At 43.1% G+C, this 72089-nt stretch overlaps 1 protein-coding gene across 1 annotated transcript; it reads left to right on the top strand.

Annotated features, from left to right (window-relative positions):
* The first annotated feature begins 32299 nt into the window (after positions 1-32299).
* TH (tyrosine hydroxylase) lies at positions 32300-64855 on the top strand. The gene is made up of 13 exons (XM_050953706.1): positions 32300-32394; positions 39724-39942; positions 45991-46165; positions 47626-47714; positions 48662-48729; positions 51871-51921; positions 53293-53438; positions 54736-54871; positions 55004-55073; positions 56538-56594; positions 58100-58195; positions 58372-58505; positions 62832-64855. Exons 1-13 carry the CDS (start codon positions 32305-32307, stop codon positions 62989-62991), a joined length of 1491 nt encoding a protein of 496 aa, XP_050809663.1. The 5' UTR covers positions 32300-32304; the 3' UTR covers positions 62992-64855.
* Positions 64856-72089: the final 7234 nt, after the last annotated feature.

Genomic DNA, 72089 nt, shown 5'->3' with positions numbered 1-72089 from the left:
ATTGCTTCTAGCCGGACAGATTCCAGAAGCCTCCTATGTCATTACAAAGTATTACCAAAAATCCATATTCCTTCAATGCCATGTGTGCATCACCCACCAAAGAGCTAATATGAAACACAGACCACTTGAGAAACAAATCAATAGACCAGCCTGATTTTGATGGCAGATGCATTGCACAGTGAAACACTGTCTAAAAGCTCGATTACACTTCCTTCCCCGCTCCTCACCTCCTGACATTTTCATCAGTTAAGCTCTCTTCAGCATTTCTATGTGGACTAGTACCTAATAAAAGACTATAAAGTACCATAGCTTCCCTGGTTCCCTTTGGAAGGTCATTTTTAACCAAGTTTCTATTCAGAGTAGTTAAAGAGACACTGCCCTAAAATAACAGGTTTTGCAAAAGAAAAAATAGTGATGGTTTTACTGCATACAATAAGAACAGAAAGAATTTCATGGCCTTTCATAAAGCGTTTCTAATTAAAACAGCTGATCTGATTGAGCAGTTTGAGGCTTTAGCGCTTCTGAAAATCAGCCACAAGATTTTCAGAACTTGGGTGCTGATATTGAAACACCTAGTTTAGTGGCCTGATTTTCAAAAATGCTGAGTCAATTATATAGATGCCTAAATATGGACTCCAGAGCCTAATTCTAGGCACCCTGTTTTAAACATATTGTCCTAAAACTTTGGGAGATAATTCATTGTTTCCAAACATTGCAACTTGTGAGGCAGAAAGTGACACTAACTATAAACCCAAACGGAAACTGTGTAGTCTAGTTTCACTGTCCAAACAGGAGGACAGTGCAAAACAAAAAGTAAACACCCAGCATAAATAGTGAAAAACTGGATGAGTTGTTTTCAGTTTTATTCCTCGGAGGACCAAATTTTTAAAAGTGCTCAGCACCCACAATTAGGAGGCCATTCATAATACATTTAAAGAATTCTTTTGTTGTTAGAATTTTACCTGTTGAGTGTCTATTTTAAGTAACAATCAGATTATATTTCACGATTTACACATTTTGTTTTACAGGAACCTATTAGTTTTTATCACTAGAAATTGACTTAGGTTCCATTGGTGTTTTCCGTTCTACTAGCATTCCATTTTTAACCACGAGTGAAGACATTGCAGTACATACTATAGTGACTCCCATGCTATACAACAGCTGCCCAAATTTACACTGGGACTGGCACAGACCAGCCTCTGGGATCAGGTAGCTGTAATCTGTCCCTTGATCCCCCTCCACTTCCTAAGCCAAGCAGAGTTTGGGTGCAGGTGAGAAGGTACTCCCTTATGTCTATCCTATGCCACAGAAGTGGCATTACTCCCAACCATCTGTTGTCCAATTTGCTGTCACTGGCTGCTTTTAACCCCTAGTACTTATTTTTCAATTTTTTGGTTCAGACAAACAGAGGGAGAGTTTGTTTTCTACCCAATCTTCACCTCCCCAGCCACTGCCCCTCTCTTCCTTCCCCCAGCCTTCCACCATGCTGCAAACAATCCCTGGTTTGTTAAAGGGCACGAGTGCAGAAGACAGCAGGTATTTGAGCTGATGTGCCGCTTCATACACACACATACACAACAGGAAAGGTCAGAAGTGCAGAAAATACCATGCCCCAGAGGGGCAGATTATAGAGAAAAGGAGAGCGAGAGAGAGAGGGCTAGAAGGACAGGAACACTGATGAAACAGCCTCTGTCGCTGCACTGGGGGCTGCGTCAGCTTCATTGAACAATACTGATAAGAGGTGATCTGATGGGGAGGGGGCATCACAGGCACTGCAACAGCTCTGCTATGCCTTAGGGAGGAGGGGGAGGTGAATGGGCATATTTAGATCGTGAGCTGTTGCCCGCCACCCTCTGTGACATATTCCAGGGCTGCAGGTGGACGAGATGGAAATGGATAGGGAGAGGCAGGTACTCACTAGCAGAGTTTACAGAGAGCCGCCTGGGGCCAGACAGCAGCCAAATGAAATGGAAAAAGAGAACGTGTTGTCATTAGCAGACAAGGGACAGGATGCCTCTCTGGGCTCAGACTCGGCATCCAGCCTCTGTCAATGTGCTGAATTTCCTGTAAATTTGACTAGGGAACAAGATGACCTTAAAATGGCTAAGGCCTCTCCAGCCCCCCCACCTCTCTCCATTAAGCAAATTATCATTTACTGAAAAGAAAGGGACTGGTGCCAAGCCCCTGTTGCTTCAGGAAGCCATTTCTTTCTTTAGAAACTATCCCGATGTCAATGATTAGTGAAAGGTGGCAAACTGAGCCCCTCATGTGTCTGAACCCCACTGAGGAGGAGCCAAACCAGATAAAGCTAGTGTAGCCCAGCGGAAACTGGTATGATCATATGCTGAACGTTTGCATACAACCTCATTCTGGTGATTCAAGGAGGCGGAGCTTGGCTTGTAGGGTGGAGCTTATGAAAATGCCACTATTGTTTTCTTCCTCCAATTCAAGTCATGGTTGAGAGTTCGTTTCAGGTGGTGGGGTAGAGTTAAGATTTCTGAAGGAATGGGAGAGTTGTTGTAAGGATGGTTACCTTTAGGATGAGAGATCTGAAATAACAGCATTCTCAAAAGACCTCATACTTTATGAGCAATGAAATTCTGGAGAGTGGAGTTGATTGTATCGGATGAGTTTCCCTTGCTCACTGATGTATGCTTGATTGGATTCTTTTAAATTGGGCAGCAATCTTTGATCGTAGACCACATGGTTCTATGGACTTGACTGTGGACCCTGGTACTTTAAATCTAATTTATGCCTGGTTGAAGGCATTGCAGTTTTCTGATTAGCTACAGGAGCCTATTAGAAGTCATGCTGGTCCTTTAAGGAAGGTTCCAGGACCAGTACTGATGGTTCCTGGTTTTTCACCCAGAACAGAGGCCTCCTGCGGCTAGTAGTTCCCAGAGCACATGAGAACTGTAGGCCTTGCAGTGACGCATACAGGGACAAAAAGCATCCTTCTTTGGTTAGTGTGGGAGCAAGAGCTGTTTGTTCATCTCTCTAGTGAGGATAAGAGATTGGGGAAGGAGTCAGGTCTATGGCAATCTCTATAGAGAGTTTGGAATTGACCAGTGAGGCAGCCGGAGGGGGAAACTTGGATGTCAGGGAGTTTCTTGTTCAGAAACTATTTTGTGTGAGACTTATTAAACAAAACTCACTGAGGGGCTAGTGGGCGACTCTGCCAGTTTTGTTTGCATGGAGCCAGACTCCCAAAGGGGAAACAATTGTTTGGAAAAGGCTAGGGCAGTAGCACTTGCATGTGGGGCCATAAGATTCTTTTTATCATTGCTATTGCCAGGGGCCTCAGGTATTATAATAAATAAATATTAGCACTAACAGTAATACTGAGCACTTACGTAGCTTTCCATCCTTAGATTTCAAGGCTCTTTACAATGATGGAGAAATATAATTACCTACATTTTACAGACCCTTGAATGAGAGACCTGCACCAGGTCACACAGCAGGTCACCTGACTCCCAATCTCATACTCCTTCCTTTATACCAGTGGTTCTCAAATTTTTGATCGCGCCCCTCATCTGTGGGTCTGTAGTAGTTTACGACACCCTCCCCCCACCATACAAGTACATATACCAATATATACAGTGACGGTGCTTCACTGGAATCGGTTTTGCCTTCGTTGTTTTTTGACCCTGTTGCATGAATGAGTTGATGATCCATTGTAATAAGAGCAAAAACAAAACTGTGATTGTGGTCAATGCTTCCAATTAAATACAAGTTTTTTATTTTCTAAAGCTTCTCTAGCCCCTCCCTGCCCCATCCCTCCAGAATAGATTCTGTGCCCCCCCTAGTTTGAAACCTCTGCTCTATACCATAACTTCATCCAAGCAACTTTCTGCCTCACTTGCACTGGAGACTTTAGTGTCCAGTGTGGGAGCTTGGATTGCTTAGTTTTTTTTTCTATTCCCCACCAGGTTGTGTCTGGCCTTCTCTAGATATGGACATTTCCTGCAGAGGATTGTCAAGTGTATCGTGCACAGAAATAAATACCTGCATGGCAGAAGCAAGAAGGGGAAATTACAGAGCTCAGTGAGAGCCCATTTGTGGAGAACCATAATTGCTGATCCATTAACAGCACTAGTGACTAACGGCAATTAAAAAAAAGAAGAGAGAAGTCGTGTTATCGGCAATAGCAACAACATGGTCCTTGTTTAAAGATTCAGTACACAGAAAAGTACATAAACAGGCTACTTACTGTGGTCAGGGTTTTGCGTGTGTGTGTGACATTTTCAGGATGATCCTTTAAAAAAAACAGAACTGTTGTTATTAATATTACTGCAATTCACCTTTTAGAATTCATACTGCTTTGCACTTAGAATGAACATTGGAAGGAGGTTAAAAACTTAAGCCTGGTTTCAGAAAATAAGTTAAGGATTCTTTTTATAGAGAGATTGGCAAAGCCAGCTGGCTAAGACCTGGTTCACAGTATGACTGACTGGGGAGGATTGGCTGATGGGGAGTGACGCCAAACTCTGACTTGGATTTGTGGGCCCATCTGGTGATAACGCATTGAGATTCTGAATATAGGCTAGGGATTGACAGCAAACTGGCCTTGGGATTACATGGACAGTTCATGATGAAGGGCTGGATTTTGACTCTGGGATTGGGGGGCAGGTGATGTCAACTGGATTCTGGCTGTGCATGTATAAGAGAACTGGAGGTGGCCTGGTCTGGATTCTACTTTAGACTGGTAAAGTGGCTTTGGATTCCAGTCCTAGGGATCAGTCTTCATTCTCAGCCATGCCAAACTCAAGCCCAGTAGAGCCCTGAGAATGAGGAGGAGGCAAAGGGCATTCCAAGCCAGCTCTCTGCCTCCCTGATCCTAAGGCTGGTCATAGGCTGAACTGTCCCTTGGCACAAGTTAAAGCAGCTACAGGACTATTCTAATTTATGCCAGCTGTAATAGTCCCTTAGGGGCTATTCTGCTGGCCCAGAATTTCTGCCGTGGCATGTGTTTCTGCTGCATACCTTGCTGTTCCTGGCCTGTCCCTGTCATTGAAGTGATGGGGAGTGGATAGTGTAAAGGTGCATCCAGTGCCATTTTTATGGACACAGAAGATATCTAACAGGAAACAAACTAGAGAGAGAGAGACAGGAAGACAGACTGAGTTTAGGGATTCTCTCAGCAAGAGGCTGACTCACGTTTCATTTGTTATGGAACTGATGCAGTAGCGAAAGAATAGAATTTAATGGAAACCTGAGACTCCTTGCTTCTTCGAGAGTGCAAGGGGAGTCCCCAGCTGCTCTATCAAGGGCAGCTTTAAGAGCAGTGCAAAGGGGGGACTTAGTTTGGACTCAGAATCTGGCCCTAGTGTTTTACACAAAAGCTCAGTTTTTTCCAGTGTGGGGTTAGAACTGCCTATGTTAATAGAGGATGGTGACTAGATTTTTATTTTTCCATTGCTCACTTTAGGGTAGTCTATTTTGTGTGCCCTGGTGATGGGAATGTGTGCTTACGAGAGCAAGGTAACTAACTGAACACTGTTGCCTAATGTAAGCACAATCTATTGATCAGGTAGAAGGAATCACAAATAGAATATTCTTATTCTCTACAGCATATTTTATTCTCTCCCTATTTTCCTTAGAGGGTGCAATGATCTCCTGTAGCCACTGCTTGAATCTCTAATGATATGTAGTGTGGAACATGTGCTCATCTTACAGGAGCTGTGATTTTGGTCACGGGATCATGGAGAAATGAGGAAGTAGGGAGCAAGGCAAGCTCTAAAGGGAAAGCCCACTTTTAATTAGATGCTTGTACCACTCTTGTTTGACTGTATTTTTGGTGCCTCCTAGATTCAACAACGATTGGTTCTCTAAATAGCAATAGTAGGTTATATCACACTTACACCAGGATAGTTTATGCTCCCAGCCTTTGCCTCTGGTAAGATGTGTTATGAATCAATAATATTCTTTCTTTTTCCATTTTTTAACGGACCAAACTCTGAACAGTGTTTCATGTTTTGTTCTCAGCCGCTCATGTTTCTGGGTTTTGCACTGCAGAAGGAGAGCAGAGATGCTGAGTTGGAAAAAGCAAGTTCTGCAAGAGGGGTCCCGTGCTTTCAGAACACAGGAGTCAGAGGCGTGAGTGGGAGCAGGAGAGTCACTATTTCATTGCATAGACAGGAAAAATCCAGTCTTAGGTTGTGTATGTGACTGCAGCCCATGTATCCTGCCTCTTTGGCCCTCCATGCTCCCCAGAATGGTACTTTTATGACCATAACAAGAGGGGGAACATGGCAAAAGAAATGAGAGGGGAGGCAGGGCTACACCAGCTGGTGCTTGGTAATCTGAGGCGACCTTCGCTGCTCTCCTCATTGGCCCTTTCCTTTTATGCCTCGATTATAATGCAGTCCAAATAACACTGATTCTGATCAAACAGGGGCTTAATGGAGACCTTCTACACTCATTGCCCAGGCTGAAAGGAGGGACTGCGTCATGGGTGGCAGGGAACAACAGGCAGCTGTCTCTGCGTCTGCCCTGAGCTGCTTATCTGCAGAGCAGCAAGAGCTTCTCCATTTAGGGCAGTGTTTGCTTTGCCCAACTGTGGAAGTGTGATAGGGGCTGTGATGAGACACACGTTCCCCTCCAGCCCCTTACGTCAGAGCTGTGTGCGTGTGCACTTGACTCTGCACAGACAGAACCTAGTCTGCGTGCCATATAAGATGGGGGCTTTAAGAATCATCTTATTCTTGCTGCTTGAGCATGGGTTTCCTTAAAGTCAGCAAAGCAACATTTACCATAAAAACAATTGCCAACGTGTCTTGTGTGCATGTAGGCCCCCTCCTTAGCTGGGACCTTGCTGTCTAGCGATTCTTGTATATGCCCTAGCGTGGAATTGCATCAGCCTGACGGAAGAGCAATCCAAAAGAAAATTTTACCTCTGAAACATCAAGCCAGCACAGAAACCCATCTATGAATGCCATCCCGAACCAGATCTAATCAGTCTTTTCTCTGCTTCTAAGGGGGTTGGCTTCCAGGGAGTTGCACCAATGTAATGAAGAGAAGAACTTGGCCCCAGGACGTACTGCTGTGCCTTGTCTGTTGCACAATACACAATACCCTTTTCTCAGAGATAGTACACAGCTGGCACTCATCGACAAACCCCTGCATTCCTCCCCCCATCTCTCTCTTTGCACATGCACACACACATACAAACATACTTAGCCTGTCCTTTCTTGTGTCTTCATCAGAGATAGAAAACTCTGCTTCTTGCATCCTAATCCCTTCATTTCCTTTGAAAAACCAAGAGGAATGATTGGATTTCACTTGGTAATTTGCAAAAAAACAAGCGTCAGGCATGGATGCTGATATTGTTGATGGTGCTGCAATTACACCACGTTCCTGTCAGGAATGCCCAACTCATCATCCCTGCGAGGTTATTTTTCAGCCAATTTCAGGAATAAATGGCTCCCATTCTCTCCCTAATGGAAGACCACTTGAAAGGATGATTTAGTAGGCAGAGAAGGAGGCAACTTAGTGGGTGTCCTAATGACAGGTTATCAGGCACAACAATCCCTCTCACATTACTAAGCACTGGCAGAAAAACTCCCCAAAGAAGTGCTAATCCTCCAGCATCTCAAAGGGACCAGCATGCTCTGGGGTAACAACCCCTTTGGAGCATGCACTGGACAAGTGTAAAGATAATTTGGGAAGAGGTGAGCCTAGAATTTGTGCTGATTATTATAGTTGTTTGTTTTGCAGTAGCACTTTGGAGATACAGTCCTGGACTTGATCCCCACTGTGCTAGGTGCTGTACAAACACAGAACAAAAAGACAGACTTTTTCCCAAAGAGCTTCCAATCTAAACTCTTCTGCCTCAAGCACATTCTTATTAACATGTATTTTGCAGTGGGACATACCAGCTGCAACCATATTGGCTGGCATTGTGCTAAGAAATGTGCAAATACATAATAAAGGACAATACTTGCCTGCAAAACCTGACATCTCCTGGCATAAGAATGTCTGTATTGGGTCTGACCAAAGGTCCATCTAGCCCAGTATCCTGTCTACCGACAGTGGCCAATGCCAGGTGCCCCAGAGGGAGTGAACCTAACAGGAAATGATCAAGTGATCTCTTTCCTTTCATCCATCTCCACCCTCTGACAAACAGAGGCTAGAGACACCATTCCTTACCCATCCTGGCTAATAGCCATTTATGGATTTAACCACCATGAATTTATCCAGTTTTCTTTTAAACACTGTTATAGTCCTAGCCTTCACAACCTTCTTAGGTAAAGAGTTCCACAAGTTGACTGTGCGCTGTGTGAAGAAGAACTTCCTTTTATTTGTTTTAAACCTGCTGCCTATTAATTTCATTTGGTGACCCCTAGTTCTTGTATTATGGGAATAAGTAAATAACTTTTTCTTATCCACTTTCTCCACGTTACTCATGATTTTATATACCTCTATCATATCCCCCCTTAGTCTCCTCTTTTCCAAGCTGAAGAGGCCTAGCCTCTTTAATCTTTCCTCATATGGGACACTCTCCAAACCCCTAATCATTTTAGTTGCCCTTTTCTGAACCTTTTCTAGTGCCAGTATATCTTTTTTGAGGTGTGGAGACCACATCTGTAAGCAGTATTCAAGAGGTGGGCGTACCATGGATTTATATAAGGGCAATAATATATTCTCAGTCTTATTCTCTATCCCCTTTTTAATGATTCCTAACATCCTTGTTGCTTTCTTGACTGCCACTGCACACTGCATGGACATCTTCAGAGAACTATCCATGATGACTCCAAGATCTTTTTCCTGACTTATTGTAGCTAAATTAGCCCCCATCATATTGTATGTATAGTTAGGGTTATTTTTTCCAATGTGCATTACTTTACATTTATTCACATTAAACTTCATTTGTCATTTTGTTGCCCAATCACTTAGTTTTATGAGATCTTTTTGAAGTTCTTCACAGTTTGCTTTGGTCTTAACTATCTTGAGCGGTTTAGTATCATCTGCAAACTTTGCCACCTCCCTGTTTACCCCTTTCTCCTGATCATTTATGAATAAATTGAATAGGATTGGTCCTAGGACTGACCCTTGGGGAATACCACTAGTTACCCCTCTCCATTCTGAGAATTTACCATTAATTCCTACCCTTTGTTTTCTGTCTTTTAACTAGTTCTCAGTTCATGAAAGGACCTTCCCTTTTATCCCATGACAGCTTAGTTTACTTAAGAGCCTTTGGTGAGGGACCTTGTCAAAGGCTTTCTGGAAACCTAAGTACACTATGTCCACTGGATCCCCCTTGTCCATATGTTTGTTGATCCCTTCAAAAAACTCTAATAGATTAGAAAGACACGATTTCCTTTTACAGAAACCATGTTGACTATTTTAATAGGCAGCAGGTTTAAAACAAATAAAAGGAAGTTCTTCTTCACACAGCGCACAGTCAACTTGTGGAACTCCTTACCTGAAGAGGTTGTGAAGGCTAGGACTATAACAGTGTTTAAAAGAAAACTGGATAAATTCATGGTGGTTAAGTCCATAAATGGCTATTAGCCAGGATGGGTAAAGAATGGTGTCCCTAGCCTCTGTTTGTCAGAGGATGGAGATGATGAAAGGAGTGTGATCACTTGATCATTTCCTGTTAGGTTCACTCCCTCTGGGACACCTGGCATTGGCCACTGTCAGTAGACAGATACTGGGCTAGATGGACCTTTTGTCTGACCCGGTATGGCCATTCTTATGTTCTTAACAGTTTATATTTTTCTATGTGTCTGACAATTTTATTCTTAACTATTGTTTCGACTAATTTGCCCGGTACTGACGTTAGACTTACTGGTCTGTAATTGCCGGGATCACCTCTAGAATGGCAATAATTTTAATTAAGTTAAACTATGAAGTTATAAAGAAGGTAAAAAATGAAAAAACAAAAAGCAAACCCATGTGTTCCAAAATATGACAGAGCTTAAAATCTTAAGATATAGGCAAAGCAGCTGGCTAATGTAAGAACCAAATCTTAGTCCCGAACTTGACACTGGGCCCATCACTAGATCTTTATTGCTGCTTTTACAGATCCAGACTAATATGGCTACCACTCTGATACTAGTTCTTTATGGTTCATAAAAGTCTGGCTAACTGTTGGGTGCTTAATGGAACCAAATCAGCAAGGTCTGAGATTTCCCAAAAGTGCCTGGTGATTTTAGATGTCCAACTTCAGACCCTCAAATGGGCCTGATTTTCAGAAAGAATTAAGCACTCACCTTCTGAGAAACCGGCTCCTACAGTGTGTCTAACATTGAGCATCCAGAAATTCAGGTACTCAAAAATCACTGGTAGGGCTGTACAGAAAACAAGATTAATGTTTGGTGAAAAATGTTAAGGTTTAGACATTTATTTTCTTTGGGCTTTGGAAGAAAAATTAGACCTTTAAAAAATTTCTTGAAAAAAAAACAAGAAAGAGAGATACCAGAATAACCTATTCCCACTGGGAAGGGTGTTCACTTGGGATGTGGAAGACACAGGTTCAAATCCCTGCTCTGACTGATTCAGAGCAGAAACTTTCACCTGAGTCTCCTACATCCCAGGCATATGCCCTAATCACGTAGCTATTCTGGGGTAAGCCTCTCTCTTCCTGACCAGAAATTCCATCCTGGACCTGAGGAAATCTTTTCAATGAAGCAGCATTTTTTTAAATGAAAAACCACTTCACTGAAAATTTCCTGACCAGTTTTAATCACTAGTCACTTAAGGTGGAAGTGTTTATGTGAGAAACTGACAATGTGAGACTTTTCTTCTGTTTCTCTATCTCTGGATAGATTGCCTAGGACTGGAATCCAAAACCAATTTACCAGTATAAAGTAGAATGTCCCCTCAACACCTTCTCCTGGGAGACCTGGACCTGGCTGGTCTCCAAGGTAGGGCAAACATTAGCCAATCAGACCTGCCTTGCTCAGAGTGGGGGAGGAAGTGAAGGGCATCTGCTGCCCCTCCCCTAGGGTGCTTTAGCCTATTTTTATTTCCACCAGCTGTTCTTGCTTGCATGTCTCAAGTTGAATCAACTTGCCCCTTTACTCAGAGGATCATAGGGAGCTTGACAGTGCCACTTCCAACTCTTAGCCCGGGAAGGACAGAACTGCCTTGTTACGTCTAGCAAATGATCAGCTCTTTTATGTTTATTGTAAAGATAGTGGTTTGGGATGATAAAAAGCAAAGCCACTGATAGCATTTAAGCTCTAGAAAAGTTTCATAGGGGAAAAAAAGAGCGGGAGTGATTAGACAGGGGAGGGTCCCCCCCAAAGGAGTTGTGGTCATTAGAAGCTGCTGCTGCCTATTTGAGGGAATAGAGGACCCCAGGGGCTGTTCTTTAGCTGCTCCACCCTTTTCCCCTAATCTCACTCAGACAGTTATAATTTTGAGGTGTTTGGTGTCAGGGCGACGGTGACATTTGCCAGGTTTTTAGAGCAATGTAAAAGAACATATTAAAGCTTTGGTTAGTCTATGTATCTCTCTAATCCTGATCCACTTCTGTCTCTCTAGGATTAAAAACCATCCTGAGCTTTCTTTCTCTTCAGGGAGGTCCTATGCTTCATCCCCATGACACAAAATCCGTTTTTATTATCAGTCTGGGGCAGTCCGCTCGAATGGGCCAGGTCCCCAGCTGTTAGAAATCACTCAGCTCTGGTGAAAACAATGGAGCTATGTCAGTTTACACTAGAGAGATGCATGTCTCATTACAGCTTCACCGAGCATCGGGGAAGGATTCTGCAAGAAAATATACAGAGTCTCATGGGAAGGATCCCTAGTTTTTACTTTGGGAGACCATGCTATCCCTCTCATACCAGATGAGAGACTTGGAAAGTCAGAGTTTGGGCAGGAGGCCTGAAATCAGCTGCATCTGCAACAGCAAAAGACATCATAGGAAAGTGTTAAACTAAGCTTCCGACATTCTATTATAGAAAAGAAAAGAATCAAAAAGGAGATAATCCTTGTTTAAATATCACAAGCTGCAGCTGAGTCAGTGGGAGCCTTAGGCTGGAAATGTCAGGGAGGAATTTAGATTTTCGGAGCAGTTGCTAGCCTGCAGTTATCATAAGTCACTTATGACGACCCCTTGACCTTCATTGCCCCCACCTGCACATCCATAGCAGTGGGAAGAGGAAGTGGAGACAAAACACATGGCCCTAGCAGTGGCAGATAAGGCAAATTGAATAGGATCCCAGTTTAGGTACAAGACAATTCCCTTCAGGCTATGGCAAGGTTGGTGCATGTGTGTGTGTGCGTGTGAGACGGACAGAGAAAAAGATTGGGGGGGGAGGAGCACAAAGAAGGCAGGAGAATAGGGGAAGAAAAGAGAGAGAAATGGAGCCAGGGAAGGAGACAAAGGAAGAAAGCGGGAAAGAGATGTCAGATGAGGGAGTTCATGTGCTAACTTCTGGTAAAGGAGGGATGGATTAGCGGAGGATGCTTTCAGCATCTGATTGCTTTTAGAGCTATTTTAAAGGTGGGGGTTGAGGGAAAGGAAGAAAGTTGCAACAAAGCCAATTTTTCTTCTGCATCGTCTCCTTCTCTGGTACTCCTTATGTCCTTCTCTGACAACACAGCCACCCTTGGATTGCAACTTAGCATCTTACTGTCTTAAGTAGGCAGGAGCATCTCTACCAACTCCTCTTGGAGGTTGGGGTGTCAAAAATTTCAGGCCTGCCCATCCCTGTTGAACATACCCTTGGAGGGCTGGGCTTGATTGTCACCAAATCAAACTTCCAAGACCAGCTCTCAGCAAGATAAGAAGACATTGCTAGGCACTGTGAGGAAGGTATTTAGTTACCACCTGGGCTCTTTTCACTCCTGGACACAGCCAGCTGGTACATAGCTGAATGAGTCATTTAATGGTAGTGGTCTTCTTGTGTTAAGACCTCCGAGACAGCTCCTGCTTGGCGGTTTTGTAGCAATGGGGCACACATACTGGATCATCAAACTACATTACCTAGTCACTTTGAAATAGCCCCAAAGTGCAGTCACCCCAAAAACTTCCTATAAGGCACCATGGAGAATTTAGGAAGCTAATAACTGAAAATAAAGTTCCACTTCAATGGCCACCCAAATCATCCTTTGTTTTATTTTTATTTGTCTGCATTTTTGGTAATATTGCTTGGGGATGGTCTCTCTTATTAAAGAGATACCTTTCTTTTGGAGTTGAGTGATTAGGGTCCCAATTTTGATCTTGCTTCCACTTGTTTTACACAGGGGAATCTCTGTTACCTTCAGTGGAGTTACTCCTATTTTGCATCAGTGTAGATGAGACCAGAATTGGACCCTATTTTTGCCTAAGGCTCCCAGGTAGGTTTGGGGGACAGCTGAAATTGAAAAGGGAGGGAGGAATATGAAATCATAGTAAGTTCTGAGAATGTTTTGTACAAACACGCCTTCGTACTTCTAAAAGATCCTGATGGCTGAGCCATTACACATACCACAAGGCAGGAAGCATTTCAAAATATAAGTTGTAAGTGTAGCTCTGCATTCTGTAGCTGCATTACATGTGATGATATTCCTAGTTCTACAGCTTCTTTGGACAGGCTGGTATATCCATTTTGTTTCTACACTGACTCATTACTAGATTGGACAAAGTACTGGAGAGTCATAGATTTAGAGGCCAGAAAGAGCCATTAGATCATCTAGTCTGACCCTCTGTATGACACACAGCATAGAATTTTGTCCAGTTACTCCCATATTGAGCCCAGTAACTTATGTTATATCTCCCAGAAAGGCATTCAATCTTGATTTGAAGACTTCAAGAAATAGGGATCTCACCACTTGCCTTGGTGGCTTGTTCCAAAGGTTAATCAACCTCACTATTAAACATTTGTATCTTATTTCTAATCTGAATTTGTCTGGCTTTAACTACCAGCCATTGGTTTTTGTTAATGCCTTTCTCTGTTTGTGTAGGGACCACTCCTGTAACAGCAAAGGTTATAGAACATATAACCTAATAAGAGTCAGATTCACCATTTTGTTACTCCAATATTACATTGATATAAGTCTACTGAAATCAACCATGATACACCAGTATAAAACTGCAATAATGCAATGGTGAACCAAGCCCAGGTCCTTAACACCCAGGAATTTGGATCAGCAAATCACTTTTGATATATCCTGAAGGCACAAAAATGGGTTCAAAGTTTGGATTAAAAATGAACTATCCCTAACCCTGAGTGGGTTGAATGAGGCTTGTCACTGGTAGACATATGTCCCTCTTTTTACAGATAAAGAGGAACACAATAATGTTTTCTCATGCTCTTTCCCTTTTATTTAACTCATGAAAATAACTCATGATTCAGCTGGTGTGAATCAATGTAGCTTGCATGGACTTCATTGTGAAATACCGTTGGCAAATTCTGATTCAGAATTAGTTGAGTCTACATAATAAATCTCATCCATTCAATGCTGTATGTAAAACATCGTTCTATTACCGTATAAATAAACATCTGTATGAAGTCAATATGGTGCTATTTCCATATGATCTGGAACTCCTAGCATAGCCCTTGATCCTAAAATTATATCAGACCTTTTGTTTGACAGATGGATCATTTTCATTCTCTGATGTCTGAGGAGAGACCTACCAAAGGGGGTAAGAAGTGGGTTATTTTCTGTGCACTCAGAAGTAGTACTGAGCTGCATTTTACTGTCATCTGCTCCTATTGTCTTCTTGGCTAACATGGAGCTGCCATTCAAAAAAAATGAGAAAAAGGGGTGGAAGGATTGAGGGGGAGGGAACATATATATTTATCAGAAATTACATGTTACTGACAAGGAAGAGCATTCAGCAAACACTGACAAAAACACTGCCTGTGATGGAAACCCATGGCTTTTTCTGCGGTTGCCACTTTCCATTTGCATCTGCAAGCAGATCTCAAAATGAGTTGCTGGGAAGCTCTGAGGGAAAGGGCATCTATAAATGAAGGGGTGTAATCCTGGCCCCCTTGAAGTGCATGAGATTTTGGCATCAACTTCGATGGGGCAAGGATTTCACCCGAAATGGTTTGCTGTAAATAGTGAACAGTGAAAATCTACTGATTGATCCAAAAGGAGATGGAAACTGGTTTTTGAGCTTTGATACTGGCTTTCCACTCCCCCTTCTGCTGCTGGCACAAATTATATAAATTATTTCCTGCTATAGAAGGCTCAGAAACAGTGGCCAAGGGTAAACATTTCAAAGGTGCCTAAATGATTTAGGTGCCTGCACTAGGTGACATATGCACTAAGTGCGAGAGCCTAAGTCTCACTGAAAGACAATGATTTTCAGAGTGTAAGGGCTCAGCATTTTCTGAAAATCAGGCCCCTCTAAGATGTCACACACTGGGTGCCCAAACTCGCTAGTCCTTTCTGGAAATCTTAGGCACTGCTTTGTATCAAAAACTACTCATTTTCTCCACACACAAATGCATAGTCCATGTAGTGTAAAGTTTACCACACCTGGTGGACCCTGAGGGGTTCCTGTGGAGAGGAAAACTCCCTGCTTTCTTTAAATGTACTGTTCATTGCACCATGCATTCTTGCACTTTTTGCATATTGTCATAAACAGATAAGTAAGGGTTAATAGAACAGGAGTACTTCATGTCTCTTTTGCCTGTAAAGGGTTAACAAGTTCAGTGAGCCTGGCTGTCACCTGACCAAAGGACCAATCAGGGGACAGGATACTTTCAAATCTTGCGGGTGGGAAGTTTTTGTGTGTGCTGTTAGATTTTGGTTGTTGTTCTCTCTGGGTTCTGAGAGTGACCAGACGTGCAACCAGGTTTCTCTCCAGTCTCCCTGATACAGGTTCTTATAGATTCAAAACAGTAAGTACTAGGTGATAAGGCGAGTTAGGCTTATGTTTGTTTTCTTTATTTGCAAATGTGTATTTGGCTGGGAGGAGTTCAAATGTGTATTTGGCTGGAAGGAGTTCAAATTTGTATTTTGCTGAAAGGATTTTAATTTGTACTTGTATACTTAGGCTGGGAGGGTATTCCCAATGTCTATAGCTGAAAGACCCTGTACCTATTCCATTTTAAATTTACAAAGATAATTTTTACTGTTTTTTCCTTCTTTAATTAAAAGCTTTTCTTGTTTAAGAACCTGATTGTTTTTTTATTCTGGTGATACCCCAGGGGACTGGGTCTGGATTCACCAGGGAATTGGTGGGGAGAAAGGAGGGAGGGGGAGAGAAAGGTTAATTTTCTCTCTGTGTCAGGATTACTTTCTCTCTCAGGGAGAGTCTGGGATGGGGAGAGAGAAGGAGGGGGAAGGTGAATTTTCCTCTCTGTTTTAAGATTCAAGGAGTTTGAATCACAGTGATCTTCCAGGGTAACCCAGGGAGGGGAAGGGTTTACTTTCCTTGTGATAAGATCCAGAGGGACTGGGTCTTGGGGGTCCCCGGGCAAGGTTTTGGGGGGACCAGAGTGTACCAGGCACTGGAATTCCTCGTTGGGGACAGTGCTACAAGTACTAAGCTGGTAACTGAGCTTAGAGGAATTCATGCTGGTACCCCATCTTTTGGACACTAAGGTTCAGAGTGGGGAATTATACCATGACACATACCCTGAGGAAAACTGTTGGAAACTGAGTCTACTCTAGTTTCAGCCCAGAGCTGCATTCACATTTAGTGCATAAAGAATTACTTTCACCCTTTTTGAAAGTCCACTGCAGCACATTCGGTTTATGCCTGGTAGCAGGTAAGAACCTCTCAACTTTTTCTTTTTATCTATAGGAGGAGCCAGAGAGCTTAATATGCTAATAAACCTGGTAGCATTTAGGAACACACACTCAAATTACACCTATAGATGGGGCCAGAGAGCATCTGTTCCCTGCAAACCTCCTAGTCCTGAGGCTTACAGCTAGAACAGGTACAAAATAAAGTGTAGTGTGATTTATTTTTTTTTGCTTGCACACAGTATTAGGGAACAGTCTGCTGGGAGTGCCATAGGAGAAAAAGTCATTTCCCAGATTCTTGCAAATTACAGGAGAGCAAATCCATGCTCTGGCCCCTCTGTTGTCCAGGTGGAGTTCTCCAGTCTTCCTGTCTGATTCAGGGAATATTTTCTAGATTATACCCTTCATTTGAATTTGCTCTGTTGGAAATGGGGATTTCTTAAAATAGGCGCCAGGATGGGGTTTAGGAGGGAAGGCATAGGAAAGAGAGCACCAACAATATAATTGTCCATGATCTCTGTCAAAATACAGATGGTGATGGTCCTGTCTGGTGAATGACTAACTAATAAGATCTGAATGTCTCTCTCTTATTGCTTTTCATGTGTATAATTTGTCAGAGACTGTCAAGTGCTACAAGGGATGGGTTGGAGGCTTGGAATATGCACTGTAGACATAGTGTGAGCAACAGGGCATGAGCTTTCATCTGCAGTAGGAGAGGATTCAAGAAGGATAAGCCAGTCAAAGAAAATAGTTGAGCAGGTGTGTGAGAGAGACTTTTGGTGCCCATGAAATTGATACACTAAACTAAAATTACCAAAGGACCAGCTGCAGGAAGAGGAGATGTTTAGGCATCTTGGAAATAGATCTGCAAATGCACCTTAATCCTGACTTGTGAAATACCCTACTGGGCCTGTCCTTAGGCCCTTATGCATTTCTACCACTGCACTTCTATCAAAACTTGCTACATACTCCTCTGTTCCAGTGCAGCAGCATCAATGCCTTCCCAGTTCATCAAAATCCCAGTTCAGAATATCCCTTTCAAGACTTGATTTCAGGCCTGAAGTGCATGAGACATACTGGGTTGGAACCTAGATTAGAACAAATAAGGATGTAGCACAATAGAGTGGAGATGCATTTGCAAAGCCCTGTTAGGAGACAAACTCACTACTTCTGAGTTTGTCTCCCTTTCATGACCAAAAGGTTTGCCCCTTGTGGAAGAAGAATCCAGCCAAATACTAAAGTGCTTATATTGCTTTCTTCATTTACAAAGTTCTGGAGAGACATTAACCAACTATTCCTTACAACAGCACTAAGAAGTAAGAAGCCATGAAAACTATTAACCTAATCTCCAGAGTGGGATATTAAGGCAGAGAGTTATATGATTTGCCCAAGGCCCCATAGTGAGGCAGTTGAGGAAGGCAGCCCCATGTTTGCTCCGCTTGTTCATGTAGCCGCTCTGTAGATGTAATCAGCCCTGGACAATTGATTTTTTTTTAATTTCAGATTGCTTCTGATGTTTTGCCCTCAGCTTTTGGTATAAGGATAACTGTGTAACTGTTTTTACAGAGGAGAGATAGTTTTGCCAACTCCAAATATTTAAAAATCCTGAGTAAAGCTACCCAAATTCATCGTTGGGCTTAAAAATCATGAGATTTAAAAATAAAATAAAATAATAATAGTAATTTGGGCTCTTCTTATTTGCCTTCTGGTTTCCTTTTGGGTATCCCTGGATCACTTTTTCAGGCTTTGCTCCACAGCCATTAGAGCTAGAAACTTGAAAGCTGAGGTTCTCATGCAATCATCTGACTCCAGGAGCTGGAGCTTGCAGTAAAACATTAGCTATCATGAGACTCATCTTAGAATCATAGAGGGGCTGATCTCTATAAGGGGAAGTAAGAGGTGCATAGGCCTTGTGCTGACTCTACACTGGGTTGAATTTTACTCTGTCTGAAATACCTGCTGTCCTACACAGGTGACAAATCAGAATCAACTAAGAATTTGGTGCTTATAGATGTGCATTTTTTGTTAATGGCCCCTATGAGGTGGACTATCACAGGACACTGGAAGGCAGCAGAGAGGATTGATGGAAATATGGGCAAACTTATGAACTCTCTAGAGATCTCATAGCATTCTGAGGTCATCAGGGAGCAAAACTATCTCCTCTACTGTTTAATTAATTATTTTTTTTTTCTGTATCAATGTCCTTACAAGTGGCATTTTGGGGAAATATCTACATTTGCTGTGTGGGGGTGAGAAGGTGACCAATTAGCTTTACAATTCTGAAAGGTTCCAAGGGAAGGTACACTTTATTCTGCCTCTTGCCAGCTGCCTGTCTGTTCGCTGTCCACATTTCCAAAGACCAAATGACACTTAAGTGCTTCCCCATTGATCCAAGAGAAGAGCATTGTTTTGGATTCTGCAGTGATGGTCAAATCATCAATATGATGTTTCTGAATTCTCGCTCAGATGCTGCTTGGCCATTTCCTGGCTCTTGTTAAAGTTAATTGCTGCAGCATTTCTCCCCCTGAGGCAGAAAGTGAGAGATTGTTGGTTTTTTTCTGAGAAGTCAAGACTGAATTCTAAGCTATAGGGTCATGTGAAAACACTGATTTTGCATGTGTTCTTGGAGGAAAAATTTCACCCTTTTGCTCAGCGCTATATTATTTTCTTCCCAACAGTTGATTGGTGTGAAATTTTCATGGAATGGCAATTATTCATTGAACCATGCGTGGTTTCAATATTTGGCTTGTGTCAGTGCAAAAACTAAGCTTTGCGAGAACAAAATTTTGAATTTTAATACCATCAAGAGCTGTGCTTGAAAACAGGATCATACATGAGTAAAACCAGGCCCATTTTCATTCCAAAATGTCCCATCTTTGAGAAGGGGAAAAATTGTAGAAATTTATCATAAAATTGAATCAGTTTTTACAACTTGTAAAACCTCAAATTTTGAGGTTTTCAGATACTCAGGCCTGGTCTACACTACAGGGTTAGGTCGAATTTAGCTGCATTAGGTCAATTTAAAAATTAATGCGTTCACACAACCAACCCCATTCCATTGACCTAAAGGGCTCTTAAAATCGACGTCTGTACTCCTCCCCAGCGAAGGAAGTAGCGCTAAAATTGACTTTGCTGGGTCGAATTTGAGGTAGTACAGATGCAAACCAATGGTATTGGCCTCGGGGAGCTATCCCAGAGTGCTCCATTTTGATTGCTCTGGACAGCACTTTGAACTCCAATGCACTAGCCAGGTACACAGCAAAAGCCCTGGGAACTTTTGAATTTCATTTCCTGTTTGGTCAGCATGGCAAATTCAGCAGCACAAGTGACCATGCAGTCCCCCCAGAATAGTAGAGCGTAAAAAGTTTCTATGCTGCCCCTATCATCTCCATCCCTGAGGTTATTGCAGATTAGAAGGTGAAAAAAACGTGCTCGCGATTACATATTTTCCGAGCTCATGCAGTCCTCCCACACTGATAGGGCACAGCTTAATATATGGAGCCATTCAGTGGCAGAGGCCAGGAAAGAATTAAGTGAGTGCGAAGAGCGGAGGCAGGATGCGATGCAGAGGCTAACGAGGGAGCAAACAGACATGATGAAGCGTCTGTTGAGGGAGCAAATGGACATGACGAAGCATCCGCTGGAGCTGCAGGAAAGCCAACAAGAGCACAGACCCCTGCTGCATCCACTGTATAACCACCTACCTTCCTCCCCATGTTCCATAGCCTCCTCACCCAGATGCCCAAGATTGTGGGGGGAGGCTTCAGGCACCCAGCCACTCCACTCCAGAGGATGGCCCAATCAATAGAAGGCTGTCATTCAAACAGTTTTGATTTTTAGTTTGGCTACAGTAAGCAACGTGGCCTTGTCCTTTCCTCCTCCCTCCACCCCATCCAGGCTACCTTGTCTGTTATCTCATTTTTTTTAATTAATAAAGAAAGAATGCATGGTTTCAAAACAATAGTTACTTTATTTTGAAGGAGGGAGGGTGGCTGGCTTACAGGGAATTAAAATCAACAAAGGGGGCGGGTTTGCATCAAGGAGAAACACACACAACTGTCACACTGAAGCCTGGCCAGTCATGAAACTGGTTTCAAAGCCTCTGTAAAGTGCAGCACGCCTTGCTGTGCTCTTCTAATCGCCCTGGTGTCTGGCGTGAAATGATTGTCTGCTGTTGCTTTCATGGAGGGAGAGGCCGCTGACAACAGATACCCAAAACCACCCACGGCAACGTTTTTGCCCCATCAGGCATTGGGAGATTAACCCAGAATTTCAATGGGTGATAGAGACTGTAGGAACTGTGGGATAGCTACCCACAGTGCCCCACTCCGTAAGTCAATGCTAACCACAGTAGTGAGGATGCACTCCACTGACTTAATGCTCTTAGTGTGGACATACACAATCAACTGTATAAAATTGACCTAATTTTGTAGTGTAGACATACCCTAAGATATTGAATCAGTTCCTCAGCTTGTGTAAATCCACTTGACTTTAGTGACGCTACACCGATCTAGGCCAGCAGATTGTTTGATCCATTTTGCACAGTCCTGCTTATCTATCTCTCCACCTCAAACCATTAACCTTGTGGTTCTTTTTAAGGAGACAGCATAGTGATTTGGCTTTGCGATGGTTCACCTTCCCCTCCCATTGTCCATGAGAATGAGGCTGTGAAGAAAAAAATGTTTTGGCTTCATGTGGATCTCAGTCTACAGGAGGCAAAAGTCAGAAGCTTGAATCTGAGACGTCATAGGTCACTGGAGATGTGGAACAGCAGAGACAAGTCACCAGTGGTGAGCAGTGGATAGAGCCTCAAAATTCTAGGGATCCTTGATGGAGTTAGGATGAATGGAGGAGGCCCAAAGCAGCACTTAAAAGGTGGTGACAGAAGGTCAGATAGCCAGTAACACAAAAGGAGGATAAAGAGTACATGGGAGCATTACAAAGCCAAGGAGTATGCAAAAAGACCCTTTCTTTCTCCCTTCTGTATACTACACATCTATCAAGTGGCCAACATTCTTACTACCTTGGCAGTATATGAATTGTGAATCTGTTTTCCTGCCAGAGCCTTGTACACTTAATGAGTTCCCAGTCTCTGAACACAGTATGATCCATTGACAGCAATGCGCTAGGGCCAGATTCTATCTCCCCACCTCTGAGCATGGTAAGATCTACCCATCAGCATCCTAGTGATCTAGTGCACAGGAGAGCAGCTCTCCATGTCGGATTCACACATCATGCCAACTGCTTGTCAAAACCAACTTGTCTAGGGTGCAGTGGTTTGGCCTCAGAGGAGCCTCAGAAGTTAGAAAAGCTTTGCTTCTAACAAAACCACTCTGAGAGCAAGGGGACAAGTGCTAAAAGTCATGGTTTGCTAAATAATAGGTGGCTGTAAAGTCAATGTAGATGTGGATTTTAATTATATTCTTTTCCTGTTCCTCCAGTCCCAGGGACGTTGCCAATGACGCTGAGCTGTGATGTATCATTATGGGCTATTAAACTCTTTTGTGGCATTCAGTGAAGTTGAATGGAGCTGTGAATGGAAAAAGCACGATTTGATAGAGCTGGCTAAACTCTGTTGTAATTGCTTATAGTGGAAGACTGTAATTATTCAAGACTATGGAAGGAGGCGGGAGAGAGAGAACCACATGGGGAACTGAACTCCAAACATGGTTATCAGTAGAACACTGTATTGTACACTGTTGGTCATATGAGATTTCGTCCCATTGAATGATCAGTAGGTACTGGTCACTTTCACAGTAGTATATATCAGCCTTTTAAAGCATATAGGGCCGGTTCCTTGGATCTGGTTGGGCTGCATGCAACATAGGAGCTAAGGCTGGGGGAAAGGTGGCGTCAAGAACTTAAATGAGTGCTGCTATGTTCCCAGTGCTCTGCCTCTCCCATGACAAGGACACTCAAGGTGCAAAGAGAATTTTTATTAGGAGAATGTGACACACCGTATCTCAAAGTAGCACCCTGTAACCCCCATATTCATTATTCATATACGGGTGTGCTATTTCATACAAAGCTTGTCATGGAAGATATCATATGAAAGGTCATGAACTCCTGAAACCCATTATTCTGTCAAAATATGTATATCATTAGTGTGTATGAAGTTATGACATGTTGCTGTACTGTTGTTATTGAAATATGTTATCAGTTTGGGAGTCATCCACTGCTAGTTCTCCAGTGACAACAAAGGAGGTGATCCACACCCAGGCAGGTGTTAAACGACCATTAATCAGCAGGGTTATTGTAAACAAGAGATTTATAGTTCTGTAAGAGAGTTGTGCAAGCATCACACAATGGGGATTGTCCAACTCAGGGACTAAGCAAAGCCCACCAGGACATGTCTGGGCTAGTATATTCAATTTTTCAGGTAAATGGACTGAGCGTGTAAAACAAGAGATAGTGGCACCATGTGATTATCTTTCTCCTCGCCAACCTATGGTGGAAGCAACAAGAACAATGGGAAGACACAGACTTGAACTGAGGAGACTGGTCCCAGGCTTAAAGGGAAAGCCTATGTAGTAAGGACTGTAACCTACCTGCAACATCCAGTGGGATGAGAAAAACTGCTTGATCCAAATACTGCCTAGTCTAATAAGGTTTAGGATTAAGACTCCATGCTTACCTTTTATTTTCTTTGGTAACCATCTCTGACCTTTTATGCCTATCACTTATAATCACCTAAAATCCCTCTCTCTGTAGTTAATAAATCTGTTTTATATTTTATCTAAAACAGTGTGTTTTGGTTGAAGTGCTCAGTTTACAAAGGCTGAGTTGGACAATCCCCACTGTGTGGGTCCTCTCCACATTGCGGGAGGGGTGGACTGGGTAATGAACTTACACTGGTCAGACTTCTCATCAGGACAAGACAGTACAGTTCTGGGGTACAAGGCTGGGGGCTTGGGAGATTTGCTGGAGCCTTTTTCTGGGCAATTCATGAGTGGCGCAGGGAGCTTTCATGCAATTTAGCTGGGTGCGGGGCTCCATGTGCTGTTGTACTGAGTGATACACTGCTTGGAGCCATTTACTGCTTGTCACTAGCAACCAGTTCCAAGTTATAACCCCAGGATGAAGGTGTCTGATTTATTTTTGACTTCCAAGAATGTCAAACATCCTGCCTGAATCCTTTTGGGGAATGGGACATTGTTATATTTGAGTGGGAAGCACAGCTTTGGTATACATGTGGGCTCCTAACACAATGCCAACTGCTTTATTAGAGGACAGACGACAACATTTTCCTAGGAGGGACAGCTTTCCCAACTTCCTGGCCCTCCAGGCTTCTCTACACATACAAGCAGGTTCCTGCTGTTCATCATATTAACACTAACAGACTCAGCAACATGTCATCCTAATGATGCATCAAGGAAGGCCAAATCCAGTCCCCTTCAGGTGGACACACCTTTTCCATTGTGGGAAAAAGAAAAACAGAATGATCTGTGGCTTGCTCTGATGCCACAGCAACTCCCAAAGAGGCGGAGGGGTGCCAGTGAAACTCCAGAGTAGGGACTATGCCATAGAACGAAAGGGACAGTGTGGTCTAAGGGATACGGCACTGCACTGGCACTCAGGTGACCTGATTCTATTCCCAGCTCTGCCACTGATCCGCTGTGTGATCTTGGGCAAATGACTTTGCCTCTGTTTCCTCTGTGTCTATCTTCTCTATTTAAACTGTATGCTCTTTTTGATAAGGACTGTTTCTCCCTCATGGGTATGCAAAGACCCTAGCAAAATTTGGCTCTGATCTCAGTTGGGACCTCGAGGTGCTACTATAATACAAATAATTAAAAACAACACCACTGCAAAGGAATAGTCAGAGTCAGAGGTGCTGGTCTCAAGCAGAGGACACACAGCCTCTTCAATGGATGGTTTAAATGGCTTATGTTGGAATGGAAGTATTTTCCCCACTTTTTTTCTTGCTGTAATCCCACATTCAGTCTGTGGTACAGTGAGGAGGAATATACCGGTTACTAATAGTCTGGATATTCTAGAGTCATGTTTAGACCAGTTGGTGAATGGTAACACCCACAAAGAATGCACTCCCTACCATCCCGCTTCTAAAATAACAAATGAGTTCTGCCTTTGAGATCAAATCCCGAGTCTTTACGTTACGTCTCTGGCCCCACTGAGCCAGCCTGCCCTTTCAGGCACTGACAGGATGTGCTCTTTCATGGGGCTCTGATTCAGCTAGGAGCCCGGGTGGTCAGTGATGAGCAACCTAATTCTGCCACCAATAGCTCTAGGAGAATGTGATGCATTTGAGACCTGATCCAAAGCCCACTGAAGTCAGTTGAAATCTCTCTGTCAACTTCAATCAACAGTGGCTTAGACTGTTGGTGCTTTAGTAGTACCTTGGGCCTTTGCACATGCTGCCTGAGGCCATGGGCATAAAAGCTCTTCTGCTTCTGGGTGGGGTTTCTAAGAAGGCTTGATGGACTGTAGAAGAAGTAATATATGAAGGTAAGCTCATTGTGGAAAATGTGATGCTAGAGACTTAGGCCAACTCTAGGCCTACCTGTCAGCTGAAAGTGTCAGGCAAAATGCTGGTGGAATATTATTAAAATTAAGTTGTTAAAATTGAAGTAAAATATGTAGTGTTTGGACTTTCCTAAATGCTGGTAATCTGATAACTGTAATATGCATATGTTAATCTCCATATTTCTCATATGAAGAGTAACATCTGTGCATGTGTGTTACATAACTCTCATGGCTGGGACAGACCCCATGAGAACAAGAGCCATTAATCATTGCAGAGTTTCACCCACAGAAATGACTATACCTCTTAGGGGAAGAATGGTCAGTTGATACCCATTAAAAAGCAACATGTCTAAAGGGAACTCCTCAGTTCTCAACACAGTAGGTAGAAAACAGTGTACAGGACAACAGAGAAGAGGAAACTCCCATCCAGGGATGAGTCACTCAGGATGACTTCACTGAAGAATTACCTCATGGACTCCGCCCCATCACCTTGTTCATCTGTGAGCCTAGGTTCGAATGGGCACATGGCAGGGTTTTCAGATAAAAGGTGCCTAGGGGAAGGAAACCAGATTCTTTTTACCAGACTGGATCTTAAGAGGGAAGGACTTTGTGTGCCAGATAAAGGACCCCTAGCTTCCCCAGCTGGGATAAGCCTCAGAAGTTGAAACTATGAGACTTTGTTACTTTGAACAAGTTTTATAAGATAATAACCTGAGTTTGGCTAGGTCTGTCTGAATTTTTAGTATTCTTAGCATTGTGTAAATATCTCTTGCTTCATTTTCATTTAATTAATAAAGCCTAAATAAGTTTATTAAAAGGGTCAGACTGAGCATTGCCTTATTGGATAAAGGAGGGAAACCTAAAGAGGAACTGACCTGTGACATGTTTCTAGTCCTTTGGGAACAGAGAAAATTGGATTTTCTGCTATATTATGGTGAAAGGGGCCTAATATCACAGGGGTCCACTTACTTAGAGCCAAGAGGGACTGAGGTTTCCAAGGGGATTGTTTAAATTCTATATGAAGGCTGGCAAAAAGTCTACAGAGTTAACAGCCAGTGTAGTTAGCTGGTGTGTTTGAAGAGTCAAAGTCACAGCTGGCACTGGGCTATCTTGTTATTGAACAGTCTGCCCTGAAGTGGAGTCCACGGTCTTCAGATACCAAGTGGCATGTCAGTAGGGACTGCCTTTTTGTTCTCTGTTTGTACAGCTTCTAGCACAATGGGATCCTGCTCCATGATTGGGGCTCCCAGGTGCTACGGTAATACAAATAAACACATACTAATATCCTTGCTCAGCTAGGGCCCGATCCAAAGCCAATGGAAGTCAATGGGTGTCTTTCCATCGACCATCCTGTGCTTTAGATTAGGGCCATAAAGTATTAGGAGTGTGGTCTTTTCAGCTGAGTGTCCCCTGGGCAGTTTAGACAAGCGTACACTAGACAAGCAGATTGCTTCCTGCATCCAGGACACTTAGTAAGGGCATTTATTACAAACAAAGTTTTAAGATATACGAACAACCAAATTAATCCACCCAAAAGATCTAAAGTAACAGGCACTTCCCTGCTATTTCTTCTGTACCATCAACACTAGGATCCAGCCGCAGGTGAAATGAACATCCAAAAGACAGACCAACAGTGCTGGGTATGATAATGCCATTTCCTTAATCTCTCTCAGCTCTGGCTTATCCTTTAGTAAGGCACAGCCAGAGTTGCTTTCCCTTTTTCAGAGCAGTTCAGATAAGCTGCCTCTAAGGGTGTTAGCAGTTTCCACTTCTGCTTGAGGAATAAGATCCGATAAATCCCTTTATACACATGCACCGTCCCTGTACGAACATGATGCCTATACACATGCAGAGAGAATTCTGTGGCCTGAACAGTAGAAACAGCGCTAGAGAACGAGCGCTCTTGCTTCATTTTGAATCCCTTTCAAATGCTTTCTAAAGAAGTGCTCCTCTCTCTTCCCAAACAGGTTAGTTATTTAGTCAAATAGTGGTGGAAACTGCAGGCAGACATGGCTGTGGTGGGGCCAATGTTTAGCTAGGCGCACACATAAAAATTAGCACTAATTGGTCACCCAATGAAATAGATGATTAACTGAGACACAGAGACACCAAGGGATGGAAATGTCAGAGCGGTAGGCAGTCTCTTAGCAGGTGGGGGTTGGTTTTCATTAGTGCACTTCTTGTTTGGATGAGCTGTCCGGCTCCTCTCTGAACTGGAAAGGAGTCTGACCCACCCTGAGAGAATGGACGGTAGAATAAGCTGATCTTGTGATTAAGAAACTTGCCTGAGGCTTGGAAGCTTCAGTTTCAGTTCCCAGCTTTTCCATAGGACTTCTTGTGTGATCTTGGAAAGTCGCTGATTGGCTCTGTGCCTCAGTTTCCCATCTATGATAATGGGGGTACTGATTCTTTTGTCTGTTTTGTCCATTTATATTGTAAGCTGTTTGGTTCAGGGACTGACTCTCACTGTACGCTTGTGCAGCACCTAGCACCAGGGGGTCCTGGTCTCAGCTGCAGCTTCTAGACAGTACTGTAATGCAAATATAAATGCTAAATGAAGCCATACTTAGACTCCTGCTCACCTCTAGTCCAAATTTGAACTAAGATTGAGGCATCAGTAATAACTGCTTAAGAAGCACAATTTAGGAAGCAGGGGAGCTGGACTGATGGGCCACAGTGACTGTGCAACCAGCCACTATGGTGGGAAGCCCAGCTGGGGGATTCAACTCCATGAGGCAGAAGCTGGGTGTGCTGCAGAGACCGTGCACCAGATCTTGTCAGGAAGCTATAACTTGTGTTGCAGTGCAGTCATGACCCACTCCTCCTAACAGATGCACTGAACAGTACCAACTGTGTTCAAAAGTTGCTGTACTCAACCCTCCTTGTGCAAAAGGAGACTCACTCATGGTGAAATCTTCATCAGCTTTCCTCCCTAGAAGCTGTGTCTCCAGCTCTTCCCATGACATTACTAAGAAGACGATGAGGTACCAAAAGGCAGCACCATCCCAATACATTTTTATTGCATGGGGGCACAAATAAGAGGGTTTCAGTTGAATGCCAGAAGAAATGTGGGTGTTAAAGAACTTGCCATTTTGTCTCCATCTCCAAGTAGCACGTCCCTGACACTTCTCTCTCCCAGGCAACTGTCTATATGAATTGCGTTTAGAAACACCCATTCACCACTAGATGGACTGGAAGACTCCTGGGGAGTGGGGCAGAGACTTTTAGAAAGGATATAGTAAGAAAAAAAAAGAGAGGCCAAATTGTGGTCAATTGAAAAGGGGATGGAAGAAACAAAGGAGAAAAGAAAAGGTGAGTCACTTCAGTTTGAGGGACTAGTCTCTCCTGGACAGAAATATTAAATTCCACCTCCATGAGCATTCAGACCTGGAAATCTTTTTATTGACTATGGGTGAAATCCTGATCTATATTGAAGTTGATGGGAATTTTGCCACTGATTTCAAGTGGTCCCAGATTTTACCCTAGTTTCATGCTATTTCTCCCAGCAGATGCCTCTAAGGAAATCCTAGATAACTTTTTCACAAAATGAATAATTAGCCTGTGGAACTCATTGCCACAAGATAACATGGAGGTAAAGAGCTTAGAGTTCAAAAAAGGATTGTTTTTTCATATGGCTAAGAATATCATCCTGTGATGGGGAATGTATTCCACAGCGTCATGAAACGGATAACTAGAACTACTGAGTTCAAGGTACCTGGCCTCAGCTGGTGAGTGGGCCAGCCCCAATTATTGATCAATCCAAGCTGTGGGCTAATATAAAGAAAGGAACTTGACAGTAGTAAAGGATTTGTAGGGAAAGAGACAGGAACACTGCAGTCACCCTCTGGGACCAGAAAAAGTCCGAGAAGAGTTAATCTGATTGCTATTGCTCCCCTACAGCTGGGTATATGTGAGCTTCCTTAGGTGGGTGGTAATACTAAAGTCTGGTTTTAAAGCTTTATAAAATCTTCCCCTTCCTTCTCAAACCCCAGTCCAGCTGCTCACCAGGGGTCACTTCAGCCATTGGCACAAACTAAATCAGCTTCAGGGATACTCTAATTTGTTTCTCACTCCCAGTAGCCCCAAAGTTCCATTCCAGCAGCCAAAGGTCACCGGAGCTCAGCAGCACTTTGGCCATGCACCACTCCCTGCTTCTTTTTCCAAAATATTTTACGGCGTCTATAGCGTATACCTCAGTCTGCTCTCCCCTTCATACACTGTCTAGATCTATCAATGGGAGTAGCACATAGGCACTGAGTGGGACAGTGGACTGCTTTGGTTCCATGATAAACAGCATCTGACTTCAGGAAGGTGATGTTGGAAGGTTCCGAGTGCTGTCTTGCACTTCAGTTTGGTAAGTAAGATTATTTTTCATCTCACATTTCAAGCAGCCAGCGTTTAGCAGAGAGAGAACAGTAGGTTTGAGAGCCACAGAGGGGATTAGGGATGAAATTAAAGGCATGGAAAGAACTCGGTGTTCAAAACGTGAGAGAAGGGGACACGTGAAGATCAGGGAGGCAGAGATGGCTGAGAGCTGAGGAGAGCTGGGACAGCAGACTCCCTGGCTGGTACTTTGCACATTGCTTCAGTTTTTTACCTCTAAGGAATGGCTGTTTTGAGGCAGCCCCTCCTAGGGCCACTCTCCTGCAGCAGACCATGGCATAACCATACGCCTTCCTCAGTTTCCCTTTTCTCCACACATTCAAAGGAATATTGTCTTTCTTAAAGGCAAATTCAAACCCTTTTATTCACATAAAGTGCCCTGGTCCACAGAACCTTCATAGTAAAACCAGTTCCTCTCAAAACCATCTAGGTAAAACCAGGGTTACCACGCAGCAGCTCTCTGATCCAAAAGTCACCATTCCCAGGTCACCCACTCAAGAGTCATTAACTAGTCTACCCCAATTCCTTTTTCCTAAGCCAAGGCCCCACTCTCCAGGCCTCCTACCTGAGAGTTCCAAGACCCACTTCTCTCCCACAGGTCTTCTCCCATAGCCTCAAGTCAGGTCTGCTGAAAAAGCATCTTCTCAGAGTGTTTCATTGCCTCAGGACTCCTCACCTTTGATTCCTATCCCTGCTCAGAGGAATCTCCCTTCAAGACCAACCTCTGGTTCTTGGGTTCTTCCCACAGCACTGCACTCAGGTCTCTCTGCAGTGTTACGCTACCCAGGCTTCCTTGCTGTGAGTCCTACCTCTGCTCCTTGGGACCTTCCTCTAGCATCAACTGCTTGCTTCTGAGGACAGCTTACATTGACCATACTGGTTCTTTCACTCTTCCTTGGGACCACTTTACAAGCCTTCCTGCAGGGTTCCTCAGCTCTAGCCAGTCCTCCCAACTGTTTTCCTTCATACTCATCATCATCAGCTCATGGTTATTGCTCTCTTCCTGGTTTTCTGGTACTCTTTCCCCTCAGACAACTAGCTGTCTCCTTCTCTCTTTCTCCTCTGCCCCCAGGAAGCTGTCACCTATCCCTTTCTGACTTTCCCACTTCTCTGGCCCAGGTGTGTTTATTTAAACCCAACTGAGAGGCAGCTATTGAGTCACAGGTGCACTGGACCCTGCTCCCCCATAAAGGGGCAATTCACCCTCTGACAATGGTATTTGCATGTGTTTAGTGCTGTTAAGTAGAATCCAAAATGAACAAATTCAGCTGAAATTTATTTGTATTCAGTATTGGGACAGATCCTCAGCTGGTGTAAATTGACATAACTCTGATGTCTAGGAAGCTGAGCTCCCGTATACCTGCTGATGTGCTGATCAAAAATATCTCTGTGCAGTGATACAGTTTTGTCATGCTGTTTGTACTTTCCAATTTAACTATAGTAGGTGACAAACAACAAAACTGTAACAGCCAAGAGATGTCAAGCACTTTACAAAAGGAGCTTATTAAGTCTAGATCTGCAACCACAACACAGCAACCACCAGTGCCACTGACATCAACTTGGCAGTTTAGTAGAGAGGCTAAGGACCGAATAGGCCATCAAGAGTAGCCTATCATCTCTCCACTGAAGATGGTGCCTCTCAGCCAAAGTTGGGAGCCTGTTAGGGAGATAACATGAGTCTTACATTGCTGCGGTCCATGTTATTAACAAGAGTGGGTTTTTGGAACACATCCTCAGCTAATGCAAATTGACATAATGCCATTGACTTCAATGGTGCCATGACCATTCAGACTAGCTGGCCCTCAGTCTTAAGGCTTGCAAGCCAGCACACAGCATTAACGCCATTTTTTAAAATGATCAGAAGTTGTTTCCAATAAGTCTTGCACAAGAGAAAAAGGCAGTTGTAGCAGCACCAAATCCCTGAGGCAGCCCCTCAGCTGGCGTGAATCGTCATAGATCCATGGATCTTCGAGTCATTGGCTTTGGACTAATTACACCAAACAGAGCGAAACCCTGAATCCTTCTCATATTGTTCCAATTAGACTTCTGAATTTAAAAAAACCTTCCCCCTTTCTTCCCAAGGAGTCTAGTCTTATTTACACTGGTTTTACACCAGTCTGACCCCTTTGGGTCAGATCTTCAGCTGGTGTTAATCAATGTTGAAGTCAAGAGAGTGGTGCCTATTTACTGCATCTGGAGAGCTGACTCTTGACTTCAGCAGAGTTATTCCTGATTTACATCAGCGAGGGTGTATATGAGTTCAAAATCAGGTCCAAAGTGGGCATGCCAAGTCCTATTTCATTTCTATTATTCATTATTATTTTGTCTACATTACTGTAGGGCTACAGACTAAAAAGGATAGAATGGTCTGGCTCTTTTTCTCCCTTGGTTTTATTCTTTTACAGCATCAAAGCACTTCAGCTCAGCGTAGCCCAGACTAGAGAAGAAAGTGGGGGAGAATAAAACACACAGGACCAAGGCGTGAACTCCATTGCAAGGAGGGAGAGAAAGAGAAACAGAGAGCAAAAGCTTTTGGGTGCAGGAGGAGGAGGGCGGATGGCTGGTTTGCAGAGGCAGGGTGTCTGCAATCTTTGTAGCAATTAGATTTAATGGGACAGAAGCGTTTTTCTCCTCCACATCCCCTCCTCCTCCTCTTCTCTCCCCCTCAGGCTAAAGGGAGGGAGGTGGGGAAGGGGAGGCGAGGGGGATGTGAAAGGGTCTTTGACGTCAGACCTGCCCTATAAAAGCCTGGCAAGGAGAGGCAAAGCTGAGAGCAGAGCCAGTACGACAGCAAGGATGCCAACCCCCAACTCCTCCACTTCTTCAGCCAAAGGCTTCCGCAGGGCGGTGTCAGAGCTGGACTCCAAGCAAGCCGAGGCCATCATGGTAAGAACCCTCCCACCCTACCACCACCATCCAGTAATCTCCAGAATGGCTAAAGCTGCACAAGGGACTGTAACTATAGCTAGATGGACTAACAAAATGACTTTATTTCTAAAGCATCACTGCACCCAGGCATCTAGGCACTCAGGGTTGGCAAATCATAAATAAAATCCAGCCTAAATCATTCATGCACACAAACTAATACACAATAAATATAAATATCAGAAAACAAATAATCCTAATAATATAATAAAACCATCCTCTTAAATTGGAATGACCAATAGAGCGAAAACAAGGTTAACAAGGAATCCCCAGGGTAAAAATGCACTTTGAAAATCTATATACTCTCTAGGTTTTAAGTTTACGGCACTAAGCCAAAAAGCGTTCTTCTTTGCCAGTTGAATGAAAACAGATGTATGTCTTTTTTCCAGTGAAGCTACAAGGTGGTGGGAATTCAGGCAAACTTGCTAACTGTTCCTATGTAATTACTGCAGGGTCTGCTTCCACCCACAGAGATTTAGGACCATCCGCTCAGTGTGTGGAACAATCCCACATGCAATATAACTATAAGTGAGGGGAAAACAATACTTCATGCTGAGTCTTAAACTACCTTTAAAATGTGAATCCAGTCCAGATGAGTTTCAGATACACCGATTCAGTTGGCCTGGCACTAGGGACATGCAGGGCGTTTTAGTTAAAAACAGTTTTGTCCTTTAGTGCCAACTGATGTCCCTAGGAGACATTAAAGCCAATGAGATGATAAGACATGCAGCATCCTGTCAGATCAAACCTTTAATGCATAGTTTGTCCCTTTTTGTGGCAGTCTCCCTCTCTGCTAGATGGCTGACTGTTACAGTAGGCAATCAGCTGTCTGGAACAACTTCCAAATGCCCCACAGTTAGGGCACTATAGGATTTCAAGTGATAGCTTTGATTAGCACCTGCATTTGGCAAACTCAATGTAGTGCCTTATGTAGTTTGTCCCAAATACCAGTAGGTAGGTGATTGTAAAGTTTTTTTAAATGGATCTTACTGTGTGCAAAGAGTACGTACTGAAAATCGAGATTTCACATAAGTTTAGAGTTTGTCTATACTGTAGCATATATATGTGTTTTAAATATCCTTCAGCTTTTCCTAGCAGTTACTGTTCAGCCTTTTTCCCTAGCCGAGTCACATGAGAGCTTCGCCACAAAATTCACCCCCTAAATTAAAGCTCCCCTCTTTCCTACCACTTTCCAGAACCACAGATATGAGACATGGATAGAAAGGACATTTCCAGAATCACCGATATTTGACATGGAAAGAAAAGAGAGATGAGGTCATCTAATCCAATTGTTGTTTAATATTGTGTGTAAAACTGGATTTGACTTCTGATATATTATTTGCAGGGGATGGAACTTTCCATTCTCTGCTCTCTGTATTTTGCTGACCCACTCTTGCCTCCGCACTCTGCAGTGCTGTGTATTTTGTAAAATCAACTACTGTGCAAACAAGAAAAAAGTTTCCCAGACACTGTGGCATGCTAGGAAAGAAGGGAAGGAGAGTTAGGAAATGAAGAGGTAAGCATGATTTCTGCACTATGCAATCATAGAAAACCATGGGAATTTCCACATCTCACTTTGGCATTTTCCGACTGGCACATAGTGAATGACAAGGTAGTTAACTGTTAGAACCCGTTAAGTAGAGATGCAACTTGTTCCAGCAAAAGAGTGCTTGGGCGGGCATATAGTGAACTCTTAGAACACTGGCACTTTCCAGAATGCCAGTCAAATGAACACCCCTCTGTCTAAGGTAACAGCAGGAGATGACAATGAAGGGGCGTTTATTTGATCCTGTTATACAATTCATATGAGTATTTAGTCTTTAAATGACAAATGTGACATTGAATGGTCTTATTTATCAGGTGTATTAGTGATAGCAATACTGTCTCTTTCATGGCACCCTGGGAAGAGAGTTTAGAAAAGCTCAGAATGAAATTGTGTTCGATTGTCACCTTTTGTCCCTTTTAGTATATCTCTCCCTCCACCCAAATGCTCATTTAAAAATTGAGCTGGACTGCTTGGGGGGAGCACTTTAAGTACTGTTTTGCCAAAGCTGCTGCTCCTGGATTATGGTAGCCCACTCCCCCCACAAGCACCTTTTTCACTCCACTTTCGGCACTGAGAAGCTTATATCAGACATCAAATTATTTCAAAACACAGTTGCCTTCGAAGGGAAGGGGACTTGGAAAAGCTCAGAACGAAATTGTTAGGCTTTAATAACAGATGGCAAATCTGAAATGCACATTTAAGACTCTGTCTTTCCTTTTTTAGTTTATCCTTTTTACTGCACCTTTAGCGGAAGGTTTCCACGTTACCATTATTCATTAATCAGATTTATATCAACTGAGGCTCAGCCTCTGCATTTCTGCTATGTATTGAGTGTGGCTCAGATTTTCAAAGCTATTTCAATGTTGCTGTGCCTAGCATCGCAACATGTTACTGATTTAGGAATCTAAATCTCTTTTTCAAAAGGGATTTAGGTACTTAAGAGTCTAAATCTCAGAGCCAACTGATGAATTTAGACTCCTAAGTGCCTAAATCCCTTTTGAAAGTGAGATTTAGATTCCTTAATCATTTTAAGTGTTGTGATGCTGACCGAAGCAACATCTATATAGTTTTAAAAATCTGGACCTGTATGTCTAGGACAAGCTGTCATCTTGTTTCAGTGTTTTAAAATCCTGACAGTGATCTGTTCCCTGTCCCACATACTCACTCTGTTCTAAAGGAGCTGTTGCATCTCCTTTATTATGATGATGATCATGCACCAGGACCCTACTGTGCTTGGCACTGTACAAAACAGAACGAAAAGACAGTGCTGGTCTCAAAGTATTGAGGATCTAAGCCTTGTCTACACTAAAAAGGGTTTGACGGTATAACTGTACCATCAAACTATCTTACAGGAGATGCAGCTTATACCAGAAAAAAAGTGCTTTTGCTAATATTGTTTGTATCAGTTCCTGAACAAAATAAGCTAAACTGGCAAAAGGAAATAATGACACAATATTGGTAGGTTATGCTAGGCTGTAGTAAATGTTCTTAACAAGTAAAATCCTCTCTGTTTCCTAGATTCTTGAAAATTATAAGCAGGGAGAAAGCTAAATTGCTGTGGTTACTCAAACTCAGAAGGCCATACTCTGGCATCCTTATTCACACCAAGTAATCCCGCTGAGTTGCCACAATTTTAAAGGGGCTGTTGGAGGAGTAAAGTACCACAAACTGTCAATCATGGATTCACAATCTAGTCCAGAAGAAGCAACCTGATGCTTAACAGAACAAAAGTAATGTTTTTACTGTAGTTAGAATTCTAAAATACATGAGATGAACTAATCTGCAAGGTGAATCAAAACATATCTTTCAACGTCTTCTAAAAAAAACAAGCATTAATGGGAGAACAGTCAGTGTGGAAAGAGGAATCAATTTTGTTTGTTTTTTTCAATTTTGCAATTGGTAATGAAAACTCTCTGCAATTGTACTGAGTTATAACTTAAGCCCTTTGGGAGTAAATAACATTCTAAAAAAATAGCAAAGAGGAGGGTAAAGAGAGAGAGACCAGCATGATGGAAAGCTAGCAAACAGACAATAGAGTAAGCTGTGGAGATGGCAGGCAAATATTACCTCCCCCAGACCCTCCCAAACAAAATCCGGTATCTTGTTAACTTACCCAGATATAGTAGGTGACTGCCTGCCAGGTGCTAGGATGATCCTACAGTTCTTTCTAGTAGCCAGATGTAAAGGAGGAAGGGAAACAAAAAACTGATTCCCTTTCGATCCAGTGCAGTCTGCTGCACATCCGTAAAGCCAGCCTTAATCATGCAGAGGAGGAGGTGTCATGTAGTAAGTTTTATCAAATCTGTGTGTCGATGTCTAATTATGTTGGGGACTGACCGCCAGCATAACTCACCGAATGGAAGCAACTTGTGTCAAGTGGATGTTTATCAATGATCTGATCTGCTTATTCTATTCTGATTTTCATACAACACATGATCATGTTTTCAGAGCCCTTTCCAGTTGTCCATTAGACTCTATGATTTATATCTGTCATGCACGGTTCTTTCCTTCTTTTTCTTTTTCTCTACTAAGCCAAAGCTAAAGTCTATTGAACTTCAGGACACAGGGCAAGATGCATCTTTCTGTTAAAGCATTGCTTGACGTGGACCATTGAGGAGGCGATTTGTTACAGATGGTGGGTGTTGCACGGGGTGTTTGTTCCATCTATCATGGGAAGTTTAAATTAATTTAATTAACTTTAAGCACTTCTGATGGGATTTAAACCCATGCTTAACTGCTTCCTAAATGGGGATGCTTTCTTCAGTTGAGACCTAATATATTTATTAAATGAGTTTTCTGTTTGGACATGGACACATGTCCTCCATACCCATTGTGGACCTGATCATGCACATAACCAGTGATTATTTGTTCAAACGTGTGTGTTTTATACTGCAAGGAACAAATGTGTGACAAGCTTCAAATATCATGCTATAAGGGAATCTATAATAAAAAGTACTGGGGGTAGGTGCATGGATTGGTGTATAAAAATATGCGACACAGAAAACTATATAAGTGCTTGTGTTTAAAATATCAGAGGGGGTAGCTCTGTTAGTCTGGATCTGTAAAAAGCAACAAAGAGTCCTGTGGCACCTTATAGACTAACAGACGTATTGGAGCATAAGCTTTCATGGGTGAATACTCATTTCGTAACATGAATATGTTTAAAATGTGAGAGAAAAGTTTTGAGACTGGCTGCATACAAGATGCACGAATGACTTTAAAAGAAAATACACTTGGGTAAGTGGAGGAAATTAAAAATACAAAAAAAAGGTGAATGGTTGAGCTGGTTTAAATTTTGTAGAATTTTTTTTTTAATTTTTCCTCAAAACCTTTTGGAAGAGTTATGGACATTTTTGAAATATTTTCAATGGAAACTAACTGAAAAATGTAGCCATCTGGGTTTTAGTCTCTTGGTGTTAGTCTTCTCTGTGTTTCTTCGTAAGTCATGTCTTCTTTTTGTCATGCTCAGTTTTCATCATTCATCATCAGGTTTGGGGGAGTGGTTAGGATGAGTTATACGGTAGGATTCTTTTGACAGTTTTAAAGGGTTTTTTTGTTTGAATTTTGAAAACTTCCGATTGTGATGTAGAAAATGTTCAATTTTTTGAAGGAAAAAACCACAGGTTATCAATGAGAAAGAAAATTTCTCTATTATGAAAGCAAATGGAAGGTCAATGCTTTGAAAATTGTTAAGAACCCTTTTTTCAACAGGTGAGTGAGGTTTGCACCTAGCTCTACTAATTAAATAAAGGCATTTGAGTAGGTGGGGAGAAAAAGGAAGTGAGAGATTTTATAAAGCTTTAAAACCAGACTTTAGTATTACCACCCGCCTAAGGAAGCTCACATATACCCAGCTGTAGAGGAGCAAAATATTCACTGACTGTTTATTGTACACAGGACTAATCTCTACTAGTCCTCCTGTTGGCATATTCAACACATCTGAAGAACTATGGGTGGGCAAACTTCAAAAAGTTCAGAGATTTTTCAGTACAAGAGGAAAGAAGGGCTTGTGTTTGAGGTCCTGAGTTGGGACTCAGAAGAACTGGTTTCAGTTCCTGCTCTGTGACACATTTCCTGTGCAAATTTGGGCAAGCTACTTAAGCTCTCTGTGCCTCAGTTCCGTATCTCTAAAATAGGGATAATATTTCACTTCTCCCAATCTTTGTCTGCCTTGTCCATCTAGATTGGAAGCTTTTATAAGGTAGGGATTTTCTTACTGTGCTTTTAAAATGTCTAGCGCAATTGGGTCCTGAGCTGAATTGGAGCCTGAATGTGCTACTGTCATACAAATAAAAGTTTCCATTTGGAAAAGCACCCAAAAGTTTGGGTTATTGTCGCCATCTTATCTGAACTAGACAAACCTCTTATGCCTGCAAACCTGGGCTGGGAACAGGTTTTCTCAAGAGCTCACAATTCTTCCTGTTTCCAGCCTGGCCAGAACAGCTGAAACAACTTTTCTTCTTTTATTCTTCCCCGCAATCAGGGAGCACAAAAATAAAGAGCATTTCAAATGTGGGGTGAAGATTCAGTTTGGTTTTATTTTGTTGCTTAGCCTATTTGTACTCTTTTGCCAAGTCTTGCCCAGGGAAGGAGGTATATTACCAGCAGTGTGCTGAGGCCAGGTTGACTAGTCGTGGCTGGGATGGATTTACAGCTTTTTCGGTTAGACCAAACAAAACATCACGAATATATGATCCCATAATGAGCAGTAGACACAAGCTTGGTGGGAGTTTACAGATGGACCATCTCGCTCTCTTATAATCCAGTTAGGGCCATTTCAGATGGATTTGAAACTATTATTTCTGATAAGAGTGGTTTAAAAAAAAAAAAAAGACAACCAAGGGAGCCTATAAAAGATGCTATTTGCAGGACAAAAACCTCCACAGACGTACCCCTGCCTCAGTGTTTGGGAATGCACAAAAGACACACACACGTACACACCAAAAATGGACATATCAATTTCTCTATTGGTAGAAATGGATCTAGCCCAATTACATCAACAGAGAATGGGGCCCAAGATCTGGTTTCGATGGGAGTGAATAAAAGGATCATAAGTAAAAGGTGGCTGGATTGGCATATTCCCTCTGCACTGGAACCTACCACAGCATGAGAGGAGGGATAGCTCAGTGGTTTGAGCATTGGCCTGCTAAACCCAGGGTTGTGAGTGCAATCCTTGCGGGGGCCATTTAGGGATCTGGGGCAAAAATTTGTCTGGCAATTGGTCCTGCTTTGAGCAGGGGGTTGGACTAGATGACCTCCTGAGGTCCCTTTCAACCCTGATATTCTATTCTATGAGACTAGCCCAGTAAGGCATTGGGAACCTGTGATTCTCAATGAAACCACTGCGAGCTGAAGGTATTCAGCTCCTTGCAGTAGGCATTTGTGAGATCCGGACTTCTGCCTCCAGTAGAGGCCAGGGTTTAAATCAATGTGTCTCAAAGTGCTAAAAGAAGCTTCTTTATCATGAACCAACACATGAAAACAATAGAATCCATAGTGCCCATAGCAAAAATCTAGGCTCAGCCTAAGAAATACACTCTTGCCTGACTACACTTGCTGCCAAATTCAGAACCTTGAAAAGAGCCTGGACCCTGACTGAGGTTTGCAGAGCCAGATTGCTCTAGTTGACTCCTATAAGAGCTGTTCTCTGCTAGTCCTTGAAGGAATGTTACAATGGGGATCCCATTGTTCCTCGGCTGTCTTAAGGAGAAGATTGCTGCTTTTTAACTCTGCTCTCCTTCCAGTCTCCACGATTCATCGGTAGACGGCAGAGCCTCATCGAAGATGCACGGAAGGAGAGAGAAGCTGCAGCAGCAGCAGCAGCAGCCGCCGCCACTGATGCTGCAGAGTCCATAGAAACAATTGTCTTTGAGGAGAAAGATGGGAAGGCCATGTTGAACCTTTTCTTCATGCTTAAGGGAGCAAAGACTTCATCGCTATCCCATGCACTTAAAGTGTTTGAGGTGAGCGACTAACCTCCTGTACTGCGCTCAATGAATACTGCATTTGATGTGGGTGGAAGGTCTGTTACTGTAGCTTGGGGGAACACTGCCAACTCACCAAAATTCAACTGGATAAAGGTCTAATTTAAAGCCTACCTAATATGAATTATTGATTTAATTCTTCGGGGCTTAACTGGATGAATTCAAATATTGATGGTTACATTAACTTAAGTAGTACACTCGATTCATTTACTGGTGTCTCTATCACGCTGTTTCCCAGAGAAACCAATATAAATGAGACATACCCCTTGCCTGACAATGTTGTGGTTGTAATTCCAGGCTCTGGGCTTGCCTTTGATTGAACATTGCCCAGAGTGAGCCAGTACCCAGCACAACTAAAGTATAAACAACTGTGGATTTGTATTCACCTCTGATTCTCATGGTTCCCGCTAATGACCCGCACCCTGCACTGTTGTCCACCTTTATGGCACTCCCTGAAACACATCAGAGACTGCAGAGTTTGGACAGATTGCAGACGAACCATGCAGCTCCCTCACATAGCCTCAGTCACCCCCTCGCTCAAAGCTCTGCCCATCTCTGAATCATATCCCCACTGAACTTCAGCCAAAGTGACTGGACCAGCTTCAGCATGGGCATAAATCAGCATAGTGCCCATCAAATATACCTACTTACCACAGGGATGAGTTTGATCCATAAACTTTCAAAAGTTGCATTGATTTCCTTCATTACTGCATCCTGAATATGCCCATGACAAGAAGCATTTCTTACCACTGTATACAATTGCATAGGGAGATGGTAAATAATTGGGCTTTCCCAGTCAAAAGTAGCTTTATCTATGACATCGGTACCATGGATGGATGCTCACATAGGTAAGTGCTGCTTATTTAACCAGTCATAAAAGATAATGACTTGAATTTATATAGTACTTTTCATGCAGAAATTTTCAAAAGCAGATTACAAATCATGAGCCTGAGTTTCTTCATTTATACTGGTTTAATTCCATCATCTTCTGTGGTATGAGTGAGAGGAGAATTCGGTCAGTATGTGCGTGTATGTGTGTAACACCTTAGTCCCCAATGAAATTCAGCCACTTCTGGGGGTGAAACCTGACCACCATTAACAATACACAGCAACACTGAAAACAGCTGAGGACACGTAGTAAAGAAAAAAAATATTCAGTTGAAATTGTGTGTGTGTGTGTGTGTGAGGGGAGAGTTTAGTTAGTAATTACTCAAACTGAAATTTGATCAGGACACCTCCTCTAATCTTATGGAAAGCAGTTTGGGATCTTAATGGCCACAAGTGGCCTTGCATCTCTTGTGGAAGCAGGATAGAAATGTACCAACTTATAGTATTTAACACTGTGTTCCTGTAGCATATTGCCTTTGCAGTGGGATCTGTGGACCAGAAGTGCTCCACAAGGCAAGCATTTGAGACCCCTGCTGGTCTTGGTCACAGTGGCTCTCTCTTTCCAGGAAGTTTGTGACTGTCAGAAAAGGCTCAGAAATGCATCAACAACAGATTTCAAATGCAATTTACTACTTCTCTGGTATAAGATGCCAAGGGATTCTCATCCCGAGAATTTTACAGAGTCCTGCACTTAGTAGATGTGGGTGATATTTATTTTACACTCTGTGTGTGTGTGTGTGTGTGTGTGTGTGTGTGTGTGTGTGTGTGTGTGTGTGTGTGTGTGTGTGTGTGTGTGTGTGTGTGTGTGTAAAAAATATATTCCAAGGCAGCAGAGAACAATTTAAAAAGTCAGGCAAGAACTCAGGGTAGCTTTTATTCAAATGGCACCTGCTTCATCTTGGGGCAATTTACTCATTGCATGAGACGATCTCAGCGGAAGCGCTCTCTCAGCTTGACACAGAGAAGGATTTTTTTTTAAAAAGCCACAAGCATCTCAAGTTACAACAGGGGAAGATTCATTTCTCAGATCCCTCTGGCGATGCAGGTACAAGATATGAAAACGGACGGGTGTAATGACATTTGCCTCATCATGAAACAGGCTGCAGGGAGGCTGGTTTCACTCTGCTGTATGCGTTGCATGCAGCCAACGCATAGGTAATGCAATCAGAGCTGTCAGATTAATGCTAAGGTATTGATTATTGGGGGACAATGCAATAGAGAGGTGGGTAGGTACATTTAAAAACATGGTCCTAAATTGAATTTATTCCTGATATTGCCTCCTTTCCTTCTCCTTGTTCTGCCTCTGATTAACTAAAAATCACACCCTTTCCTCTACTGAAGAACTCAGAGATTCGGAAAAGACTGGGTCATCACCCAGAGAAGTGGGTTTGCAAGGGCCAGATTTCCCTGCATCAGGGAATATATCAGAACCCTTCTGTGCATGCAAAGGGCCAACCTCCCTTCTCCACTCTTTATCTCTGAGTGAAATAATTGCTGGTGAAAGATACCAAATTGATATCTCTGGAGACCAAGCAGTGCTCAGGTACAGCATGGGCAGCTGCAGAGCAAGCTTCCCATAGCATCCCTCTACGCTTCCCCTTTGCCCTAGCTGGAGGGACCACCTCTAGGACTGATATTATTTCAGTAGTCATTCCCCACTGAGATGCCAGTTGTGGAAGTAAGCATGATGACATCAACATCTGTCTGCAGGCAGGGCCGGTGCAAGGATGTTTCGCGCCCTAGGCAAAACTTCCACTTTGAGCCCTCCCCCATCCCTGAGCCCCCGCCCTGAGGCACACCCCCTCCACATAGCAGCTCTCCCCCTCCGCCCTGAGGTGCCCCACCTGTGGCAGGTCCCTCAACCTCCGCCCTGAGGCACCCCCCACCCCAGCTCCCCCTTGCTCCCCCCGAGCATGCTGTCGCTGCTTCACTTCTCCTGCCTCCCAGGTTTGTAGCCCTAAGCTGATTGGTACTGCAAGCCTGGGAGGTGGGACAAGTGAAGCAGCTCACCCCTGCTCTGCCTCCTCCCTGAGCACACCATCACTGCTTCATTTGTTCTGCCTCCCAGGCTTGCGGTGCCAATCAGCTTAGGCGCCGCAAGCCTGGAAGGCGGGAGAAGTGAGGCAGCCATGGCGTACTCAGGGAGGAGGTAAAGCAGGGGTGAGCTGGGGCAGGGAGTTCCCCTGTGTGCCCCCCGCTTTACTTGCTGCAGGCAGCCCTCCCCGTGCTCCCTTGCCCCAGCTCCATCTGCCTAAATACTGGTGGCGACTGGGGTGGCCGAAGATCTGGCTGCCGCTGAAGAAAATGCCGCCCCCAAATCCTAGCACCTGGTTGCACCGGCCCTGTCCGCAGTACTGAGGCCACCAAACTCATTTCACATAGGTCATTCAACATCAATCAGATTAACTCTCAGTTGTTATCAATCTGAGGTTTGACTCAATCCTGTGACCTAGAGGTGAAATCTTCTTGCACATGGCACCAGCCTTCACACAGCCACCCCACCTGCTTCCAGATTTTTTCCTTCTGTCTAATCAGAGTCTGGTTTGGCTGGTCAAACTTGTTTTTTTTCGCTGCTGTAAGCCTGTGATCAGAAAGGCAGCTAAAAGTAATGCCTGGGACAGCCAGATGTTAATACAAGTTTCCCGGGTCTTGAAGTAGCTAATAAGACCATGTGCTGTGCTTGGTTTTTTCCCCACTTGGTGAGGACACAAGTAAGATTAAACACCAGAGACAAAGCTGCATTTTCTATCTTTGCTGTTCTTTTTTCTCCCCACTTTTACTTGCGTCCATTTTGTTTTGTCTGAAAGGAAGCAGGATCAGACTTTGACAACCGAAGCAGTAACAGCTAGAGCCCAACTAACTTCTGCTCTTCTCCTCAGAAAGACAGATATTGCCACCTATAATAGCATCTAAACTACTTTAAGAGAAGGCTTCTTTTTTCCCTTCTAAAGGGAAAGAGAACAATGGATGTTAGAATAAAAGCCTTACTTAATACTTAAAATTTCTGATAGTTTACCTCTTTCTCTTTCTTTTCTGTATCTTTAATAAATACCAAACCGTTGAAAACTGTTTAATGTTGGAGACTTCCAGGGTCATGTTAACACTTTTAACTCTTTGGGCTCCTTTATTCCATCTGAATCAATCATTTCAGCCCATGTTCTAAAATGAAGTCTGTTTTCCTATAGCCAAATGCTGGGGAATCAGCAAAAAAAATGTGATAGCTTGAGTTAAAATTCTAGCTTGCACCTGCATTCAGTTAGTCTGGAGACAGCAGAGAAAATGGGCCACTTGAGTGCTGCTAGTGAGAAACAGACTAATTCATAAGCTAGTTAAACTCTGTTAAGATGTCTGACTTTTGGGGTCTCTCTTTCATATTTAATAAAAGAATTAGAATGATCTGCACCTAGTGTAACTCATCTTAGTTCCATTTAGCTTCAATGAAGTTATGCCAGATTATACCGGTTGTTGGGAATCTCGTAGTGGGCGATTTGGGATTCTCCAATACATCGCAAGATTTTCCCAGCAGCACACCTAGCTCTGTAACTGAGATTGGAGGGTAGGGCATGAGGCCAAGTTGAAATTCTTCTCAAGAAGCAAGATGTTCTAATGGCAGCATGAATACTGGCTGATCTCCTGTGATGCTGCTGCCTTCCCTTTGTTGGATAATAAAGATAGCAGGAGACAAAGGAGGAACCTTTCCAGGTATTTATGATTTCATAAGTGTCTAGTAATTAATTCAAAATGGAACTGAAGGAAGTTACTTATTAGATCTACCATGTATCGAGAGTCAAGGTGTTGGAAGGGAAGCTAAACCAATCAGTGCTCTGTGAGCCAGCCCAATGGCCAAGCAGTATCACAACTTGTTAACATGCTGGAGATTAGAGTGAGAATATTGCTTCCTGGCTAAGAGGGGATGGGAAGACAGTGGAAGTAGCATGCAGACCTGCAGGCTCATATGGGTGGTGAGAAAGGACCGAGGTGGTGGTTCTTAATATTACTTTTTAGAGATGTTGATAGCTTTTTTGACAAGAGTCTGTAAAGGAATTTCCTTGACTGAGATACAATATGAGATCCTTAAGGAATTCAGTGGAGATGGGTGTAAAGCATGAAAAACTGCCTGTGTGTTGGAAAGAGAGAGCGACTCAATGTGTTTGACCCTGTAGCTCCTTCAGAGAGAAAAGATGACTCATAAATGATGTATAGCATTGACAGTTTCTTCACTGTCTTTATTTCAGCACCTTGGCCAGTGCATAGGACTGACACTGCCTGGTAGATGAAAGCTACCTTCTCACTTCGTGTTTTGCTTCCTTTGGGGTAATAGTGGCTGAAATCCACACCCATAATAGGCATTTGAGAGATATTAAGAGAGGTATTGGTGGAATGTCACTTCCTTATGTGTACTGCAGCTGTTCAACATAAGTAATAAGGTTCTGCAACTACAACAAATTGCAGCTATTTGTTTGCACACTCTAAGCTAAGAGCTTGTGCCTCTTGACTGACATTGATGCCTCATCACTTTGATAACAATTAGCACAGTTTGAGGAGGGCAATATTCCATGTACAGGAAATGCCTCCATTTAGAAATTACTTTTTACCTGTGTCAGAGTGAAAAGCCAAAATACAGAAAAAGTTAGTTTAAAAAATTCTGAAAATTTCAAATAGGAAATGCTAATTTTTGACATTTTAAATTGAAACAAAATTTGTTTCAAATCTCCATTTCAAAATGAGACATTTTGTTTCAAAATAATTTTTCTCATTTTCATTTTTCCCAATTGGAGAATTGAAAAATATGTCACAATGGTTCACAATTTCTTGGGCAAAATTTTTGACATTACAAAATATGTTTTAATCTTGCAGAAAATGTCCATTAAGATTTAATGGCATTTTGTAATGGGAAAATGTTTCAGTCATAGAATTTCAACCTACTCACGTTACAGTATGCGAAAGGGATGTTCTTATTTCAGGAGTTCCTAGCTCAGGATCAGAAATACCCATGCTCCTACCCTGCAGGCATCCTGGAAAGAGTTTGTGTTTCTGGACTTTTTCCACTTTAATTTCACCCATTGGAAAGTTTGTAATGCAATGTTATCAGAGCCTGTATTTTTATATTATATCTTTCCCCTCTTCCACCCTCTAAAGACATTTGAAGCTAAAATTCACCACCTGGAGACAAGGCCCAGCAGGAAGCCTCGGGCAGGGACCACTGAGCTGGAATATTTTGTAAGGTGTGAAGTCCATAGCTCTGACGTTAGCACTCTCATGAGCTCCATCAGAAGGATGTCAGAAGATGTGAGGAGCACCAAGGAAGACAAGTGTAAGGAACTTGCAGCTGTTGTTTTTTTTTCAAGTCTAACATGAAGATTGAACTTTAGAAACTGTGGCAAGGGGATTTCAGCACTCACATGCCAGGGATCTGAATAGACTAGACTAGACTAGAATATTCCTCCCAGCAAGCTCCTCAGATCTCATCTTTTCTCTCACCTTCTCCCTTTTCAAGAGGTGTTGGATTCCTTCTTCCAGGTCCAAAGAGCAACAGGATTAGAAATGTAATGCCTAATACCTAGTACTGTACAGCTTCCACCCTGCTTATTCTAGCCAGTTGTCTATTTTACATTTCTGATCTTTCTACCAATGAGTCAGTAACCCCAAGTGCGTTTGAAGGGTGCTCTTTCTACACCAGTGAGACGCTAGTGACCAATTGCGTGTCTCTAAGGATTAGTAAAATGAATCCTTTCTAGTTGAGCAATAATTCTACTTTGATACATCACTAAAGTCAGAGGATTTCTCTCTTCCTCCCAGCTTTGATTCCTGGAGCAGCCATTAGGTGGGTGGTAAGGGTAAGGTAGCCCTGGAAGTTCATCAGGAAAAGTCAATAAGAGCTTTAATTTTTTCCTGGTGAGATGCCAGCATGCCAAAAATTGGCTAGTGATTTAAACATGATATTGTCTTGGACTTTATATTTGGGCTAGATAGGGAACAACTCTGGCTGATTGTGCCCAACAGATACAAAGAGAAAGGAGAGCAGATGATGGGGATGATGATCAGTCATGGGGGCTTTCCTTACTGTACCTGGCATCAGAAGATCATGTGCCTGGGGTCTGGGTATCACACTGCTAATCTGGGGCCATTATTATTTCCCTGCATTCCTTGTAATTCCATCCCTTCAGTGTTAGCTGATCAGTGCTGCATCATCTCTCTCTGACCTAGCGATGCAGGTGAATAGCCTGGTCCAAGTCATTGGATGATGGTTCCCTGTGTACACACAAGCCTGGGAAGGCTGGTAAAATGGATTTGTTCCACTACCACCTAATCCTTGATGTACCTGAGCTTCATCAACAGAAGCAGTCAGAGGTGGGGGGGGCGGTCATGCAGGATCCTAGGTGTCTTACATGACCACGTATTATCTTATCCTTGGGAGGGTGAAGCTGCTATGAGTGAAAGCCAGTTTTTTTTCCTACTGGTTTCCTAGTAACAGAAAATATCATTGTGCCGGGAGGTTGAAAGGAAAGTCATGTTTGCTCATGTGATGGAGGTCACTTTATTATGTCTGGCTGTGTGATAGGTGTACCATAGGAAGGGATCATGGGCAGTCATGGAGTATAGCCATTGAAGCACAGTGGTGTCATGTGCAATTAAATCATTTGGAATTGAGGGGTCATGTGTTTATGCATGTTCCACATCAGGTCATGTGTGTGCTATGACCTTATCTCCTTCATTTGGATTGAGCTATACTTAGCTCAATGTTCACTTCTATGGTCTTATTTCTCTTTACAGTTTACTGGTTTCCAAGAAAAATCTCTGAACTGGACAAGTGTCACCACTTGGTCACCAAGTTTGACCCAGACTTGGATTTGGATCACCCGGTGAGTTGGTGCATACAGACGTATCCTCACTTTCTAGCCATGTGTCTTCCAACAGAAACAGAGAAATGGAAATCACTGGTGATTGGAACTGGTTGGGAATTTTTTGACAAAAATATTTTTCTATCAGAAAATGTTGATTCTGCAAAACCATAACTGTTTTCAGGAAAGGGTCCATTTTCGTTCAAAAAATGTTGAAATACAAAAAGATCAAAAATCAAAAGGAACTGTTTTGATAGACTCGAACTAAAACTTTTGTGGGATAGTCAGCTCATGAATATTTTTGAGATTCTGACTTTTCATCCAAATTGGGAAAGGAAAGATTTTTAAAATGTCAAACATTTTCCTAGGATAGGAAAACAATTTCTGGCCTAGCTCCACTTGTAATCCCACTTTGCTTATCTCCCTGTAGCCGGCAAAGGTTTAGTTCCTGCAGGACAATGTATTCCTCAGTGCTTTGTCTAGTCTAGTTTGATCAAGAGATGGGCTTCTACTACATTCCTAAGGAGATTATTCCTCAGTCCAAAAGATCTCACTTCTGAGGAAATTTTCATGGTTATCTAGCCCAAATTTTAACTGGTTCTGTTTCAGAATTGGCTTCCCAGAGAAAGAGTAGAGATGTCTTGTGTTTGGCTTGAAGGACCTGGCTTCTCAGAAAATGAATAGACAGGACATACATTGGATTGGAACAGGGCCCAATTCCTCCACCTAGAAGGAGAATACGAAGCTCTCACTTTGAGATGGGGAAAGGAGTTACCTATGGGTATGAAAGGAGGGGCCTCTGTTGTAACGAGGGGCAGTTGCTAACTGCTAATATGTGAGTGTGTATATCTCCACCACTATAGGGCCTATATATAAGTGTGTGTGTGGTAGTGCAGGAAATGAGAGAACTTTCCTGTGTGAAATGTTAATTAACTTAAACACTTGTTTTCTGTTCCCTTTTGTCACAGGGGTTCTCTGACCAAGCATACCGGCAGCGAAGGAAAATGATAGCAGAAATTGCCTTCCACTATAAGCAGTAAGACACTTTCCAAAAGTATGTGCAGGAGCAATTTCATAGCACAGTGCCACCTGCTGGGAATTTATGATGTTATTTCCATAAACCTGTCTTCTATCAGCTTATTTTCTTCTCTGTCCATTATTTTGCCCTTCCATTCTCCCTTTCCAATTTCTTTTCTTAGGTCCTCTGCTCTCTGCACTCATTTCAGCTTCTTCCCATGTGTAAAAATCTGCATGTTCATTAATTCATAGGTGTTAAAGCCAGAACAGACTTGCTGCATAATACAGGCCATAGAACTTCATGCAGTAATTTCTGCATCAAGCCCATAACTTCAGTCTGAGCTAGAGCATCTCTTTTAGAAAGATATCCAGTCTTGATTTAAAGACTTCAAGTAATGGAGAAACCACCCCATTCCTAGGTAAATTGATCCAACGGTTAATTACTGTCACTGTTAAAAATCTGTGTTTAAAGCTAGACAAATTCAATCTAGAAATAATCTTTCAACCACTGGATCTTGTTATACCTTTTTCTGCTAGATTAAAGAACCATCTACTATCAGAACTCCCTTTCCCATAAAGATACTTGTAAACTGCAAACAGGTCACCTCTAAACTTTCTCTTGGGTAAGATAAATAGACTGAGCTTTTTAATTAGTTCATTATCAGGTATATTTTCCAGACCTTAAATCACTCTTGTAGTTCTTTTTTAAACCTTTTCCAATTTTTCAACATTCTTTTTGAAGTACGAATACCAGGATTAGACACAGTATTCTAGTAATGGTCTCACTAATGCTGGATACAGATGTAATACCACTTCTCTGTCTCTACTTAATTTTCCTCTGCTTATGCATCCAAGGAATGCGTTCCCTTCCCCACCCTACCTCACCTCAGCCCGCACACTTAGTTATAGTATTGCACTTTGAACTCATCTGACCAAGCAATCCAGATTGGTCTTTAGAACTGACTTGACCACATCATTATTTATCACTCCTTCAATTTTTGTGTCATCTACAAATTTCATCAGCAATAATTTTATATTTTCTTCCAAATCATTGACAAAGATATTGAATACCATGGGGCAAAGAACAGATACCTTGGGAATGCCACTTTCCTTAACAAGATGGTGATGATTCTCCATTCACAATTACTTTTAGATCCATTGGTTAACCATTTAACCTTAATAACTACTGTTTAACATCGTCCCTGGTTACTGATGGAATAGAAAGTATTTCATTATCACTGCAAGGCATGAAGGCATCATCTTGCTTCTTTCCAAATATTTATGGAATACTTCTGCCTTTTCTACATCATAATTGACAATTTTATCATCCTTATATATTACCAGATCTATCCCAATGTTAGGATTTTGTTTGTTTTAGTATATTTAAGGACAATAAGAAGGAAATCTTTACCTCTACTGGCCGTACATTTTTTCATTTATACCTTGAACTTCCCTTGTCAATCATCTGCATTTCCTGATTGTCCATTTGTATTCATTGTTATCAACATTTCCATTGTCCTTGTGTGTGTGTGTATATATATACACAAATATATATATAAAAGAAAAGTAGTCACATATATATATAACTACTTTTCTTCAATATATATAATTTCTTGTGGAATTGTGGGTTTGCTGGGGGCATTGAATAAAGCATTCTTAAACATATGCTAATGATCACTCACATTTTGATATTTAAATTTTTCCTCCCCTCCCACTTAGTTTTACTCAACTGTCAGCTTTGGGGAATTGTCTGTATTAAAGCACCAAGTGTGTGTGTGTCTGTGTCTATCTATATAATTCTTGTGGTTTATCACTTAGTACATTGGTCCATAATCATTCCTGTTCCTGTCCTTCTGAATTGTCAGTAACTCTAAAGTAGGCAATAGTATCTTTAATGTAGTGTGTCACTCCCTCCCCTTCTTACTAAGCCTACCCTATGAGCTAGGGTTGTGATTCCTAGCTCATATACACATACTCACACTATCTTGATGAGCGTTAGCATGAGTATAAATAGCAATGTAGCTGTGGGAGCCTGGGCAGTGACACTGGAGGCACAGCCTACCTGTGCCAAGATCAAACCCACCTGAGGTCTGTGGGCATCACACCCCTAGCTCAAAGTGTAGACATGTACCCTATCAAGGATATATAGGCTATCCAGTGATTTTAACATTCTGGTCATGTGACTCCTCCCACCAGGTTTCAATAACACCAGTCATCAATTTTTTTCTATAAAATGAGCATTTCTAATTCCTCCTGTTTATTTCCCAGCTTTCTAGTATTGGCCTACAGGCAATAGAAGAATTGCTGCTCCTTACGGCCCTTGATGCCCTGATTCTTTACCTTCAAGCTACGCTGAGTCTCAGTTACATGTTTTGAGCATATGTGCAGGGTTTGATTCTTTAACACTCACCCCAGTAGCTGCTAGTTTAAAGCCCTGCTAACCCTATGTTCAGTTCTAAGCCCCATGTCTCCAGTTAGACCCATGCTAGCCCTAGCTTCATATACTAGCTGTGTCTCTAATTAGCCTCATGACCAGAGCGGGACAACTAATAGCCTTTTCAGTTTTCCCTGGCAAGTCTGAAAAATTGAAGAAAAAAATAATTTCTGGTGGGAACAAAAATGAAGGGTTTTTTTGACAAGTTCAGTGAATCAAAATATTTGTAAAACGTTGTTTTGTTGGGCACACCATAAAACCTTTTGTTTTGATTTCGAGCATTTTTAATATATTACAAAAAACTATGAATAAAATGAAAGGAACCTTTGAAACAAAATTTCCATTTTTCTAGAATTTTTTTAGCTTTCATTTTGACCCAAACAACTGAGCAATCTTGACAGAAATTCACTAAAAGTTTTGGTGTCACTGAATCTGCATTTTTGGCCAAAAAGAAGTTTTGATCAAAAAATTTGGCCCAACTCTACTTATGACCCATATATTTCCTACTAGACCTGTGCTAACCCTGTGCCGCATATGCTAGCCATGTGTTAGGTTTAAAGTTGTCCAATCCATATTATACTGTGAGGATATTGTGCATCGTAAACTTAATGCTCTTTTCTTAAAAGGTGGGGGAGCTTTCTTAAAGTTGGGGCCCCAGAGTACATAGCATGTTGTTATTGTGTTTTCCCATCTCCTGTTATTCCTAACCCCAAGTTTGCCTTGCAGCGGGGAGCCAATCCCTAGAGTGGAGTACAGGGCAGATGAGATAGCTACATGGTGAGTGTTGATTTAATGCAAAATCCTTTTGGATTCCATCCTGCTGAATTAGGAACCATGAAAGAAATAAAAGATTTTGTCCCATTGAGCTGTGGGGGAGTGTGCCTTGGGCAAATAGAGAAATCAGAAAACAGTAGTGGGTTTATTATAGTGGGGCCAATACTGGAAGTTGAGAACAGAATGGTTGTGGTGCAGTGTCTTAAAAAAATATATCACGAAGGTGTAGATGTTGCCTAATTGCCTCTCTGTAAAGAGCTCTGACTGTTTGCAAGGAATTTCTTGGGTGCTAACTTTCAGAGGGGTAGCCGCGCTAGTCTGTATCAGCAAAAAGAATGAGGAGTACTTGTGGCACCTTAGAGACTAACAAATTTTAGTCTCTAAGGTGCCACAAGTACTCCTCATTCTCTTTGAGAGCTAAGGGAATTCTAAGTGGGAAGGTCCAGGAGGCCCATCCCTAAAAAACAAGAATGTCAGATGATGCTAATGTTCATAACTCAGAGAAGGCGGTGCAGCATGTGAGGAAATCTGATCCAGTACTGCCACTCTACTTGTTAACTGCTCAGTCACCTAACAAGGTGTAAGGCACAGCCAAGACCTTTTAGTACCATAAATCAATTTCTGCTGCTCCTCCTCTCTAATCTAAAGTCCATTACAGTTCCACTTCTTCTTGTCTCAAGAAGCTCCCCTTACAGTACATCTAAACTGTTTTAAAACCCACAGCAGCAAGCCTCCAAGCCTAGGGACAGGGTCGGGCTTCAGATCCTGAGCTCCAGCCCGAGCCATGATGTCTACAGTGCTGTTTTTAGCGTCCTAGCATGAGCCCCATGAGCCTGACTCTGTAGACCTGAGCTCTGAGACTCACACCTGCAGGTTTCTGTTTGCTGTGTAGACTTAGCTGTGGTGGGTAGGACCACTAATGAGAAGATGACTTATCAGGGGAGCTGCTGATGTATATCTTGGCATTATCCATCTGCTGTCTCTCAATTATCTCTTACTACTGTAATTTTTTTAAAAGATAAAGCCACTGGGACTGGATTTTTGTTCCCAGTTAGAATGAACTCTCTTGATACACCTTGGCCTTGAGTTAGTTATCGCCAGATACAGGAATTGTCCCTGTGAAGGTGGCCTCTGAATTCTCCACTCTCAGAGTCAGCAAGAAGCATTTGGGTGGAGAGTGTGCGTGTGCACATGTGTTCGAGCATGTGTGTGTAAACAGATAGAAAATCAATGGTTAAAAACAAAAACAAAAACAGGGAGAGGAACTCCAGCAGGATGCTTACCGGGTGTTGTCTGCTCTGATGAGAGGAGAAACAGAGGCCAGCAGGGCTAGATCCTGAATTCACCCCTTCTCTCCCATCTGTCACTCTGAAGGAGGGAGGTTTACACCACACTGAAGAGTCTGTACCCATCTCATGCCTGCAAAGAGCACCTGGAGGCCTTTCACCTGCTAGAGAGATTCTGTGGCTACAGTGAGAACAACATTCCTCAACTGGAGGATGTCTCCCGCTTCCTGAAAGGTGAGTGTGGGCACATTCCAGGGCCAGGAGTGGGATCACAGGGTCATGAGTATCAGCATGGAGGCATGTGACTCCATGGAATGGCTGGGGTGCATTGCAAGGCAGAATGTGAATCTGGAGGAGGGAACTGGAGGTTAGGGTAAAGAAGTGCTTGCTATGGGGGCTGACAGCATGAACTGATTTGTAGGGTAGTACAAACAAGGGAGAGGTCTAGCATGCTCCAGGAGGGAAGTGGGCAGGGAGGGGGCGCTCATGCAAGAATGTGTACGCCTCTCTGGAGTCTGAGAGTGACTTCAGAGAAAGGGAGGGAGCCAGCGAGCATTCTGGGCCCCAGTCTGAGAATTCAGGGTGGTGGCAGGAGTCAGTGCATTGAAATATGGACTTCTAGGTCAGAAGTGCAAAGGATTGGGGAGAGGACGGGGGGACGGTCTAGGGTGGGAATGTGTATTCCAAGCACAGGAGTGAGAATCGACTCAAGGAATATAGGGGCTAGTGTGGAGGGTGTGTGGGCTGGGACGGAGCGCCCAAGCACTGAAATATTTGTGTATAGACCCCATTGTACCTAGTGGTTAATTTCAGCATTTGCCCAGTCACCGTGTCCTCTTGGCTTGCAGCGAATTTGCTGCCTATTGCAAGTAGAGATGCTAGGTTTGCCAAGGTAAAACTGAAGACATTCACTTACAGTACCATAGCTTTTGCTGTAAGTGCTGATAATACTATCATGACTAATGAACACCTCATTCTGAGACTCAACTCAAAGGACTTTCACTATATAAGTAGGGCCCTACCAAATTCATGGTCCATTTCACAGTCATTGGATTTTAAAAATAGTAAATTTCATGATTTCAGCTATTTAAATCTGAAATTTCATGGCATTGTAATTGTCGGGGATCCTGACCCAAAAAGGATTGTTGTGTGTGTATGTGTGGGGGGAGGGTCACAAGGTTATGGGGGGGTATTGCTACCCTTACTTCTGCACTGCTGCCTTCAGAGCTGGGCGCCCAGCCAACAGTTGTTGCTCTCCAGACCACCCAACTCTGAAGGCAGTGCCAAAGGGTGGCAATACCACAACTCCCCTCAAATAACCTCGTGACACCCCCGCAACTCCCTTTTGGGTTGGGACCCCCAGTTTGAGAAATGCTGGTCTCCCCCCGTGAAATCTGTATAATATAGGGTAAAAGCACAAGAAAGACCAGATTTCATGGAGGGAGACCAGATTTCACAGTCCTTGACATGTTTTTTATGGCCATGAATTTGGTAGGGCCCTATAGATATGTGGTGGTTTGGATTATTTCAGAGAGAACTGGGTTCCAGCTCCGACCTGTGGCTGGTCTGCTGTCTGCACGTGACTTCCTATCCAGCTTGGCCTTCAGGGTATTCCAGTGCACACAGTACATCCGCCATGCATCCTCACCCATGCACTCCCCAGAGCCGTGAGTATTGTCGGGTACAATGCAGAATCCTCTCTGTCCTCACACTGCTCCTGCCACAGTGTATAACCAGAATTTGTGATTCAACCCTCTAGCAGTGACTAATCCAGCCTTCCTCTTTTCTTCCAATGGAAGGGACTGTTGTCACGAACTTCTGGGGCACGTACCGATGCTAGCCGACAGGACGTTTGCACAGTTCTCCCAGGTAATTAGAGCAGATTGTTCCTTGCACTGAAAGCCCAGCAATGGGTCCTAATGCTCAGAAGCCATTGTAGGGAATGGTTTGAGAACTCAAATTCCAATCCTAATTTATCCCATTAGGGGGGATTACTTAGAAATCTGCGTAGTTATGTTGGCTATAGGGGAGCTACTTCACTTCCAATTTTCCTCAGCAGTATGGTTGGGAATGGCATGGAAATAGTAGCTGTGTGGGAGCTTATTCCTAGAAGGAGTTATTGTAGCTATCGGATCATGGACTAGAGCTGGACAGAGTATCAAGCACAGCAAACAATTTATCCAGTGGATTTAGTTCGTCCCCCCAAATGATGCACAGATCAAACTTTGCATTTTATGCATGTAGTCATTCTTAGTAACTGTTCCTCCAATGCATGGTGTGACTGTATGTTAGCCCACAGATTGTTTGTGCCCTCTCTACTGCAAGCAGTGCTTTTTACTCTTTGTTCATTTCTGATGGGTGACTGGCCACCTACATCATTATTATTAGTAGTATTTTTATTACTATTGACATGACTAATGTCATGTACCAGGACCTGCTGTGTTTGCATATCAACTAGCATAAAACAAAAGAGGGTCCCTGCTCCAAAGAGGTTACAGTCTAAATATGGCAGAAGGATACAGACAGCTGGGGGAGTACAAGGGAACAATGAGACAGTATTGGTCAGCAAGATAGACTGTGTTCTTAGTGCACCTGTAGCAAAACTTTTTTCAAATTTTTGGTAGGCGTCATGGAAAAGGAAAATTCTAAAGAGAGATTTCAAGGAAAATAATGAGGCAGCTTTATGGATCTTTATAGGGAGCTCTTCCCGAGCAGGAGGGTCAGCTTGGAAGAAAGCATGAAGGTCCTTGTTTGAAAATGTGACAGAGGAGTGACAAAGGCTGACATTTACTGATTGGAGACAGAAATTGACATCTTGATACAGAGTGAGAGGTGATAGGGAGGTGGAGCTAGGCCATCAAGGGCCATAAATGTGAGGTGTGGGATCATTTCCATTTACAGACTGAATGGACAAGACAGAGAGAAAGGAAATATTACCTCTCTTTTACAGATGGGGGAACAGGGACCAAAAGATTAAGTGATTTGCCCAAGGAGTCTGTGGCAAGCCAAGAAATAGAACCAGATCTCCTGAATCTCAGCCCAGTGATTTAACTACAAGATCATCCTTCTTCCCTCTGCACTCTCAGCCTCCCTAGCATGAGGTGCTAGAGGAAATGATACCGAAGCAGCTGCTACATGCTAAGCTCAGAATTAGCGTAGTGCCACCTTGCTGCTGGTTTCTGAGCTGCTAACTAGGGGGTGGTGTGAGAAGTCCATAAAATGAGTGACGTCTGAGCAGGCTAGAAGCCAAACCCACTAGCAAAACTGACTGGATTGAAATGGCTCTGGGTGCAACCCGTGTTTACGTGTTAACCTTCTTCCTTCTCTTCCTAGGATATTGGACTGGCATCGTTGGGAGCCACTGAGGAAGAGATTGAGAAACTTTCAACGGTAAGTTTTCCTTTACTCTGTAGGGATCCCTGTTACCCTAGCAGAACTGGTGAACTCCTTCTCCTCCTTGGATATTAGTGGCTGGGATGATTCAGGAGGATGTGGTTTAGTTAGGAAATGGGGCAGTTTTTCCTGAGTTACATACATACAGATTCAGTAGAGGCATTAAGATCAGTCACTAATGTCCTGTCTCCAAATGTCTTCATTGTCTCTCCCCTCACATTCTCTCCATCCAATCAGCAGATGTGTCACCAGGGAGACTCGGTTGGCTTGTTTCCCACACAGCATGCTGCATTACACCACTGGAGCATGTGAGTGGAGAACACAGCGTTCTGGTTCCCTTCTTAGGTGGCCTTCTCCAGAGCATCACATACCACCAATGAAACATGGGGCATAGTTATGGGGCGCTGCAGCGTCTGTTGAAATGCATGCTGGGAATACAGTCTATTACAAAAGGCTAAGGTCGAGCAAAACTCACCCGGCCACACATTAAGTTTCATGGACAATGGCACTTACACTTCTGTATCATCTGGCATCATACTGTCAAAGATGTGGGATTCTGAGCATAGCATTGAAAGGAATCTTTGAGTCTGCCTAACCAAGTTCAGCTTCAAGGCCCATTCACAAAGGTATTTTGTTGATGCTGAATACTCAGTGATATAACCAGATTATTTAGTACATTATCCAGAGAGATGCATGAACCACATTGGGACTAGCTGGCCCTGAGCACCTGCAACGCAAGCAACTGCTTCAAGCCCCATGCTATTGGGGACCCCAGTAAGACTACTAACTCACTGTCTGTCTCACTCCCTCCAGCAGTGAAATCAGACAGGGTGGCATCATGCCCCTAGATCTTCCAAAGGGGGGAGAGAGGAAAGAGCCAGCTCATCACCAGCTATGAAGGAGGGATTTATTCTTGAGCAGGCAGGGCCGACGCTACCATTTAGGTAGCCTAGGCAATCGCCTAGGGTGCCAGAATAATTGGTGGGCGCTGTTTTGCCGGAGGGGGCAGCAGGCAGCTCCGGTGGAGCTGCCGCAGTGGTGCCTGCGGTGTGTCTGCTGCTCCGCGGCTCCGGTGGAGCTGCCGCAGTCGTGCCTGTGGATGGTTGGCTGCTCGGTTGGCTGTGGTGGACCTCCCGCAGGCACAACTGCGGCAGCTCCACCGGAGCCGCAGGACCAGCGCGTGGGGCGCCAAAATTGCCGTCCGCCTAGGGCGCTCAAACCCCTAGTGCCGGTCCTGTGAGCAGGTCTCAATTAGTCAATGCAAGTCAGATATGACAGTGATGGGCACAGTATAGGCAGATAGTTTACAGAGACGCAAGTTGTTCCAAAGTGTATGAGTGATCTGATCTGGGTTTGTGGCCAGTGACTTCTCTGGTTCCTTTCAAGCCCATCTAACAGCCCTGGGAAGGCTGTTCTCTGATCTGAACAGTCTGCAGGGAGGTGAAAGGAAAATGAAGAAGAGGAGGAGTGACTCCTTGCTTGTTTTTCTCTTCCCTTCCCAGCTCTATTGGTTTACAGTGGAGTTTGGACTCTGCAAACAGAATGGAATAATCAAAGCTTATGGAGCTGGACTCCTCTCCTCCTATGGGGAGCTAATAGTAAGTCTCAACCTACCTTGTCTGTCTCTGCTCAGACACATTGTGGCAAAGGGCTCCTTTTCCCTCTGCACACTTGCAGTTTCTTTAGCAAATCCACTTTCTGCATTTCTCTCTCTCATGCACACAAACTTCCTTCCCCTCCTTTAAGCATTGGCTTTTGTTCGTACCTTCCTCAGCACTCCTTGTCGGACGAGCCAGAGGTCCGGAACTTTGATCCAGATGCTGCTGCTGTTCAGCCCTACCAGGATCAGAACTACCAGCCAGTGTATTTTGTATCCGAAAGCTTCAATGATGCCAAAGACAAACTCAGGTAGGATCCGGAATGGAAATGCCACCAGGGCAAATACACACAGTAAATTATATCATGGTCTGTATTCCTCCTTGCACCATTCAAAACAACACTTGGTACCATAAAAGCAGCAAAGAATCCTGTGCACCTTATAGACTAACAGACGTTTTGGAGCATGAGCTTTCGTGGGTGAATACCCACTTCCTCAGATGCATCTGAGGAAGTGGGTATTCACCCACGATAGCTCATGCTCCAAAACGTCTGTTAGTCTATAAGGTGCCACAGGATTCTTTGCTGCTTTTACAGATCCAGACTAACATGGCTACCCTCTGATACTTGGTACCATATATACTCGATCATAAGCCAGTTCGTTTATAAGCCGACCCCCCCCCCAAGATGGATAAAAAAGGAAATTTTTTATAGCCCATTCAGAAGCTAACCCGATAGTTCAGGGGTAGGCAAACTTTGGCTCCCAGGCCATCAGGATAAGCTGTTGAAAGTCTGAGATGGTTTGTTTACCTCTAGCGTCTGCAGTCACGGAGGTAAACCAAAGTAAACAAAGTGTCCCAGCACACCAGCTGCTTATCCTGACAGGCTGGGACAGCAACTGGTGGGGAAATTTTAGGGGAGAGGGGGAGAAACTGGGGGTCAGGGGAATAACCCCTGTGACCACCCCCACATGATTCCACCCCAGCCCAGGACCCCCATACTCTCCCCATCCCATCCCTTCCCACCTTAGCTGGGGCGGGCCAGGGGAGGATGTCTCTGGCCTGGCTGGGGCTGCTCCGGCAGGCTGGGCAGTGCGGCCGCAGCATGTTCTGGTGGGTTGGACGGCGTGGCCACAGCCTGCTCTGGTGGGCTGGGCTGAGTGGCATGGCCACAGCCTGCCAGCCCTGGAGCTGCAGCTGCTTTGGAGGCTGGGAGAAGAGCAGCATGGCCAGAAGTGAAGAGACTCTGGCTCTGCCTCTTCCCTTCTGGCTCTGCGGGCTATGCTGCCTCTCCTTGCCCCCTTTGTTGGGGGGAGGAGCTGTGTCCCACATCTTCATCTTTATACCCATTCATAAGCCGACCCCCTTCTCTGATGCTTCCCTTTTTTACTAAAAAAAAAATCGGCTTATGAAGGAGTATATACAGCACTTCAGTTGAAAGTCCCCATTTATGACCTCAAAGCGCATTAGAAACCATAGTTAATTAGGCCTCAGAAGGTCCTACAGGCAGGTAAGCATATTAGCCTCATTTTTAGGTAGGGAAACTAAGGCACAATGAGGTTAAACCAACTCTGCAAAGCTCACACAGCAGTGCCAAGATCAACCCCCAGGAATTCTCACTCGTGAACTTCTACTCTAAGCATTAGGCCACTGTGCCCAACCGTCCAACCCTTAATCGTTCATAGGCATTAGACCTGTCAATTGCAGTGAGCTGGCGGGCAGACTGAATGAGATAAAGGAATGGATACTTCTATCTGTACTACTGAACTCCTATCAGAAAGGTCACAGAGTGGAGCCCCAGCTGGTGATGTGTGGTGATATGGCACATCTGCCAGTCATGCTGTTATTGCAGAGTATGGCAGAGACCAGACTCATGTCTGGTTGAGGATCCCACCAGCTATGGAGTAGGACCCTATTGTGGTAGGTGCTGAATAAAAAGATAGTCCTTGCCCCCAGGAGCTTACAATCTGGCACTTATTTAGTTATCCATGAAGCTACCTACAGAGGGGATGTTGTGTTCCTATGCTCCAAGAGAAGCAAGATATAGATAGATATAGATATAGATATAGAATATCAGGGTTGGAAGGGACCTCAGGTGGTCATCTGAGATATGGATCCTCAAAGGGCTCACATTTCTAATTATTAATGCCTTCCCCCAGGATTCCTCCCGTCCCAATTTGCAAAAGACCACTGCAGTTCCAATAAGACCACCACTGTTACAATGTTAACTCTTTCAGTGCCCTGTCAGAGCTTCTTTTATCTCTTGAGCCACCATTCAAAGAGCAATTCATTCTAATCTGAAGTAACAATGAAAAACAGTGATCAATAGACAGTATCAGGGGTAGCCGTGTTAGTCTGTATCCACAAAAACAGCAAGGAGTTCGGTGGCACCTTAAAGACTAACAGATTTATTTGGACATAAAAGTTTTCATGGGTAAAAAACCCACTTCTTCACTCCATGCATCTGAAGAAGTGAGGTGTTTTTTACCCACAAAATCTTATGCCTAAATAAATCTGTTAATCTTTAAGGTGCCTCCAGACTCCTTGTTTTTTAGTGATCAATAGAGGCATAGTTAGGAGAGAAAGGAAGGTAATACATCTGGCCAGAAAACAAGAATTCCATTTCATGAAAAATGTTGACATATGGTTGCGTTCCACATTGGAACAAAACTAGAACTTTTTTGGGAAAAGTTTTTGTGAAAAAAAAAAAAAAAAAAGATAGATCGAGTGACCTGTCCATGCCAGTGTAACCAAGAACCTAATGATTATGGCAGTCACTGGGAGGGCGAGACACCCAGGTTCAAGTCACTGTTCTGATTCAGGCAGATATTTCTTGTTGGAAAACATGGATTTGTGGAAAAATTTTCAACCAGGTCTGGAAGATAGTACATTTCCCTATTTTAAATGTAAGTGAATGGTATTTTAAAGACCACAAGAGGGTGCCAGAACCTAAGGAAAGACAAATGTTACTTGCTACTATAAAGACTATCAGTAAAGGATGCAGGTGAACCTAGTATTACAGATCTGTCAAATATTGGCAGCAAGGTGAAATGTGCAGGATATTGTTTAACACTTTTGGTTATTCTAGTTCTCTTATGCTTTGGGTAATCATCATCCCAGTCAGTCATTCCCCTATCCACCTCTATCCACGTGAACCTGCTGTTACCTGTTTACTAGTATCAATTATTGCCATCAGAAATAATGACTCATGTAACTGGGGTTCATCAAAAATACTCTCTTTAATAGAACAAACTTGTTCCCCCATCTTTGTAAGCTTTTGTCAGTTTTCACATATGAATGTCTACTGTCAGGATCGTAAGTCCATATTCATTCAGTAGTGGAAAATCATGTCACTTATTTAGGTGCTCAATATTGTCATAGGAATCTAATGTCAGACACCCAGTTCTGACAATCTCGGCCTTTGTTTTTTAACGTATCCTGTGATCTTTATCCCACATTTTGGGTTTTAGAAGGTTGACGGCTGTGGTCCTGATTTTTGAGAGGTGCTGAGTGCTTACACCTACAACTGAAGTCAATGGGTTAATGCTGAGTCAGGTGCAGGGTTACTAATTGGGAGTGAAGTACTGACTTGAGGCTGGACACTGTGCAGAGAAGCCGTGTAAACATCCCTTTTGCCCAGAGAGCTTTGAGAACAAAGCCTGTCTTCCCTCATGGTCCATTCTTGGTTCCCAGCTTTCCAGATGTACCTCTGTCCTGACCTGATCCTGCCATTCCACTCCTGAGCAGAGGCTATAAACTATGGCAAGACTTTCAAAAGTACCTACGGAGCCTAAGCCCCAATTAAAATCAATGGGACTTTGGTTCCAAAGTTACTAAGGTGCTTTTGAAAGTTTTACTTAGGGCTTCTCTACATGAGACATTATACTGGTCTAATTATACAGCTATAGCTAAATCACTATAGTTACACAGGTATAGCTTGTCATGAGGATACTTTTATTCTGCAATAATAATTGTTTTTTCTTCTGATTTAGTTTAAACTGCTTCCAAAGTGACCTAAACTAGGCTGGAAAAAGATCCTTTTATTCTGGAATAAGAGAGTGTCCACACAAGGGGTTATGCTGGTACACGTATAGCAGATTAAATTCACATGCTGCCTTCTACGAGCATAACTTCCCCGTGTACACAAACCCTCAGTCTTCAAACATCCTAATGCCTGAAAAGTATTTAAACACCTAGTTCCCATTAAAATAGTTGGTTAGATATCCTTGAGGGTGTGGATGTTAGTCACTTTGCCCTATGCCAAAATGGATGGTGTTTTGTCATCTACACAAACATCCTCCCAGATGAAATTCACTTTCACATTTGACTTACGGCAACATTTTAACCCTTATTTTCAGAATTATCTTAGCTCAGTGAAATGTGCAGGAACAAATTCATCCCTCCAATACATGGAAATACACTAGGGATATATCGAGACTACATCTCTGCCACTGTCATTGGGGATAAACTTGATGTTGGGAAAAGCGCAGATTTTTTTTCGAAGTTGATAAAATGTTAAAATGGAAAGTGATTGAAAACAGAGATATTTCATGGCAGCATACGTGTCCCCCCTCATTATTTTCAACCCACTCACAACCCCTTTCTACTCATTACATTTGCTTCTACCCTCTCCCTACAGAAGCTACGCTGCTCGCATCAAGCGACCCTTCTCAGTGAAATACGATCCATACACCCACAGCATTGAGCTCCTGGACAACTCACAGAAGATTCACCACTCTCTGGAGAATGTGAGGGATGAGCTTCACTCCTTAATTGATGCATTGAATATTATCAGTTAATATGAAAACCATGTTTTTTCTCACCCCTCTGCCACTGGGTGCTTCCTCCTTTCACCATCACAGAGATGGCCCTTGCTCTGGTACTTTGCCACTGTGCTTTCAGCCAGGTCCTGGGCAATAGCTTCAACCCATTCTCTCTCAGGGTTTGTACTGCTGCCCACCACCATTGTATCTCCACAGTCATTTAAAGACGAATGTTTGTATTTTGAGATGATCCAGTTTGAATGGAAGACGGAAGGGTTAAGGGCCTGATCCAAAGCCTACTGAAGTCACTGAGAGTCTTCTTATTGCCTACCACGGGCTTTGGGTCAGTCCCCAATACAGTGTCACACTACAGTCATTATACATGAGCTGTGGGTCATAGACTCAAGTGCAATTAATGGAATTAAGGGCACAAGAAGTCAGGAATCTATTACAAATACTGGACATAAGGGATTTTTCATTTAAAATCCCACAGGAAACATGTTCATTTAATTAAAAAAAAATTCCAATAGCAGCTTCATGAAGAAGCAACTGCCCTGTATTAAATCCCCTTTGAGGGCAAAAAGGCTTCTAAGTGAATCCTACCAGCTCTAAGTCCTAGTTTGAGCTGAACTCCTAACCCAAATTAAACTTCTGAAACTGGGCTGGGCTCTCTGGGCTGGAGTAAACTCCAAAAGCTAAAACAAGCCCCTGAGCTAAACTAAACTTAAAGGCTGGAACAAGCTTTTGAGCCACACCAAACTTCCAAGTTGGAATGAGCTTCTGAGTGCTGTCAGACTCCCAGGTGGAAGTGAACTCCTGAGCTATATTAATCACTCCAGAAGTGGAGCAGCCTTATGAGTAGACTGAACTCCCAATGTGGAGTGACCTTCTTGGGCCTAGTAGCCAGTTTTATAGATCCTTAGCCCCACCCCTAATAGAATCTGGCCAATCAGCCCTTTCCATCCTACCCAAAATGGAGTCTCACAGCTAGTAGCAAACAGCCTTTTCTAGCTCCAAGGAAAACTGCACCAACATGTTAGCCCAAGCTGTAAATACTTAAAATATATTTTCCCTAGGATAAAGACAGTTAGAAGGAGGGCAGGAGAAACCAACCCTTCAGTGGAGCTCTGTTTTCCTACATCCCATTGGGACTCATTAAGGAGTTTTAATGCAAACACTACACATCACCCATTTAGCCTATTCTCAGACTTACTCTGAGGGGGCCTCCATGCTCTGCCTGCTCAGTTACAGAGAGATAATAACTCAAAAGGCTACACTAGTCTTCATTCTACCAGTGAGGGTGCTTATTCCAAAAGGGAGGATTTTAATTATTTTACATTGTTCAACTACAAGAAACCACTAACTGCAGCCCCATTGTCCCATTTCTCTCCCCTCCCAGCAAGCAAGCAGGTTGGGTAAGGAGAACATCCAGGGATTGAAGGTGCCTTAGCAGGAGTGTCTTTGATTCAGCAAAGTACTTAAGCACGTGCTTAATGTTAAGCACCTAGGTAATCCCATCAGTGGTAATCTTTGTATTGACTTCAGTTGTGTTGGATAACACCCACCATGAGATTACTCAGGTGCTTAAAGTGAAGCATGTTCCTAAGTGCTCTGTGGGCCCAGATCTGGAAGCTACAGTGCCATTTCCCCAGGCTTCATGACATGTGGAGGCAGTTTGTATAAAAATGACCTGGAGAATGAATGAGCAAGTGGTCACTGTTTTAACTCTCCTTTAAATGAAGCATGCTGGGACAAGGAGTTCTGGGGCAGGGAAGAGGAAGAAGATACAAAGCCTTCATCTGATTCAGCCTTTAGTTTATTCACTGATATTCATCATGCCTTGATGAATGGTTCTCTCATTGTTGTTGCTGCTGCTGTGGATGGATCTGTCTGTCTGTCTGTCTGTCTGTGTAAAGAAAAACAATTTATTTTTCAGTTCAGAGTCATGCTGCTGCTCACATATTAATAATAATAAAGATTATATTTCTGGTCTAGCATCCTGGGTTTGGTTTCTGTGTCTTTTCTCATTTCCAAACTGAGAGCAGGCCCCATGTCTGCCGGCAGGACACAAACATAACAAGGATCTGATAAGGCAAAAGATCTCCAACTTGTCTCTTATACAGAACATTGACTTAGGGAGCCATTGTGTCCTAGGGAACAGGCTTATTTGTTGCCTTCACAAAGTGTTATTAATTGCACAGTTGCTCGTGTAGCATTAGTGGAGATGTCTTTTTTCTTACTAGTATCACCAAACAGAAGTTTGCTTCAGCCTTGCCTTCACTATCCTTTTCCCCTTCTTAAATTCCCCACTATTACTACCACAAGTTCAGACCCAGTGGTGTTAGTAATGGTAGGAGTGCTAGCTTAGCCACTGTGCCTTTTTGTCCATCTCACGGGGCTAAACCACATGGGGTATGTCTACACAGCCAATGGCAGAAAGCCTCCCAATCCGGGTCAGCAGACTTGGGCTTGTGCTATTGCTCTAAAAAAATAGCTGTATAGACAGACAGCATTTTGAAGTTGCAGCTTACCCTGGAGCTTGGGCTCTGAAGCCCACTCCGCTTCCAGAGCTAGCCCAAGCCATTACTTCAAAACGCCATCTACAAAACTATTTTTAGAACACTAGCATAAGCCCAGGAAAGGTCTGTGAGTCTATTACTGCCTCAGCACTAAGGGGGTTGGTATTCTGGCTCAAACATCTGTGGCTTCTACTTTAGATCCAGAAGTCCAGGGTTCAATCCTTGCAGATGACTTAGGGATCATCTAGGGATGACCATGAACAGCCTAGGAACGTCATTACAAGTGAACTTGTATAGGAACCGACGAATGTTATTAACTGTAACACAAAGTGATTTTGATGGGGATGAAAAATGCACCTGCTGCTGCTGCAGTTTTACTCTCTATGTCTAGACCTGCTCTGAGCAGAGATACAGACAAGCCGGTGGTTAACACAGCAACAGCTTCTACAGCATTTGTACATTAGTGAGCTCACCAGAGGAGCCACACCAGTGGTAGTAAAAATAGGAAATTATATATAGAAAAAAAGAGGCATGTACCTTGCTGAATCAGTTTGTTGAGTATGACAAACTTTGGATCAGACCCAAATCACTGCACAAATAAGTACAATTATATGTTTCGGGTTTTCATTAAAGAGGATTTTGTCCTGAAAATATCTAAAGTATTTCCTAGGAAAAACTTTGCTTTTAGCAAACAAAATATGGTCCAAGTACTTTAAAAAAAATAATAATTGTGTATTATTCTTCAGTGACAGCTTTTTTAAAAATTGAGACAGCTGGCTTCGCTGTTCCACAATGGCAATCTGTGAACTGAAGCTCTGCCTAGAGTGTGGTTTTTTTTTTGGGGGGGGTGGGAGGAAATGACGGGGAGGGGAAAAGAGGCAAAAAAATGTTCTGCACTTTTCTTTATTAGTTTTCAATAGTCCAGCTCCTTTGCAACTGTGCATTATTATGTTTGAGACTGAAAGCAAAAGTCCTACAGAAAAGCTGGTCTTGGGCTATTTCTGGCTTGGCCAAAAGCAGGAAGTATCAAATATCTCATGAAAATGCCTGATTGAGAGATTTTGAGCCCCATTTTGCTGACTAACTAGGTTTGGCAAGATCACATAAGGATTCATAGTTAACGATGTATAAACACTGACTACAAAACAGAAGTCATACTGATATAGCATTGTTGAGTTCTCAACATACAACTTCCATTACAAACTAAGCAAACACATTACAATTATTCTACAGCCTGTTTTTCAGACTTAGATTAATAAAATGAACTGTTGGGGGCTGAATGTTCAAACCTGCAAACTCTTTTTATATATGCCTGCCTTGCATAGATACAAACTGGGATCTGTGCATGATCACGTCAATATGTGCACACAAATCCTGGCTTGCATATACTCACTGGGCATTGTATATGCACAAGTCATGTTTGCGCTTCACTGTGAATGGAGGAGCTTTGCATGGGTAGTTTTCAAAACCTAACTAGAGGTGGATCCATCTCCCCCCACCATCCAAAAAACAAACCCTGGCGCTGAACAACCCAGAATTGTGAAGAGCTTGGATCCAGATCTAAATTCCCAGTGTCAAACCCTGGATCCAGTCCTAACCCAACCTCCAAACCTTTAGAGGTTTGCCCCGCATTGACAAAGAGAGAGATGTGTACATCCATTGCAATAAAACACACTAAAGATTCAGCCAGAGGGATGCTGGAAGTGCTAATTAGGAATGAAACACAGGTGCTTTTTGAGATGTGAGCCAAAGGGATGGCAGATTGGTGACTGAGAGATAAGCAGGAACCATCTTAATTGGTCTTGTTGGAGAAACAAGATGTAAGATCTATTTTTATCCTTGCTGTTAAACGTTCTTACCCTTTTATTATTTACGGTGACTTACTATCTCTACACGCATGGTAACTGAGCAATGAAATGATTTCGAAAATATTCTTATGGCCTGAGAAGTAGTAGATATCCTGTTCTGATGATCTGATGTAACAAACAATAACCTGAGAGAGAGAAAAATAGTGAGAAAGGTGAGTTATAGATTCATAGATTCTAGGGTCAGAAGGGACCAATGTGATCATCTAGTCCGACCCCCTGCACAAAGCAGGCCACAGAACCCTACCCGTCCACTTCTATAACAAACCCCTAACTTATGCCTGAGTTACTGAAGTCTTCAAATTGTGGTTTGAAGACCTCAAGCTGCAGAGAATCCACCAGCAAGTGACCCATGCCCCATGCTGCAGGGGAAAGCGAAAAACCTCCAGGGCCTCTGCCAATCTGTCCTGGAGGAAAATTCCCTCCCAACCCCAAATATGGCGATCGGCTAAACCCTGAGCATGTGGGCAAGACTCACCAGCCAGCACTCAGAAAAGAATTCTCTGCAGTAACTCAGATCCCATCCCATCCAACATCCCATCACCAACCACTGGGCATACCTATCTGGCGATAATCAAAGATCAATTGCCAAAATTAGGCTCTCCCATCATACCATCCCTTCCATAAACTTATCAAGCTTAATCTTAAAGCCAGATATGTCTTTTGCCCCCACTACTCCCCTTGGAAGGCTGTTCCAGAACTTCACTCCTCTAATGGTTAGAAACCTTCGTCTAATTTCAAGTCTAAACTTCCTAGTGTCCAGTTTATACCCATTCGTTCTTGTATCTACATTGGTACTAAGCTTAAATAATTCCTCTCCCTCCCTAATATTAATCCCTCTGATATATTTATAAAGAGCAAGCATATAAGAATGAAAGAGTTGTTCATTCTTATTCCGCTGAGGTCAGCCCTAAATAACTTCTGCCTCCCTTTGGGGGCACAGACAAGATAACAAGGACAACAATGTCAGAGCAAAGTACCGGGCCCCTCGATTTATAGCTAAGGCCAAACCACTAATGAACAGATTGGAGCTTTCTTTCTAAACATTGATAAGAACTGAGATGAGGTAACTTTGAACTAATGGGAGCAGATCCTCAGCTGGAGCAAGTCGGGAGAGCCCCCACTGGTAGAGATAGCCCAATGCCTCAAGTCACTTCCATACCACAGTGTGAGCAAGAGGGATTCTGAAGCACCAGATGCAGGCTGCACAGCTGACAGCCCCTGTGAGAGGGACAGCAGAGAACCAGTTCTCCACTAATCATCTCCCCTAAGAACCTAGAGATTCATGTGCCTGTCTCCAACCAAACCACTCTCCAGCCTACCTGGCTTAGTTTCTGTGGACCCTGTAATAATAAGGGTGCTTGTCAGTGGGATTTACATCTCGTTGTCTAGGTACCCAATAAACCAGTAGTCAAAAATCTACCTACCAGTTACTGCTGTGCCTCTGAGCCTTAAGTGCTCAAAACAATCCACTTATCCAGTGATTATTATTGGTATCTAACCCCAAGGGATTTGATAGATTTCCAGAATAATTGGGAATGTCTTAAAGACCCGGGTCTGTGTGTGTGTATGTGTGTGTGTGTGTGTATGCACTTGAGAGAATTAACCCTTCTGTAACCTCATAGTGCTTCACAGGGCATGGGGCTATTCAAGAGTTAAGTGTAACTGATGATAAAGAAAGTTATGGATAAAATAAACTAATTCCAGCCTCAAAACAGCAGCCACCCCTCCCTGTGTCTCAATTTCCCAATCTCTAAAATGGGAATAAATAATGTCCCTGACCCTTCTTTGTAAGGTGCTTTGAGATCTGCTGATGAAAAATGATCAGAACTAACTTTTATTAAGAAATCCAATTGGCACAAAGTGTGGATGGAAAGTAGAATCATCTGAGCTCCCAGGGAAGTGAAAAGGCATGAAGGGATTGCTACAATATCACCGTTGGATGAAGGAATCGGGCCAATTGTTTCCTCCCTGCTACAATGTCACCATTGGATGAAGGAATCGTAGTAAGAGCTGGAGTCAAGAAGCCACGTGCTGTGTATAGCCACAACTTTATTGAACCTTTTGCCTTATGAACAATGCTATGTATTCTTGGGTACCAGTATATGGTACTCCTTATATTTATTAGCTACCTATCCATATATACAGATATATCTCCTTTCTCTGGCAATCTTGTAACAGATCTGATCTGATGGCAGAGTCAGATACCAAACCCATGGGAAAAGTCTAGTTGGCTATTCTGAGTTTTGAATCAGGCCCTCCATTTTATACTATTGCACCATTGCTGTGGATGGCACCCTACAAACAAAGAACAAGACCAAGTTCCCTACCTAGAGGAGCTTGGAAAGTTGTGAAATCCAGTCCAGTAGCAACATTGCTCCTCTGGTCTCATAGCTGGAGGGAAGATCAGGTCAGCCCATAAGAGATGTGCCCGGTTGACAGCCTGGATTAGTTTCTAGAAACAAGCTGGATTGCTTTTGGCCCAGATAGTGGAGTGAAGTCTTTGTTAGTTTGCACAATGTCCCTTTTGATGCAATGATTTCTCTCATTGTACGGCTCCAGATAAGCCTTTATAGCTCACCACCAGTGCTCTTCAGCTCTGGGCCTCCATATCTCCCACACAGGCAGATATTCCCTGCCACACCTACAGGTTGAAGCTACAATCCCTCTTCTGATACCTCGGACTTTTAATCCTGGATTTACATCCCCTGCTTGCTGCCAATTGACTCAACGTTTCCATTGCAGATCTCTCATTTCCTGATCCATTTGTTATTGTGTGTAATACAGTAGCACACTGCAGCCCCATTGTACGACGTGCTGAGGATTTAATGTGAGCAATAGGGAGCTAATCAAACGCTTAGTGAGAAACAACGCTGGAGCTTCCAGTCTAATGGAACACAGGATTGGAGGGGATAGAGGTGAAACAACTTCCCCTCTCTGTTGTATGACCTTGGGAACAGACCTCCTGACTCCTAGGCCAGTGCCCTACCCTCTAGACTACACTAAATGCTCATCTCCTCTTTTGATTATGCTGAGCATAAGGATTTAGTATGAGAGAGCAGCACATGCAGAATGACACAGAATATGGGTGCTGGGTGGCATTGTGAATTGATGGACTGGCCTTTCATTGTTGGACTCCTGGAAGCTCTATTCTCCCACCACAGATACAAAGCAGCTGCTACTTACAGCAAGGGGATTTACTTGCATACTACAGCTAGAGAAACAGACCCCTGGCTTCAGATCCAGATTAGATCTCCATTATGAGTTGGCTTGTTATGTCCTTTGCTAAGTGGACATCATAAAAGCTGATACACAACACTTCTGATCTTTATGAACATCTTGAGAGGCCCTGTTGCTGCTGAATCAGTAAGAAGATGCAGTGGCAGAAAGGTATGGGGAAAGTTCAAACAGTACTTGCATGCATTACGCCTAGCTCAGCTACCATTGGTATAATATGCAATGAATTCACCCACCATTGAATAGAAAGAAGATGACGACAACAACAGGTGATCCCTAGAGAGAATGAGTCCATGGTCTCTGCCCCATGTTCAATAAGAAAGGTGTCCATATCACAAAAACCATAATCACAGATGACAGAGCAACTGACTAATCAGTCTGCCAAGGACTGAACTTCTGTATCTGTTTAATGGAGAAAGGGCTTCAGTTTTTACTGCTGATCCATATCCTCACACAAGCACTTAAATCCAAACTGAGAGCAGATGAGTAACAGTTGGACATGGTTAAACAGCAGTGTGATAAGATCAGGTTGGTGAGAAAGCTGCCAGTGGCATGGGGACAGGGCAGCCCTAGCAGTGAACAGTGAACACAATACAAGTGAGGCAGCTAAAGCCATGGGTGTGACTTGTGGTACCAATTGGTTTACTCACAGAGAACTTGTTCACCTCTGAATCTGACCTTTGGTTTCAGTAGAACTTGCACAAACTTGTAATCGTTAACCAGTTCCCCCATAATAGTCCTGTTATTTTTCAGGACACCGTTCGAAAATGCTAGACATCTACTGTAGTAAAGGATTTATTGTGCTGGCAACAGACTGTAAAACCTGATTACAAGACAGGATTGCCTAAGCCAAGTTCCCATTGATGTAAGTGCTTAGGGTCGGGGGAGGCACAAGTCTTGCTGGAAGATATCAGCTCTGGACGCGACTTGAAACTATGTCACACAGGGCAGAAGTCATGAGCAGTTCAATAACCCTTCTCAATCCCCCACAGTATGTTCTTCTGTCCAGATGACCAGAGGATGGGGCGGTGCAGCAGGTTTAGATTCATAGACTCTAGGGCTGGAAGGGACCTCGAGAGGTCATCGAGTCCAGTCTCCTGCCCTCATGGCAGGACCAAATACTGTCTAGACCATCCCTGATAGACATTTATCTAACCTACTCTTAAATATCTCCAGAGATGGAGATTCCACAACCTCCCTAGGCAATTTATTCCAGTGTTTAACTACCCTGACAGTTAGGAACTTTTTCCTAATGTCCAACCTAAATCTCCCTTGCTGCACTTTAAGCCCATTGCTTCTTGTTCAATCATTAGAGGCTAAAGTGAACAAGTTTTCTCCTTCCTCCTGATGACACCCTTTTAGATACCTGAAAACTGCTATCATGTACCCTCTCAGTCTTCTCTTTTCCAAACTAAATAAACCCAATTCTTTCAGCCTTCCTTCATAGGTCATGTTCTCAAGACCTTTAATCATTCTTGTTGCTCTTCTCTGGACCCTCTCCAATTTCTCCACA

This window comes from Gopherus flavomarginatus, chromosome 5, assembly GCF_025201925.1.
Source record: "Gopherus flavomarginatus isolate rGopFla2 chromosome 5, rGopFla2.mat.asm, whole genome shotgun sequence".
Lineage (NCBI taxonomy): Eukaryota > Metazoa > Chordata > Testudines > Testudinidae > Gopherus > Gopherus flavomarginatus.
The sequence above is the reverse complement of the archived record's forward strand: the minus strand, read 5'-3'. Positions and strand labels throughout refer to the sequence as shown.

Coding starts and splice junctions, on each gene's coding strand:
- TH (XM_050953706.1), top strand. CDS start 32,305: ATGCCAACCCCCAACTCCTCCACTTCTTCAGCCAAAGGCTTCCGCAGG. Junction 46,166..47,625: donor GAGCACCAAGGAAGACAAGT/GTAAGGAACTTG, acceptor TTCTCTTTACAG/TTTACTGGTTTCCAAGAAAA. Junction 55,074..56,537: donor CGTTTGCACAGTTCTCCCAG/GTAATTAGAGCA, acceptor TTCTCTTCCTAG/GATATTGGACTGGCATCGTT.